A 60,206-nucleotide genomic window follows, 5' to 3' on the forward strand; every position below is an offset into this window, starting at 1 on the left:
TAGACTGTACCTCAATATTTAGTATAAAAGAATAAAATATCCCTCTTATTTAATACTATTCGAAGATATTTCCTAAATTTGTGTTTAATAACATATAAATTATTATATATTTATTAATAATATTCATGAGTAAAATATTTAAAATTTATGAATATAGTATTACATTCCTAAATAAAATAATTGTCAAACCATATTATATATTAAATATATTAAGAAATTTTGTACATAGTGTATTAGAAAAACTATTATCTCAATTACTTATTTTAAATTTTGATAAATTCATATAAGGAAACATGATATTTAAATATATATTTAATTTTTATTTTTATTTTAAAATATTTTTTGAATTTTTATTTTAAAAGTTGTGTTCGTTTATAGCAAATTTTATCTCAAAAATTGGCAACATTTTGCTCCTGAAAATCAACCAACATTTTATTTTTAAAAGTGTTTCCTAAAATTTATCAAATATATATTTTTTTAAAAGGAAAAGGCAATTCTTAGATTAAAAACGCTTCATAAAATCATTGTCAAACGGACCCTTAGTTTTCATATTGATTAATTTTTTATTTATATTTTTATCTAAATAAATAATTCAAATATACTAATATATAAAATTAATTTTCAATTTCTACTTTCTAATGTCCGTTCAATGGAGTATAATTTTGTTAATTAAGGAACTATTTCAAGTGGACTTGTGGGTTTGTGAAAGGGATAAAAAATAATATAAAAAACATTAGATCCGAATATTTATATAATGTATCTCCATATTTGGTATAAAAAAGAATAAAATACCCCCCTATTTAATATTATTTGAAGATATTCCTACAATTTATATTTAATAACATATAAATTATTATTTATTTATTAATCATATTTATGATTAAAATATTTAAAAATTTATAAATACTGCATTATATTGATTAATAATATACATATCAAGTCATATTATATATTAAATATATCAAGAAATTTTGTATATAGGATATTAGAAAAACTATTCTTTGGATTGCTTATTTTAAATTTCAACTAATTTCATAAGATATGTTTGATTGGTTGGATATGATAGGATAAAATAAGATATGTATATTATAAGATATCATATCCCATTTGATAGGATATAAATATCTTAATTGGTTGGATAGGATATAATAGGATAAGATATGTATATTATAAGTTATTATATCTTAAAATATGATATTCGTCGATATATATATCTTATGAATATAATATTTTAAGATAGTATATTCAATTAGATGTATTATATTATATCATACTTATATTTAATTTATTAAATAAATAAAAATAATATAAAACATATATTATTTTCAAATATATAAAATAAAAATAATATCACATTCAAATATTTTCTATTTTAAAAAATAAAATTTATTTATGATTCTTATCTCTCTCGTAAAAAATTTCACAACATAATTAATATAAATAAAATAAAGGAGGATGAATAAGAAAAATAAATTTATGGTGCATATTTCTTCTGCAATATTTTTCATAAAACAATTAATAAAATAAACAAAAGAATTGATGAGAGAGAATAATCTATAACTTTTAAGATTTTTATGTCATATCTCTCATATAATTTAATAGTCCTATTTGAAGGGATATTTATAAGATGTCAAATAAATTATCACGTATATTTATCTTTTTTATCTTATGCTATTTATAATGTAGGATATCCAATAAATAAAAAATTAGCTAGTCTTAATCCAAATTGGTTGGATTGAAATAGGATACATATCTTTGTGTTTATTTGATAGGTGAGATTAAAAATACAAATACAACGAGAACGAAAAATGATCACTATTTTAAAAAGATGATTATTCCAAATAGAAGTGAAACTTAGTTTCCATACTAATTAATTTTTATTTATATTCTCCTTTTTAAACAAATAATTCAAATGTATTAAATAAATGAAAAAAAATGATTTTTCAATTTTAACTTTCTAGAATATAATTTTTTGATTAATGTACATATTCTAAAAGTATTTAATATTATTGAAAGATATTTCCACAATCTATATTTAATAACATATAAAATATTATATATTTATTAATAATATTCATGAATAAAATATTTAAAATTTATAAATATTGTATTATATTCCTAAATAATATACTTTTCAAACCATATTATATATTAAATATGCTAAGGAATTTTGTATATAGTGTACGTATTAAAAAAATTATTATCTATACTATTTATTTTAAATTTCAATAATTCCATATAAGAAAAAAATGATACATCAAAGTGCTATTTAAATACATATTTAATTTTAAAAATAAATTTTGAATTTTTATTTTAAAAATTATGTTCCTATATAGCCACTTTTACTATATATAGAAATTTTGTTACCAAAAATTTAAAACAAAAGGTAACATTTTGCTCCTGAAAATCAACCAATATAAATAAATAAATAAAAATGTATGACTAAAAAATTAATTGATATATTAAAGATCAATTTGTGCAAAATTATTAACCAAATGCCATCTTGCTTATCTGCACTTGAAATTTAATTCTAAAATTGAACTCAACAGTCATCAAAAAGGAAATTTAATTCTAAAACAATCATCAAAAAGTAAGTTCTAAAGTTGTGTATGTGCATTTATCTTATTGTTTTATAAAAGGAAATATTCGAATAAAAAAAGTAATTTAATAAACTTGTTTTCTAAGTTAGAATATATTATAAAAAAATATTTTTAAATACCTTAAATTATTTTGAAAAGCAACCTATTTTAAAAATAAATTCCAAAAAGATTATTTTTAAGTTAGAATATAGTATAAAAATTGTTTAAAAACACCTTATATTATTTTGAAAGACAACATTTTTTAAAAATAAATTCTTACATAATTATTTTTAAGAAAAAATGAACTTGTTTTTTAAGATAAAAAAGTGTTTTATATTCGACAAAAAAAAAATTGTTTCGAAGAATAAAAAACCCCTTTAAAAAATAGTTTCTAAAATAGACCTAAATTTTCTATAAAGTCTCTTAATAAGACCTAATCAATTTCTCTTAATAAATTTGTGTTTAACAAAATGTAAATTATTATATATTTCCGAAATTTGTGTTTAATAACATATAAATTATTATATATTTATTAATAATATTCATGAATAAAATATTTGAATTTTATGAATATTGTATTACATTCCTAAATAAAATACTTGTCAAAACATATTATATATTAAATAGACTAAGAAATTTTGTACATGGTGTATTAGAAAAACTATTATCTCAATTACTTATTTTAAATTTTGATAAATTCATATAAGAAAAAATGATATTTAAATATATATTTTATTTTTATTTTTATTTTAAAATGTTGTTTGAATTTTTATTTTAAAAGTTATGTTCGTTTATAGCAAATTTTGTCTCAAAAATTGGCAACATTTTGCTCCTGAAAATCAACCAAAATAAATAAGTAAATGCAAATATGTAACTACAAAATCAATTAATATTTTAATGATGTAAAATGCTTTGAAAAAAAAAAACATACAAGGAATATAATGTCAATACACATGGTCAAATTTTGCCAGTTTTAATTAATTGTTATCTAGAATCAATGGATATATTCAGATTAGATAACAAAAACTTGCAAAATTTGACAATAAGTTTGTACCCTTGAAAACACATGCAACGTTACAAGAAAAATTAAACACAGAGAATAAATATCATCTCTATCCTACACTCCGACTCATATTGCTTGTGGTAGATTGGCTGTGGCCTGTACCCCACTGTTATCAATAGCCACCACTTTAACCTCCGCATTCTCTTCATGATCCTTGCTCTAATTACTCCCTCCCTTCATGTACACCTTGCACAATACCCAATCATCCAACTGCAAAAAATCGAGACTTGAGATTTGATATGGCATGTTGGATGAAAAAAATCAAGTTCTTGATATAGTAAAAGTATGATTTCTTTTAATTTGATCCATAATTTAAAGACTTGAAATTTTATTCGACCATAATATCTACGTGACAAGGAATGAGTGGCTATAAATGGTATTAAAGTCATCCAACTCGTGGGGAAAATATTTATATGAAATAAAACATGACTTCTTTTGTAAGGAATTGAAATAGAACCTCTACTCCATACCTTCGTGGGATCAGATCCATTGCTGTTATTGGGAGGAAGACTCTTCTGATTAAGCCTGTATTCATGCATCTTCCATTTGGTTTTTATTCCACTAGATTGGTTCCCATCATAGAAATCTAGCGCCTTTCGGAAGCCGATAACTTGACCATCTGAAATGATGGCCTTGTCAACGCTAGTTGCTTTCCAGTAGCCATCCAAGCCATGGGCGACTGATCGGCTTGGCCTCGTCCCATTCGGGTACTTTCGCTCTCGCAAAGTAAAGAAATACCATTGCTTCTCTCTATGCGCATTGTGGTTGTGATTATTTTCTGATAGAAATTCACGAACGTAAAGAAGATCCATATATTAGAAAAAATATAAATGTCAAAGATGCAAAGCATGTATAAAATTAAAACATCCATAGGTTTTTTTTCACTAAATTATCTAGCCTTTCTTTACCCTGCAAATATTAGTGGTATCCAAGGCTAAGAACGCTAAAAACCCTAACCCAAGAATCGAGAAGAAAAAGAAACGGTGTTTGCAACCAAAGAAACAGCAGAAAAAGTCATTTGTCAGATTCTTTGTTTTTTATAAAGAAAAAACCATGAGGAAAAGAAACGATCAAGTCAGCTTCCAAAACTATTTTTGTTTTGAAACTGGGTGCCCGAAAAGAAAAAGAAAAAAACATACAACAAGAAAATAATGAACCAAGAAAACAAATCGCTTACCGACGAGGACGTCAGGACGGTAGTCATAGAGAACAACGGTGCGAATTCGGTTGATGGGCAATGGCTCGTTGTTCACTTTCCTCAACAAGTAATCCTTGATCAGCTGTTCATCGGTGGGAAGAAATCTGTACCCTGGTGGACAGCTTCTGAAATACTCATCCGCCCAGGCCACTTGTTCTTCTTCGATCTCTTTAACACCTTGCTGGACGGGTTGGCGTCGTTGCTCAACCTGGAATTGATCGTTCTCCATCCATGCATCCTCCAAGAGATCCGGGAGAAAGGAGCTATACAACAAAATCTCCTCGCAGTTGAGCCCATCTTCATTAGCCGGAAAAGGTTGCAGCCGGTCAGGGAGACGACCTTGGCTATTGTTGTCTCCGTTCCCCTCCATTGCCGTGGAATCGAGATAGAGAAAAGTTGGTGGTAGTAGGATTGAGAGATACACGTTGTATTTTATAGGGAGAAAAACACTCTTAACTGTGACTCGTTGTTTGAAACTAAGAAGTAATTCTTTTTTATTGGTCAATCAATTAATTACTCGTCAGTTGAATTATGATTCTTTAAAATTCTGTCAAATTACCAATTAAACGAACCACAATCCTTTAATCAAAGGATGTTTACAAGATGTCAAATAACTCGTCTTATTACTTATCTTATCCTATCATTAATTAAATATATATAAATATATTATATTGTAGGATATCCATTGAACTAAAATTAGTCTAGTCCTAATTAGTTGGATACAAAGTGGATATATATCTATGGTTGTTTGATGGGTGAAAATAAAAAAAGAAATAAAATGATAAGGAGAGTTAATATTATTTAATAGTGATAATCAAAATCCTGCTAAAAGTGAAATTCACAGTGTTTTTAATGAAAGTATTTCTCTAAAAGTGTTTGGAAGATAATCACATATAACGTGTTTCTTCATAAATATTATAAATTTTTTTTTATATACTTTTAAAAGTGTTTCCTAAAATTTATCAAATACCTATTTTAAAAAAAAGAAAAAACAATTTTTAAATTAAAAACACTTCATAAAATCATTGTTAAACGGACTTTTAGTTTTCATATTGATTAATTTTTTATTTATATTTTTATCTAAATAAATAATTCAAATATACTAATGAATATTAAGAAAATTAATTTTCAATTTCTACTTTCTAACCCACGTTCAATGGAATATAATTTTGTTAATTAATGAACTATTTCAAGTGGACTTATGGGTTTGTGAAAGGTATAAAAAATAATATAAAAAACATTAGAACCGAATATTTATATAAGGTGTCTCCATATTTGGTATAAAAAAGAATCAAATATCCCCCTATTTAATATTATTTGAAGATATTCCCACAATTTATATTTAATAGCATATAAATTATTTTAAAAATTTATAAATACTGCATTATATTGATTAATAATATACATATCAAGTCATATTATATATTAAATATACCAATAAATTTTATATATAGGATATTACAAAAACCATTTCCTCCATTGCTTATTTTAAATTTCAACTAAGTTCATAAGCTATATTTGATTGGTTGGATATAATAGAATAAGATAAGATATGTATGTTATAATATATCACATCCCATTTGATAGGATATGAATATGTTAATTGGTTGGATAGGATATGATAAGATATGTATATTATAGGTTATCATATATTATTTGATAGGATATGGATATCTTAAAATATGATATTTGTGGATATATATATATATATCCTATGAACATAATATTTTAAGATAGCATATTTAATTAGATGTATTATATTATATCATATTTATATTTTATTTATGAAATAAATAAAATTAATAGGAAATGTATATTATTTTCAAATGTTTAAAATAAAAATAACATCACATTCAAACATTTTTTATTTTAAAAAAATGAAATTTTGTTATGTTTGACAATATCTATGATTAAAATATTTGAACTTTACAAATAATTTTTTTATTATGTTATTTAATATATAAAAATAATTTTTATATATCATATATTAATGTTATTTTATAAATTTTTTATTATAAATTAAAAATAATATTTAAAATTTTTCTTTTTTAATCATAAATTTAATTTATAATCAAATAAATTATTTTATAAAATGAGTATATTAAAAAATAATAAATTGATAAAAATAAATAAATATTTGATATTTGATTCTTATTTCTCTTGTAAAAAAATTTTATAACATAATTAATATAAATAAAATAAAGGAGGATGAATAAGAAAAATAAAATTATGGTGCATATTTCTTCTACAATATTTTTCATAAAACAATTAAAAAAAGAATTAATGAGATAAAATAATTTATAACTTTTAAGATTTTTATCTCGTATTTCTCGTATAATTTAATAGTCTTATAAGATGTCAAATAAATTATCACAATTATCTATCTTATCCTATTATCAATCCGATATTTATCGATATGTTATAATGTAGGATTTCCAATAAACCAAAAATTAGTCTTAATCCAAATTGGTTGGATAGAAATATGATACATATCTTTGTGTTTGTTTGATAGGTGAGATTAAAAATAAAAATAGGATGAGAATGAAAAATTAACACTATTTTGAAGAGATAATTAATCATGATAGAAGTGAAACTTAGTTTCTATACTAATTAATTTTATTTATATTCTCCTTTTTAAATAAATAATTCAAATATATTTAAAAAATGCAAATAAAATTGATTTTTCAATTTCAACTTTCTAGAATATAATTTTTTGATTAATGTACATATTCTAAAAGATTGTTTTCAATGGTTTATGGGTTTGTGAAGGATAAAAATTAAGGAATATTTAATACAATGAATCTCAATGTTTGATATAAAAGAATAAAATATTCCTCTTATTTAATATCATTAAAGATATTTCCAGAGTCTATATTTAATAACATATAAATTATTATATATTTATTAATAATATTCATGAATAAAATATTTAAAATTTATTAATATTGTATTATATTCCAAAATAATATACTTTTCAAACCATATTATATATTAAATATGCTAAGGAATTTTGTATATAGTGTACGTATTAAAAAAAAAATTATCATCTCAATTATTTATTTTAAATTTCAATAATTCCATATAAGAAAAAATGATACATCAAAGTGGTATTTAAATACATATTTAATTTTAAAAATAATTTTTGAATTTTTATTTTAAAAATTATGTTCCTATATAGCCACTTTTACTATATATTGAAATATTGTTACCAAAAATTAAAATAAAAGGAAACATTTTGCTCCTGAAAATCAACCAATATAAATAAATAAACAAAAATGTATGACTAAAAAATCAATTGATATATTAAAGATCAATTTGTGCAAAATTATTAACCAAATGCAATCTTGCTTCTCTGCACTTGAAATTTAATTCTAAAATTGAACTCTACAGTCATTGTATACCTTTTAAATAAACCCATAACGTAAGTTCTAAAGTTGTGTATGTGCATTTATCTTATTGTTTTATAAAAGGAAATATCCGAATAAAAAAATATAATTTAATAAACTTGTTTTCTAAGTTAGAATATATTATAAAAAAATATTTTAAAATACCTTAAATTATTTTGAAACGCAACCTATTTTAAAAATAAATTCCAAAAAGATTATTTTTAAGTTAAAAATTGTTTAAAAATGCCTTAAATTATTTTGAAAGACAACATATTTTAAAAATAAATTCTTAAATAATTATTTTTAAGAAAAAATAAACGTGTTTTTTAAGTTAGAAAAGTGTTTTATATTCTATAAAAAAAACAAAATCCTTTTAAAAAATAGTTTTTAAAATGGACCTAAAATTTCTATAAAGTCTCTTAATAAGACCTAATCAATTTCTCTTAATAAATTTCAAATTAATTAAATATCATATTTTTAAAATTATACACATGTGCATAGCATGTGACCTGCCTGCTTCGGTAAGCGGTAACAAGCTTGGATCGTGATTACGGACTGTCCTTCGGAACATGATAAAACGAAGCTTCATTGGAATCAAGATTTCAAAAAAAGAGCTAATCACGCCTACCAATGACGGGTCCAAGGTGGGGTGTGGGCCTTATTTTGAAGGAAAAAGGAGACTACCACACACATCTCACGCCTAATTTTATGGCCCTTCAACGTGGTTTTGTGAGCCACCTCTCTCTTTTCCTTTCATTTTCTTCCACTGAGTCTAGTATAAATTCATGCTCTTAGCTACTCTGTTTTTGTTATCTGAACTGAACCCACCTGCAAAAACCATGGCTCTGTTTCTCTCACTCTGCCTTGTGTTCTTCTCTATCGTCTGCAGCTCTGCTTCTGCAACTCTTCCTCCATATCTTGATGGTAAATGACCTAGTCTGGGTGTTTCGTTTTCTGGGTTTGGGTTTGGGTCTCTGGTTCTGATGTTTGATGGTGTCTGTCTATGCAGGGCTTCTTCCAAATGGGGACTTTGAGAAAGGGCCCAAGGCGTCAAATCTGAAGAAGACAGTGATAAAAGGGAAGCACTCACTCCCGGACTGGGAGATCAAGGGCTTGGTGGAGTATGTTTCAGGTGGGCCGCAGCCAGGTGGGTTCTTCCTGGCTGTTCCTCGTGGGGTACATGCAGTGAAGCTTGGGAATGAGGCTTCGATCTCTCAGAATGTTCGAGTGAGGCCTGGCTTCATCTACTCGCTCACCTTTGGGGCCACTAGGACTTGTGCCCAAGACGAGGTGTTGAGGGTGTCCATCCCTGGTCAATCGGCAGATCTCCCTATCCAGACTCTGTATAGTACTGATGGTGGAGACACCTATGCTTGGGCTTTCAATGCCACCACAGAAGTTGTCAATGTCACATTCCACAACCCTGGGATTCAAGAGGATCGCACCTGTGGACCCCTGTTGGATGCTATTGCAATTAAGCAGATGCCACCTCTCAAGCTTACCAGAGGTTTGTTTTAGGGTGTTGTGTTTCTAATATTTGAAAATTTTTAGGTCAGAATATAGTAAAAATGTTTTTTTAAAAGCATTTTCAGACATGAAACACCATAGAAAAAATATTGTAAATAATTTTTTAATATTTTACAAGTGTTTTAAAATTTTATTACATATCTAATATTTTTTAAAAATATATTTTTTTATGCAAAATAATAAAATAATTTCAATTTATAAATCTAGTCTTCTAATTTCTTTTCTTTTTTTAAATCCCAAAAAAATCCATTTTGATAAAGGTAAAAATAACATCATATCCTTTAAAACTTATATGTAAATAATCAAAATATTAAAAAAACTTACATTAAAGATGAATTATTTTTCAATTTTATACATGTTGAGATTAGATGAGAGATGTTGATTTATAAATTTGACATTATTTCATCCTATTAATTAATTAATTCTGATTAAAAGCACTTTTAAACAGGCTTTTCACTTGCTAATCAATAATTTTAGAGTATTGATTCTCTTGTTGCTATGCAGGTAGTCTAGCTAAAAATGGAGGATATGAAACTGGCCCACACGTGTTCAAGAACTTCTCGACTGGGGTCCTCCTCCTTCCCAAGCAACAAGACCTGATCTCACCACTCCCTGGATGGATCATTGAGTCCCTCAAACCAGTGAAATACATAGATTCAAAGCACTTCTCAGTCCCCTCAGGACTTGCTGCAATTGAGCTGATTGGAGGGAGAGAAAGTGCCATTGCCCAGATCATAAGGACAGTGCCCAACAAATCCTACAACCTCACATTTAACATTGGAGATGCCAAGAATGGCTGCCATGGATCCATGACGGTCGAGGCTTTTGCAGCTAAGGAAACTGTCAAAGTCCCCCATGCGTCTCAAGGCAAGGGTGAGTTCAAGGCTGCAAGTCTCAAATTCAAAGCACTTTCAGCTAGAACAAGGATAACATTCTACAGTGCCTATTACCATACCAAGCTTCACGACTTTGGTCATATGTGTGGCCCTGTTTTGGATGATGTTAGGGTCTATCCCGTCTCTTAAATTAATGTAATTTGTCCTTTTGAATCGACTAGATTTTGCAGTGGTTCAAAGTTCAAACTTAAGTGTTTTGTAACGATAATATGATATGGGTGTTTTTTACCTTTTCCAAAAGTAAAGGTTATCATGTGATTAATGCTTTTGATTAAATAAAATAATATTCTGTTATCTTTTTATTTATTAATTTTGTAATAATATGCATTAGGCCACTGAAAGGTAATTTTGGGCACTATTAATACGATAGTGTCACATATGTAAACATAGTTTTATTCTTTTATTTTTTATTTTATTTTTTAAAAACTTTAATTTGACTTATTTGCATCCTCGTGATAATCTTATTCAATAATCAAATTTTATCATATAGTTTAAATAATTTAGTTCAAAACTTACATACCAAATAGACTTTACTATATATATATATAAAGTATCATTAATTTATGTCCCATGTTTGATATTTTGTACCATGGTGTTTTTCTTTTTCATCGTACTCTCATATCCTTATAAATTTATATAAGAACTTTGGGACTCCGTACCTAAAATTTTCTTTTATTCAAATTTGATTTAATTTAGTCACACAAATTAAAACTGTGAAGTCGATACCTAAAATTTTCCTTTCTTTTAATTTATTGCTCACAAGTGAAAGGGCACCAGACCAACCATTATCTTTTTCATCGTAATCCGGAAAAAAGATTTGTTGTTAAGAATTTAAGATCTCTACTTTTTCATACCTCCAAGAGGAAAAAAGGAAAGTCTCCATATGAAGTGGGTTCATGACAAGATCTCCATATGATTCGTCATGATTGATGGATGGCCCCCACAACGGTTATTTTTCCAACAAAAATCCAAGGCTACTTTCTCAGTTGCTATATCCCATTTCCCACCCACAATAAATAAATGAATGAATTGAACCATACATTAAAAAGCAATATTTTGAATAATAATCTGGGGTCCCAACTCCCAAGTATCTGTAATCCCGTGACTCTCAAAGTCAAGGAGCCCACCGTTCATGGGTCATTATCATCTCTAATCTTTTGATCATTCAGATAAAAACTAGTCTTATTTCCTTATTTTTTTCCCTGTCCAGAAGGCATCTCACTGTAATCGTTTCATTCTCCTAATTGTTTTGTCGGAAATCAGTTGATTTTCATTGCATCCGCTTCGTTTCCACAGATCTTGACGTGGGTTTGTTTGTGCTTGCCAGATGTCGAGATCTGGAGCATTGGATCTGGCTTCTGGGGTTGGTGGGAAGATTGAGAAAAATGAAGTACTCTCAGCTGTTCAGAAGTATCTCTCCTTCATTCCACCTCTCTTTCTTTACTAAATTTATTCTTCAATCAATATATGGATCGCTACACTTGTTCTTGCTACGAAAACTGAAAATGGTTGTTGTTTTTGCTCTCAATAACAAAAGTACTTTTCCCAATATGTTGATATGGAATCAATTCATTGTGTTTTCTAAAGCATTGATGTTGGGTCCATTGTGCTTTTAGTCATCGACATGACTGTAGGGTAGTTTGATTTCAGACTTACCGGTCAAAATGCCCTTTTGAGCAAACCCAAGAGTAAGAAAGGAGACGGTATTTATAAATTGTAGCTACAGTATAAATTTAAAAATCACATTTTGAAACTGGGTCTAAATAACAGTACTTTTCAGTGAGGCTTCTTAGGATTGGAATGAATGAATTCATTCCATCTCTTTTTGGTCCCTACAATGATTTTTCACACTTACACTGCCAAGTTTTGTATCCAGAGATGCCATGTCGAATAGAATGGATTGGTTTAATCCCAGTAGATGTCAACACAAATCCTGAATTGTTCATCCAAAATCCTATGTAGAATGGAATGGATTGATTTAATTTTACTGAATTTGCAGCAACAGAATGGTGATTTTTTATATTGTTAATAAAAATAATGTCGCTGAGGTTTTTTTGTTTGGGAGATTTCTGTAGTGACAGTTTGTTTTGACTCTGTAGGTATGAGGAGTATCATGTTTGTCATGGAGGGGACGAGGAAGAGAGAAGAGCTAATTACACTGACATGGTAAAAGCATTTCGATAAATTTTGATCTGCTGAAAAAAGATTTATTGGATCAGTGGTAAAGGTCTCATGGATTTCAGGTTAACAAATACTATGATCTTGCTACAAGCTTTTACGAATATGGTTGGGGTGAGTCTTTCCATTTTGCGTCTAGGTAAGTAGTAATAATTTCCACAAGCATATTGCCATAAATATTTGAAGATATATAATTTAACAGATAGCATCATGGTTCCTGTACTGGTAGATGGAAAGGGGAGTCCCTTCGAGAGAGCATCAAACGACATGAACATTTTCTTGCAGTGCAACTAGGATTGAAATGTGGACAGAAGGTTTGTTTGATTCAGTTATTGCTGCAGCAGGAGATAGAAATTCGTCGTATGCATGGCAATTTTCATCCTTCACTAATTTTAACTGTGGTCTTCTAATTAACAGGTGTTGGATGTAGGTTGTGGAATTGGAGGTCCCCTAAGGGAAATCGCTAGATTCAGGTAACTAGTGATTCATGTGTTCAGCTACATTTCCATACTTGGAAAAATGGTTTCTCTCGTCTAGTGTTTTTTTGGGGGGTCTTTTTCCACTGCAAGAGATAGCCTGATATTAATAACCCTGTACAGTGATACTTCTATTACTGGGTTGAATAACAATGAATATCAAATAACAAGGGGAAAGGTACATGATTTTTCTTCTCTTTTGTGATAAGTGCCACACACACCTTGGAAAATTCATTGATTCAACGTTCATTATATATTCTCTGTTTTTTTTTTTTTTTTGTGTGACCATGAAGATGGTGCAAATGATTTTTGTTCAAAATTTAAGCTTGGTAGCCTTGGTTGCTTTACAGGAACTAAACCGCCTTGCTGGAGTGGACAAGACCTGCAACTTTGTGTTGGTTAGATTTATTTTGACTCAAATTTGCTTTCATATGTGGACAACTTTGTGATGAAGTGCTTTCTCCTAGCTTTCTTTTCCTTTTTTCACATTGAATTTGACATCCTTATCATTTAGCACACATAATCTATAGCTTAATGATGTCCGACCCCTTGACAGTTTTTGTTAAATGATAATCAGGCCGACTTCATGAAAATGCCATTTTCAAATGACACTTTTGATGCAGTATTTGCAATAGAAGCCACCTGCCATGCACCAGATGTGGTATGTTACTTAAGGCTCAAAGCATCCCATGGTTTAAGTAAAGCCACTCTTTTTCTTCCCTCCAAGTAGAGCATATGCCCTTTTTCATTTAATCTTTTTTCGGTGGTTGGAGTAGCTTGATTGCTACAAGGAGATTTATAGAGTGTTGAAGCCTGGCCAGTGTTTTGCTGCTTATGAATGGTGCATTACTGACTGCTTTGATCCCATGAACCGAGAACACCAGAGGATAAAGGTTATAAGCAGCTGCATTCTGCTGTCATTTCCTTGTTTCTTTTCATATCCTTTATCTAACCACCTTACATTAAAACAGGGAGAAGTTGAGCTTGGCAACGGACTTCCTGACATCAGGTCAGTGGGACAATGTCTTCAAGCTCTGAAACTGGCAGGTTTTGAAGTGAGTAGTAGCAAGACAACAGGGTTGTTACATTTTCTGTCGACATTGAATTTACAAAAGCAAAAATTGCATTTTCCTTTTTCATTTGTGTGAAAGGTTCTGCGGGAGAATGATGTCGCTGCAGACTCACCTCTCCCTTGGTATCTCCCTCTGGATACAACTCAGTTCTCACTAAGTAGCTTTCGGACAACTGCTTTTGGACGCTTCATCACTAGAAACATGGTAATATACTTATGCGATATCCCTCATGGAAAAAAAGTTCTTGACACTATATATCTATGCGCTCCTCTTAATCAAGTAGACGTATTTTAAAGTCATTAAGGCTCTCATTGGGTAAAAAACGAACAATATCTATATAGATTGAATACGGATTGCTACAACTTATCCTTTACCTCTACAGGTCAAAGCCTTAGAGTTTGTGAGGCTTGCACCAGAGGGGAGCCAAAGAGTTCAAGCTTTCCTGGAGAAAGCAGCAGAAGCTCTGGTTGAAGGAGGAAGGTTAGTTCTTTGTCTATGTCTTTCCTGGTTCCTCTTAATTAAACACCATACAAGAACTTAAACTCCACTATGATCATTTTTATCCATTTTCATTCCAAGTAATTCAAGGTTCATGCAGCACTACATGCACAAAGTGTTTTAACTTTTAACCTTCTTATCCTATACTTTCTCAGCTTCTCCAGCTACTGGTTTCTCACCATTTTGGTACTATTTATTTTAGTATAGAAGTAGATCCTCAAAATGGGGTTTGATGAACTATGAATATTGTTATCATTGCTTGCGGGTTCTATTTATCGAAGTTTTGAAACACTGCTAATATTACTAAGAGTGTATTTGACAATAATTGTGGAAAGTATTTTTATCATCTATAACACTTGAAAATTTTCATCCTTCAAATATTAAAAATACTAAAAACACTTCCTATAATCACTACTAAATGCATTTTAAAGATATATACGTCCATGTTTTCCAAAATAATTCTTAAAACCAGTTTATTTTGAGGAACAAAAATTGTGTTTGGGGACCTTGAATATTAAAAATTATTTTAAAAATCAATTCTCCTCATATTCGTGTATTTGGCTCTTACAGGGAGGGGATTTTCACACCCATGTATTTTTTCGTGGCCCGGAAGCCCCGTTCGTAAGTCAACAAAATGGCAGCACACCTTTGAAGTTTACGCCAGACAGTTTTTCCATTGATATATTGCCTGGAAACCAAGCAGTGTTTATTCATCTCCTCTCGTTCCGCCATAATTTGTAGACTAATATATAAACCATTTATTCACTGTGCCAAAATAATTATTTGGAGCTTTCACCTCTGTTAGGGAACATTGGAAAAAGCTTTGGTACCGATTGGGTACTGAACCTAATTTTTAATTTGACCATTCAAATATATAGTAAAATTTATTAACATAATTACATACATAAATAAAAATAAAGAAAAAAAATTAACGTGATTTGATAATTAATATAATTTTCATGTCCGTGAAGTATATCGATACTTATATCAATAAGAAAGATTAAAAGTTTATAATGATGAAGGTATCATACAATTTTTGTACTTTCTAATGAAACCTTAAATCAAAAGATCTCGTTGTACATTCAAATTTCATAATTTAATAAAATTTAGATTATTAAATGGTGATATAAACAAATAAACTCAAAATATAATCAAATTATGTCGAGAAAAAAAAAAAAGAATGTGAAACAAAATAATGAGAACACAAAAAATCAATAAAACCATACTATATGTGATTTATGGGTTGTAACTTTTAATATGGCATCAAAAGGGTGTCATTTGATGTCATAACCAAACACAAGCATCTCTTAGAAACACATGTGAAAGTTCCAAAGAACATATTTTTATTTAAACCATTGTCCATTTGAATTCTTTAAATGAATGAACCATTTCACAAGCATCTCTAAGAAACACCCGTGAAAGTTCCGAAAAACGTTTTTTTTTTTTTTTTTTTTGCAGTTAAACAATAGATCAATTGAAGTCTGTTTTTTTTTTGTTTTTTTTTTCTCATTCAAACCATTGTCCAATTGAAGTCATTAAAAGAATGAATCATTCCATTCAAATCAATAATCTTTTTCTTCCAAATCCTGGTCCATCCAGGCGGCCAGAAAAAGTTTACATGAGGACAAACGTATTTTTCCACGAAAGAACCACTGCCTGTCACTTTACTAGTCTATTTCCTCCCACACTTTTTTTCTTGACCCCAATTGAAGTCCATTTTTTAATTTTTTTTCATTTAAACCATTGTCCATTTGAATTCATTAAAAGAATGAACTATTCCACGAGGACAAATGTATTTTTCCACAAAGGAACCATCGCCCGTCACTTTACTAGTCTATTTCCTCACACACTTTTTTCTTGGTAACTCCCAGCTTTATTGGCCCCAAACTGCCATCACCAAATACCAAATGAAGTCTTTGTTTTTTTTTTTTCCCATTTAAATCATTGTCCATTTGAATTCATTATAAAAGAATGAACCATTCCACAAGCATATCTTAGAAATACCTTTCAAAGTTATAAAAAAAAAAACATTTTTTTTTAGTTAAACAATAGATAAATTGAAGGTTTTTTTTTTCTTTTTTTCATTCAAACCATTCTCCAATTGAAATCATTAAAAGAATGAATCATTCATTCCATTCAAATCAATATTTTTTTTCTTCAAAATCTTGATCTACATCTAACGGTTAGAAAGAGTTTACACATGGTTTTAAAAATCAGATCGAACTGATTGGTCATCGTTCCAATTCGGTTCGATCATTTGAATCACCCAGGGATTGAATCATCCTCGAATCGGTCGAATCGACAGTCGGATTGGTGAACTATTTGAATTAATCGGTTTCCACCAAACAAACGATATCGTTTTGATGCATCTGGCATCAAAATGACGTTGGTTTAATTTGTATATAAACTCATTTTTAACTTTCCCCTCTCTTCTAGCAACCCTATCCATTGCCTCTCTCCCTGCTCCCTCTCCACCTAGCACCAACACACCTCCAACAACTGCACCACATCGAAGCAGCTACCGTCTAAGCTGCGACGAGGACCTACTACATTCCAAATATGAAATCTCTCACTTCAAGTTAATATTTGAAATCTTGCATTTTTTTTAAATATTTAATATTATATAATTTTATTGCATATTGATTTATTGAATTAGAATATCAATATTCATTGCAATTTCATTTGAATAATTGAATTATTTGTTTAGATTTTATATATTTGTTTATTTTATTAGTTTTTTTATTTTATTTATTTTTATTTTATTTTGATTTCTAAAAAATCTTATTTGAGTTTAAATAAATTATTAAAATAATTTAAAACATTAGAAATTTAAAAAAATTGAAAAAAAATCAATGAATCAAACATTATGTCCCCGTTTTTAAATAATTTAAAATAAATTAAAATTTTACTATTTTGAAATAAAATTATGATTTTTTAAAATTTTAAATAATTTTCTTATTTGAAAGAAAATTTCTATAATAAATTTCAAATTCTTTAATTTTTTTTTAAAAAAAATTGTTGATCACTTTATTCTTTAAATTAATATGGTGGTTGATGGCATATTTTTTTATTGATGAATGGTGATTAAAATTGTTATTTTTGTTTATAATTTGATAGAAAATTTAGGTAGAATTTTTTTATATATAATTTTAATAATATATAAAATATATATTTATGACATCACCAGTTTGATCGTTAGTCCGACTAAACTGTGAACTAATAATTTTTTTACCTTAATGACCGGTCTGATTTTGAAAACATTAATTTACATTAATTGACCAAATACCAATTGAAGTCTGTTTTTAATGAACCATTCATTCCACAAGCATATCTTAGAAATACCTTTCAAAGTTATAAAAAAACATTTTTTTTAGTTAAACAACATATCAATTGAACATTTTTTTTTTTATCTTTTTCGGAATTTATCAATATTTTATAGATTTATTGTCGATATTTCGCGATATTTTGGGCCAATGGGCAAGCAATCAAAGTTCTAAATGTGTTGATTTTTTTTTTTTTTTTTTGTCGTTGGGGTTCATTTATCAACATGTGGACCCCGTATTTCGGTTCATGCGCTCCCACTTGATTGCGAACTCATTTTTTTATTTAAAAATGATTTATTGTTTAGAAAATGAATTGGAGTCGCCACTTATTTTTGTTTTATTTTTTAAAGGTAAACAAAATAAGAAAGAAAACTCTAAGTATGACTCCTTATTTGGAAAAGACAATCTGTGAGAAACCAAATCAGGGCTCGGGAGTCAAGTTATTTATCAAGAAGGTACGGTAAGGACCGTAGCACCCCTCTAAGTCTCTAAAGACGGGTCTCTATTAATAAAATGAAACACGTGTGACAATTGATTGATTAAAGGTGGATACCAAAAAGTGATCATACACTGGGAGCCAAAACATGCACCGAGAATGGTCAAAGTGAGAGCGAGTGCGTACCTTGGCAGCAAACGACAATACGCTATCAAGAAATGGGGTTAGTGCGCAATAATGAACATAAAATATGTCACATGCATCACTAAACAAGATAAGAAATCACTAAGAGCAAAAAATGCACTTCACTCAAATTTATTTTTATTTTAAATAAAGCATCACCAATGTTGGGCCCCCACCAAAGCCCAATCTATTTTTGCACAAATTAATTTTGTGAATTCCATTACTTGAAATTATGAAATTTATTCGCGTTTATTTTAAAACATTTAAAACTCATGGAAGATGTTAAAAAGGCTTGTTGAAGAGAAAATGGCGACCAATTTTATTGAAAATGGAATTCTTATAACCCAAACACTAAAGATGGATGGGAAATTGTGAATTAACTTATTTGAAAACAAAATTTTTGAAAATCGGTTTTTGAAGGCATGCATGCAGATATGGGCTGTGAAGATGGACCTAGAAGAGTGGCCATGCAAAAATAAGGTCCTGTAGGAGTGGGGCCCGGAATGTCATTGGGGTTGCCCTACTGGCGCGCCATTCTCTCTCATAACAGCATGTGGTCTCGGTGTAAATGAAGTTTGGGGTGAATCTGGTGACTTGGAACATGAATCATAACCCACAAAGCCTTCATCATGACAAAAACCATCATTTCCACGGTTATTTTGTTTATCACGGTTCACTACCAATTTCCAACCATCCAATTTGCTTTAGACCAATCTCCCATTTCCCAAAGAGAGAAGCAACAACAGTCAAACTCATAGAGATGACATCTTCCACTCCTGAACAACATGTTCACCATGTAATAATTCACTTGTCCCAGTAAAACTTAAAATAGACACAGTGACAGTAAACTCATTTATGTAGTCCATGCAGGTTGCTGCATGATTAGAACCATACTCCAAATGTATAGTATATATAGCATTCTTTTTGGCATTTGCAAACAAGATAAGGCCAGATTTAGACAATGCTAACACTTGATTAAAGAACACCTTCTCAACACAAGGTTCGATTGGACTCTTCATGTCCAACGTTTGAGTACAATGCCATGATTCTGCATCACTAGGCAACAGCTAGCCTTCTTCACTTTCTGAGGCCCATAGCTTCACTTCCTTATTCGGTGGGCCCGCAGTTATGAGAATAATGTGATCCAGGCGGCCAAGAGTAGTTAGGAATGTAGCTGAATTGATAGGATGGTCGTCATGTGGCCTCAGTACTAGAAGAGGAAGTGTCTTGCAGTCTTCCCAGATCTTTATCATGCCATCCGTTGAAGCAGAAACTAAACAAGTGGTCATCCATTGGCACATCGACAAATCAATCACTTTTCCATCATGTTTCCCAATAAATTGGACCCCATCAATAAGCTTGTCTACTAGACAGTTGAGAGGTTCATCTGCAGAATAAGATTCATTATTTCCAACTTTCGTAGTGTCAATCTTCATAATACATTTTCCAATCCCAACAACCAAAACTTCTGGTTTGTGACAATGCCAGCAAACTCTCGCGTTTACAGATTCTCCCTCTCTTACTATTTGAATAACAATCACAATCTTTCTTGTAGTTTGTAGCTTATCTTCTTCATTTGAACCTTCAGAAATCTTCCATACATAAACACGTCCATTGATACATCAATGTTATTTGGGTCAATTTCCCAAGCTCTTCGTAGCTCTTCTAGGTAGACACTACCACTAGAAATAAGAAGCTTGCTGGATGAACAGATTGACTTTGTATTTAGCAATTACTGGGGATCATATTGCAACAAAGATGACAGCCCATATGGGAAGGCCAAAACGAATTTCCAAGCTCAACACTCCCTGACGTTTATCTTCATCTAATTCCAAGACTCTTGAGATGGATGTTGAGACGACGAAGGCATCGATGAATGTGTCGCAGGCTGCCATGAAGAACTACATTTGATCTACTGAGCATTGTCCATATTTGAAAATGGCGAAACCCTAACCTTTCTCAATCAAAACGATGGAAAAACTCGAATAAATGGAGAAACTGCTCAATGATCCCATGAAAACAACATCATTTGGGTTTACTCCATAGTAGGGCATTTCATAAAAGCATCCCAAAAGCTTCACCTGTACGTCCATAGATTGCCAACCCACATATGATCATACTCCATGAGATCTCATCTCTCTCTTGAATCATACTGAATACCCTTCTAGCTTCCATTATACAACCAGACTTTATTTACGCATCCTGCCAGTGCATTCCCCAATGATGAACCCAAGGCCATCCCTCTCTGACTGACAAAACTATCAATTTACTACCCTAGATCGAGTGCACCAAGATACGCGCAAGCCAGCAACACACAAAGGTAACATCATTTGACACCACATCACCGATTCGTGGCATCCTCCGAAACACCCCAATAGCATCACTGTACTTCTCATTTTGCACATACCCTACAATCACGTTCTTAAGAAGCAATCAGTAGGAGATTCTGGGTAGTCAAGTGGGAAATGAGAGCAGTCATTGCCCATAATCAATCACTTTCTAAACAACGCACACCGGGCATGATGACTTCCAGTCTTTAGTTGAAGACTACCACCATTGAAGAAAGTTCTCATGCATTTGTAGGCTTGGGAAATGAGGTGTCCAAAGAGGCCATGCACGCGTCAACATGGTCATGCATGCAAGTCATATGCACAGGGGAGAGAATGAGAAAGAAGTTTATGGTGAGCGAATAGTAGAATAAGTGGAGAAAGTAGTGAGAGAAAAATGGGTTTGGTGGTGTTAAAAAAATGGTGATATGCATGGGGGCATGAAGGATGGGTATGGAGATGGGTGTGAGGAGGTGGGCAGTGGGTATGAGGATGTAGAAAGAGAGGAGGGTGGTGACGGGTATGTGAGGTATGAAGGATGATTAAATGGGCATGATGGGTACATGGTGTGGATGTCATCAGTGAAATGGATAGTGGGAGATAATGAGAACTAGGTTTGATAGTGATGAAAAATGGATATGAATGGTGTAGGGGGAAGAGTATGGGACTTGGTTTAAGTGGATAATGCATTTTATGAGAAGGCTTGTGAAGAATGCTAAGGGGTGCATGCACGTGAGAGGATGATGAATGAATGAGTGAGGAATGAATGGTGGAGGATGAGGTAGGTAGTGAGAATATGGGTATGGTAAGGGGTATGATGGATAAGGAAATGGTGAGCATGAACGGTGATGAGTATGGTGGGCATAAAGACTGGTATGGTGGTGAGATTAGTGGGTGTTGGAAGATGGTATGAGGTAATGAGATGAATGGATATGAATATTGAAATATGGAGACGTGGATGTGGTGGGTTGGAGTTGTGAGTGAAGAAGGGCCATGCAAGTTGATGATGAGTGCTTCAACGAACCCATCACAATGATTCCTCCACTTGCAGCCACACTCGGTATACTGACATTTCCACTTCAGTTACCAAGTTTACAAGGCCAATCAACACCTCCATATGCAACACTACCCTCAATGTAACTGTTATTTTAATATCCATCCTCACTGTACCCACCATTGATGCACTTATCATTCCAAAACAGTAGATAACCACAGTTCTAACCCAGTGGAAATGAATAATCGACCCTTCTATGAGGCCTTCAACAATAATATCCTCAACTTGGCAAATCTGAAGAGTGAAGGGCAGTGAATAGCTCACATTGCAATCTTCAGGTGGATGCAGTAGTTCCATGGGCCAATTCTAGCATTCACAGTAGAGTCGTGGTGTCATATCAGTATCATTGGTATTCCCCAACATGCTCTCATACAACAGCATGCAACCCATTCACTGCATACTTAAAATCTTCTTACCATGACGAATAGGTCACTTTTGTATCTAGATAATCACCAAATACTCACCTACTAAGAATATATCCTCTGTAACTCCTTGCTCCCACGGGCAAAGATGAGAAAAATAATGCACTCCATGAACAGTTACCAGAAATAGGGGAAGACGGAAAAAAAATAGCACAAAGTGTAGGAGTAAAAATGAATCCACACAAGCCACATTTTATGTTTTAATCAATGTGCTTAGATGTAGGGGTAAGCCAAAAATGAATCTTAAACGGGTTTCAAGGAAAAATCAAGACATGAATGCCAAAAATAGAGCCTAGAAAATAGGTTAGAAATCAAGCATAAAGTGAGGGCAAACAAGCTCAGATTCCACAAAAACATAATAAAGTCTTCAATGCTCACATCCAGTCATTAAGATAAAAATTCTATTAATCCCGAAAAACATAACAAAATGGTATGAAAACAAAGGGATCCAGTTGATAGAAACCGTACATGTGTTATTTCTCCCTCACTTCATTTTCTCTTCCTGCCTCTCTCTATATCTTTCTTTCCTCTCCGGATGTCTTGCCTCCCAAGCTACCCTACTGTCACAAGATGATTCAAATGAGCCTCCCCATGGGCTTATATAGAGCCAAGAAGCTGGAAACTCCTAGAATGGGAAGAGTGTGGAAGGTTCTAGAAATGTTTGAAGAAATCCACACAGCTCTACACTATGGTGGAAGACTTGAGAGGAGTCCACAGCCTTCTAGAGAATTCCAGAGGTCTCTTGTATATTCTTGTACATAGGCTTGTACATAGAATGGTGTAGGACATTCTAGAATATACTTGAATTGTAAGGAACCCTCCAAGGTTCCAAAGAGTTTCATTGGTGCCTATAAATAGGTGAAGGTCTCATTTGGCCAAGGCACCAAGCAAGTGAGCTTTCAAGCACTTGTAAAGGCTTCATTGAGTTAATAAGAGCTTCCATTATTTAAAGAGTTGTCTTCTAAGTTTCTTAAGCTACCAAGTCATGGACGTCTTAACCTAGCAAACTAAGTATTGGGAGCAAAGCTAACTTAGTAAGATCAAACGTCTTGACTTGCCTAAGTGCCGCACGAGCTTAGTGAACGACTAAGTCTGTGACACTACGCTTTTTTCCTCCAAGCTTGCTCCTCAAGCTATCTCTATCTCTTTGTGCCTAGCCAAAAAAATATCTTCCTCTCCCAAACAAAAAAAACAGCCTGCCTTGCCCCTCAAGCAAGCCAAAAAATATATTATCTTCCAGGCAACAAAATACACTCCTATGTTGAATATTCTCTCCACACATGTCTATTCCCCATTGCATCCTTCAAATTACTAACGTGATTATCTAAAGACCAATCAGGAATCAACACGTGGCTACCCAAAATCGTGACACCTGGCCAAAATTACCCTGCCAAAAAGACTGGTCAACACGAAGTGATCAAAGTTCTAAATTGTGTTGATTTTTTGCCGTTGAAGGGACTTAACCCTAGCTAACCATTGGGACAAATTTAACATTTATTATATATATAAAGCACCAAATATATAGTCTAAAATTCATAATATAAACATAATATTAAAATAATATTTTAATGAAAAATTAATAATTATTATTTTATAATTAAATGAAAAAAATTCATTTAATTAATTACAAAAAATATAAAAACTATCATGATAATTTTCTTTATAGCATTTTTAATATTTTTAATATATTAAATAAATATTAAAAATTATATATATCATCATTTATTTTATACCATTAAATACAATTGAATTAAATAAATTATAATTTTAATATTAAATATATTTTTAAATTAGACATATTATAATCAAATATCACAATATTATTATCCAATAACATTTGATATAATTTAATAATAAAAAAATTATATATTTTTTATAATATACAAATATTATGAAATATGATAAATTATATTATATATATATATTAATTTTTTGAAAAAAACAATTTTCAAATATATATTATATTTCTAATTTCAATTTTAATTTTTTTTTTATATTCAATAAATTCTAATTAATTTTAAATTTATCGATGGATATATATATATATATATCCCGATATATCCCTTAAAATAATCGAAGTACCGATATATATAGATGTTTTCATCCTTGCCACTGACACGGCTTCTCTCTCTTACAAGTCTCTACAGAGTACAGAGACCCAACCCTCTCCTCTCTGGGAAAAATTGGATACAGATAGAGAGGAGAAGAGAATAATCTTTCAGATTCTTTCCAAGAATGGGAGAAGCGGCGGTGGAGATAGTGAAGCCTCGTACGGACACACGAGAGTACAGAAGAATCGTTCTCCGGAACTCTCTCGAAGTCCTCCTCATCAGCGATCCTGATACCGATAAGGTCACTCTTTCAATTCTTGATGGTTTTTCTTGTTTTTCTTGGACGCGATGGTCGGATAATCGACTCTGTTGATCCTTTTTTTCTATTCTTTTTCTTTCTTGGTCTCAGGCGGCGGCTTCCATGAGTGTGAGTGTCGGTTCCTTCAGCGATCCCGAGGGCTTCCCAGGCCTTGCACATTTCCTAGGTAATTTTTGGTTTCTTGTCAATGAAATTTACAAGTGTTTTGTAGTTGTAGTGATAGATACCATGTCTGAGAATGGAATTTTGAATTGTTCGTTCAAGAATGGAAACTTTGAAAAGTTTTCGTTAAATAATGGAAGATTTTGACATTTTTAGTTTCTTATGAATGAAATTATAAGTTTCTTGGTATTCTAGGATTCTAGTGATAGAAATATCCGGATTGTTGGACTGCCTTGTCTTGCTATGCGTTTGAGTGAATTTGAATTTTCAGTTCGATATCTTACTTCTTTTCTTTTTCTTTTTAGGTCTTAGTTAAAATAGAATTATATCTTTGTATTTTAAAAATTTTTGGTTTCTTATAAATGAAATTATAAGTTTATTTTTAGTTCGAGTGATAATTGCGATGTCTGGGAATGAATTCGATTTCTTTGCTCTTTTTTTTTTTTTCCAATTTTTGGTCCATGCACACAAAAGTATAGGTTTCTTTGCAGTTTTGGTAAGGACGTGGGCTGATTGTTGTCCCATGAATTTAAATTCTTTCATTTAATCATATATAGTGGTTTTAGTGATTAATGCATGCTAACCGAGCATTTTATGCTTCAATTGAGTTTGAATTCTTCTTGGGTAATGGAAACGTCTTGCAATTTTTGGTCTGTATAACTGAAATCATGAGTTTCTTTATAGTTTTAGCAATAGATGTGCTAATTGTTGCATGGGGATGCCTCACTAGGAATTTGAAATCTGGTTTAGTGAAGGCATCTCTTGTATATTGATGTGCACATAGAATACTTAAAAAAAGCAGACATAGTTCATTCAGTGTTGCGGTTACAATTGAAAAATCGGAAATCGGAAATAATCGTCGAAATTTCGGCGAAATATCACTTATCTATGGTGGCTGAGCGAAAGACGAAAAATCGCCCAACGGTGAAATGGAAGATTTTTGGAAAAACTATATATATATATATATATATATATTTTAATTTATCCGTGCTTTTTTAATTATTTTTTTTCCAATTTATCTTTTATCTAAAATTTATATCATCCTTTTATTTTATATTATCTTTTTATTTTTAACTATTTTTTATATTTATCTCATTAATCCCATTTTTAAAAATTACTACCACTTCACTTTAATTTTTTTATATTTATCCTTCTAATTTTATTTAATTTTAAATGTTTTTATTTTAAAATATTAAAAAATAAATTTATTCAAAAATTGATAAAATATAAAAAAATTAATAAAGTTTGAATATTTTATAAATTAAAATTAATTTGATAAAATGAATTATTAATATCATTTTTAATAATTTTAATTATTTAAATAAATTAATGTTAATAGCAAAAAAATTGTCACCACAAATTTGTAACAAAATTTTAGAAATTAAATCTCAAATAAAATATTTTATGTAAATTGATTTAATTTTTTATTTAAAATGTATAAAACATGTTTTAATAAAAAATAGTTTTTAATTCCTAAAATAAATGAATATAAATACATTAAAGGAATTTAAGTTAATTTTTTCTTAAAAAAATTGATAAACATTATCTTTGATCATATTTATGTCATTATACTTACAAAATAACTTTAATATGTGTTTTCCTGCTTATTTTATCATTTTTTTTTGAAGTTTTTCTAAGAATTTTTAATAATTTCCATCGATATTTTTGTCAATATTCATCAATATTATCGATATATCTGTAAAATTCAAGTACCGATATATTTGTGTTTGCTGATATTTCAAACCTTGGTTACAACCAAGAGATACTTCATATTCCCATGATCATAAATATGCAGCCATACCTTGATTGGGGGGTGATACAAGCAAATTATTTAATTGCTTTCATATTCTACAGGACAACTATAAGGCCTGCTGTGTTATAGTACATGATGATGAACAGTTAGAAACCATGCTAACAAATGAGAAAAGCCAAAATGAGGGGTGTTAAGATGGATGAGTGGTAATATGAGAAGATATAGATTAAGAAATGATTGTTTTTGTAAGAAGTTAGAGATGGTATCAGTGAAGCAGAGGCCTGCCTAGAATTGTAAAATAATAAAAAAATAAAAAATCTTTTTAATTTAACTGTTGGATTATACTGGAAAATAAATTAATTGTCTTTGCATGGCTGAGAAGATTTATATATCAAGAGTTGTGAATTTAATATACCCCAAAAAATAAAAAGTAAAAAATAAAAGGAGTGGTATGGTTTATGATTAATTGTGAATTGAAAATTGGTTGTGGAGGCTTGAGGCAGATTTAGTTATGGTGCAGATTAGGGTGAAAAATCATGATCATTTAAAGCATTCTCTATAGGCCGTCCACCTAAATGTAGGGAAGAAGGAACACATTTACATTTTCATAAGGAGAGCATGAGCAATGGTCAAAGGTAGGGTTCCTTCATGGGAAAATGGGTTACTTAAACCAGGAAGCTACTTTAACCAAATGCATTTTAACAAATTTTAGAACATGTTAGTTACTTCACATTTTTGAATGTCTTTATGAAATCTTAATGACAAGTTGAAACCTTCTGAAATTCCGACCTGGTACTGTGATCAGATCTTACACGTGCAGTTCCAAGCAGGTATAGTGGTGGGATCTTATGCTTGTGATTGGATCTTAATTTGTCAAGTCTTTGATGTTGAGTTTTTTGGAATGAAGATAGCCTGAAATTTGCATTTTTATGGTCATTTCCTTTTTAACCAGCCAGTTTGTAATTTCAGACTATATTTGGCTTTTGCTTAAATTTTAAAATCAATCTCTTGACTTGATGCGTAGAATTGCTCATACTGGCAGCTTTGTATTTTGATAATTTGGGTACATGAACACTGTGTAACATGCTTATGAAGTTGCCCTATGAGGAAATGAAATTAAATTCCAACAACTTCTCCTTGCTTCTCCAGATGAATTAAAGAAAAATCCTATATGGATTTAATAGGAATTTTTTTCTGAAATTTTTTTTATGCCAAGTTATAAATTTTGCCTTGCATTTTATACATATCTTGTTTAATTCCAAATTTTAATACATTGAACACTTATTAACATTCTCTTAAGCCTAGAATAGTTTAGGCATCTTTCTTTGGTTAAGGAGCTTTTGTGGCTTTGCCTTTGTGGAGTACTCTTGTTTGAAATTTTCTTTGTGTGATTTGCCTTCTGATTCTTCTGTTTTGCAGAGCACATGCTGTTTTATGCCAGTGAAAAATATCCATTGGAAGACAGTTACTCAAAGTATATTACAGAGGTACTATCATAACTTTAATGGAGATCTATCAAAAACAATTCATACCTTTAGTGGAGATGCCTGGTTAATCTTGATTATATTATTAATAATGGGTAGTGTTATTCTGGAAATTTCACTCTTTTTTACTCTGTTTTTCTTTCTGATTATCCATTTTGTTCTTTGTAATGGTAGATCTTTACTGCAAGAAATGGAGTTGGAGGATGAAAACATCTTTTCTTGCATTTGGATTCACCCAAAGGATGCCTCTTCTAGTGAGGTGGTCAGTCTAATTATAAGGCATTGGGATGTAAGAGAGTAAAAGTTTTCCTCCTTGAAGCCAAATTCTTAATTGTTCAATGGGCCTTTTTTTTTTTCTGTTCATAAAGGCCCTAACCTCAAGAGCTATTTTATGTCTTTCAATCGGGTTAAAAGAATCTTATTTCAGGTTTAAATACAAAGGAACTATTTTAAGGAATTTCAGAGAAACTTGGTCAGATATTCCCCTTTATGATGTGATTTTCTGTGGTCCAATTACCAAGATAGTCTGACTTGCAACTTAGTGTTTCTGAATAGAAATAACATTATTTGAAAGTTTTTCTTTTCATCTGGTACGTGAGACAAAGGACCAGAAGACTTTAGTAGTAATGTGGCCTAGCTGTACTTCTATTCATGCATCTTGGAGAGAGACCTTTTTTCTTGAGTGTGTGTGTGGAGAATTTGTCTATTAGGGTCTTGATGTAGGACAAACCTAGGATGGTTGCCTACACTCAAGGGTAGGTGAGCTAGGGTTTTACTTTTAGGGTGTAAGGAGAGGAACAAAGAATAAATTTGATGGTAGAGAAAATTATAAGATAAGAAATAGAGAGAAAGAAGAAACAATGAAGAAAAGATGGAAAGCCTTAGAGTCTCACTAAGGCCTTTTAAGAGTCTCACCTAGAAGAAAATCAATGGAGTCTCACCATTGAGGGTTGCAACCTTGCAATGAAAGAAAGTATAATATTATTCATCAAATTCATTCCTTTGATTTACATTGATTAGCCTATTTATAGGCTTTTCTAGGAAATTCAAAGTCTACTAGGACTCTAATAACCTATTATGATTCTAATTCTAATTATAACATCAAGAGTCTACTAGGACTCTAATAACCTATCATGACTCAAATTCTAATTATATTATAACTCAACTAGCTAATCCTAATTAGACTCCAACAAATACTAAACATAATTTAATTCTAAGTAATATTAATCCTACTTTAATTACAACTAATACTAATTCCTTTTCTTGATATATATCTTGAAGATTCATCCTCATCAGGTCTTTTTTGGGGTCATTTGTAAGTGGAAGAGCTTTTTCTATGATTATCTTTAGCAAGTATTAAGTGGGAAAGTATTATGCTTGTTATCATTTCTCAAGATGATTTTCTTTTTCTTCCTTTTCCCCTTTTATGGGGGATTTATTGTGTTTCCATATGCCCTTTATCCATTAGTTAGGTTTTGCCTCCTTAACTTGTGTGTGCAATTCTGTTTTCCTTTCCTCAATGCCATTGTATATCTTTTAGGAGCCATAGCTTGGTGCGATGGTAGATTCTTGGGCTTTAAAGCATGAAAATGCAAGTTTGAGTCTGTGCAGCCACTTCCTGTAAATTGCTGAAGGTTAGGCCCTTTATTGGTCCACCCTTTCCCATTTCTTGGAAAAGCTAAAATATGGGACTTGCACTGGGTAATGGTGTTTTTATGAAATGAAGAGATATTTTATTATTTATTTCATATATATTTTTGTATAAAATATTTCTTGTATGACTGCTGCTTTGTGTTATTGACCTATGTTTTCCTCTTGTTTTTTTTTCATGCATAGCATGGCGGTAGTACAAATGCTTTTACAGCTTCTGAGCACACCAACTATTTCTTTGATGTGAACTATGATTGTTTTGAAGAGGCTTTGGACAGGTAGATGCTTTCTCTTTCTCTCTTCTTTTGGCTGTGGTTTTTGTATATCTTCTTTTATAGTTAGCAATCTCTGACGTTTTCATATGGTTTACCAATCAGATTCGCACAGTTCTTTGTCAAACCATTGATGTCAGCTGATGCTACCACTAGAGAAATAAAAGCTGTTGATTCTGGTTAGATTTTCCTTGGTGATTTAAACGCAAGCTTCTGTATTTAATGAATTATTGTTGATCATCATCTCTTTTTCCTTATCCAGAGAATAAAAAAAACTTGCTGTCTGATGCTTGGAGAATGGACCAGGTATCCTTTATTTTAGCATGTAATGTAATACCTATGCTAACTTTTCTTAGGCCATTTAGTAAGTGCAATATTCTGGACATTTAAACTTTGTGGGCCCTATTTCAAATTTAAATTCATTAGCAAACCCTGGAAATAGTTCAAAAATTATATTGCAACTCTCATGTTTGTGTTGCTGTTACCATAATTGCCTATTCCACAGTTCAGTTTCCTTCTTTTCCCACTTTCTGGAAGAATTGGTGGCCACATGCCCCCTTGCACTCATCTTAGTATATTTTTAGTTGTAGCAAGCAACAGGAGTTTGTGGAACCATTTTCTCAAAACTTCTTTAGAAATTCATCATTCCACCTAGGTCTATGTCATATAGTAGTATTGTTTCTATGAGAAATAGAAACAGTGAGAAATATACTTCTAATTGCTTTTTCTTTTTTCTGCATGAAATTGTCTTCTCTACAGCTTCAAAAACATGTTAGTGCAGAAGGTCATCCATATCATAAATTCAGTACAGGTCAGTGACTTCATATTTTTTGAATAATAATCAGTTAAGCAAAAAAATTACTTATTTTCCTGTACTAGAGTCAGGTGCAGCCTGTTAAGCTATTGTTCTTATTAGTATCAATGAAGATAAGGGTTCTGAAAACAGAAAAAGGCTTCCAAATTTTTTGTTTTGTCTTGTTCACTTAAATTGAGAGAGAGAGAGAGAGAGAAGCTATCATTTCTTACAACTAAATGTGGCAAAAAATTTTCATGCATAGGAAACAGGGATACTTTGGAGGTAAAGCCAAAAGAGAAGGGTCTGGATACAAGGCATGAGCTTATTAAATTCTATGAAGAACATTATTCAGCCAACCTCATGCATTTGGTTGTTTATACAAAAGGTAAGTAGTTTTCCATGCAATTGTTAGGACATGAGTACACTTGGAATTGTGTGAGATGTCTACAATTATGACTTGTTGATATTGCAGAGAGTCTTGATAAAATTCAGAGCCTGGTGGAGCACAAATTCCAGGAAATCCAAAATAAAGATCGTAGCAATTTCCATATTTGTGGTCAGCCTTGCACATCTGAACATTTAGAGGTATTCATAGTACTAGTGCAGTGGCCCGGTAAAATGGCCATAGTTTTCGCTACTGACATTTTTCCCACAAAAATAGCACTAGTTGTCACACTTCCAGAACTTATTTTAATGCAAAGAAATATTAGTAGTGTAATGTCTTAAACTTCTAAAAAGATATTCCCATGTTTCCTTCTTTATGTCGTCCATATATTCCAGGTTCTTGTCAAGACTGTACCAATAAAACAAGGTCACAAGTTGATAGTTGTATGGCCAATAACTCCAAGCATTCACAATTACAAGGAAGGGCCATGCAGATATCTTGGTCACCTTATTGGCCATGAAGGAAAAGGATCATTATTTTACATCTTGAAGACATTGGGTAAGTTCTAGACATCCTTGACATGCTTCATATTTTGACACTTTGGATTGTTTTTGTTCATTCATGCTTGGAAGTTGAAATCTTGCTTGGAATTTTTGTAGGCATTGATATGGTTGTAATTTTCACTATGATACTTTGAACTTCCTTTTAGATTAATAACATTAGTATAACTTCTCACTATAGAATGATTTATATATATGTATATTTGAATTTATACCACCAATTTCATATAACGAACAAAAAATTAATAAATAATACTAATTCCTTCTTCAATATAAAATAAATTTTATATAAGTTTTAAATTAATAACATTAGTATAGCTCTTGGCTATAATGAAATATAAAATTATTTCTAAATAACTTCTAGCTATAAGAATGATTTTTACATAACTTCTATTCATATGATAATTTGCACATAGTATTTGGAAATAATAATATTAAATGAGATTTGTGCTTAGTTCTCCAACTATGACAAATCAAAATAATTTGTTCAAACTAGTAATCAATTTTTTTGGTGGTTCACCAAGGCATGGTGACAGTGTGTGGCTGATTTCAGCTGGATTAGGATAGGAGGGGGACACTGATTTCCTTGAGATATGAATTGACACCATCAGACCTCACACTGTAATGGTAGCTGTATCATGTGATTTTTACTTTCTAAAAGTCAAGAATCTTGGTTCAATTTATCACTGCACAATAAGAGTGTTCACTCTAGGTCAACTCCCTACTTTCCTAAAGATTATTGAAATCTTCCGCAAATATACATAATTTTATATTAACAAACTTCCTTCAGGGCACCACTCCTCTCTTCTACGCCCCCTCCTGTCAGCATTTTCCTCAAACTCAAACACCTCAGCAGCCCACAGGATTGATCTGTTCCATCAAAGAATCCACCACCAACACCTTATAATAGGTGTGGTAAGGCACAACCACACCTTATAATAGGTGTGGTAAGGCACAACCACACCTTATAATCTCTTACACAAGTACACTGACAAAGGTTGTATATGCATGGTAATACTGGTTGAATACAAATGTTGAACATCCTATGGTTTCTATTTTTCTTTTGCACGATTTTTTTTTTAACTTCTTTTTTATAGGAATTTTTGCATGATTATTTACTGGTTATAACATGTGTATGCTTTTTTTATGTCTACTTTTCTGAAGGTACAAATACTGTTCATTGAATATATTGCCTTTAGGTCTCCTGATTTAGTTACTTCTGAAAAAAATAAAATAACTTGCAGGATGGGCTACTAGTTTATCAGCATGGGAAGAGGATTGGACTCGTGAATTTTCTTTCTTTGAGGTGGTTATTGATCTAACTGATGCTGGTCATGGTTAGTAATTTTTATTCTCAGTATCCATTTTTCCTTCTTTTGATTCATGCAATAAATATATATTTTTTTCTACTTTATTTTTTTTTGTGGAGATTTCATTGATCTTCTTTTCCTACAGAGGGAGCTTTGTTTATATTTTTTGCCTTTGTGAGAAATTCGCAGTGTCCTTTTTACTTGTGCTGATTGATTTGCTGGACTGACGTTGGTGCCCTTATCTGTATTACAGAACACATGCAAGATATTGTTGGGTTGCTCTTCAAATATATTAGCCTCCTACGGCAGACTGGTGTTTGCAAATGGATATTTGATGAGGTATATGTTGTTGGTGCCTCCATGATTGAGGCTTCAAATGATAAACTTTTATGGGAAAGATCATTTCATTGCTTCAGATGACATATTAAACATTTACAATTGTTAAAGAGCATGATATACATTGTAGACCCAAATCTTATAAACTTAAGCTTTTAGGAAAATTGATAGTTCAACATAGTATCAGAGCCTTATTAGGTGAGAGGTTATATGTTCAAGCCTCACTGCATGATTATTTCCCTAATTTATTACACCCACAAGTAAGCCCAAAAGCAGCTGATTTTGATTGTTTCCCTAAGGGCTTGTGTGTCTCTCCATGTGCACATATGGGGCTACACATGAGGGACATGATATCAGAGCCTCATTTTGTGTGGGTATGTGGCCGCACATGAGGGATATGATATTGGAGCCTTATTTCAGGAGGTCATGTGTTCAAGCCTCACCCCATGTTTATTTCCCATATTTATTGAGCCCACAGTAAGCCCAAAAAAGGCTGATTGTGATTATTTGCCTATGAACCTGCGTGTCTCTCCACTTGCTGGCTGCATGTGAGGGAGGGTGTTAAAAAGTATAATATATATTATGGACCCAAATCCTACAAGCTTAAGCTTTTAGAAAAATTGGTTATCCAACAACTATGAATAATAACAAAGGAAGTTTCATGTGTAGCACATCTTTGAAGAAGGCATGTGATATGATTGATGTCTTCATAGACTTTGTATCTTATAGGTAGATGGTCAGTCAGTTGCTTCAGCTATATAGCTTGCTTAATTCCTTATTTGTCAAAATATGAGGAACAACTTAGAAACCTAAATACAGCTTGCTTAGTTTTAATGGTCTAATTAAATTTTAATGCCTAAAATGGCAATTTAAATTCCTTATTTCTCAATTGATACATATGTTTGTTTTTGATAAAAAAAAATAGAAAAAATCATGGGATATTAAACATATACTATTTTGTGTTGTGTAAACAAATACTTTGAAACAGATTTTTCTGCAATGCCAAAAGGTAGGTTTCTCTCAGTACTCATGATTTTACTTGGTTTGTCACAGCTACTAGGTTGATCAGAAAAACACATTTGAGTGAAATAGATAGATTTGTTGGATTGCAAAAAATGAATGCTTGACATTCTAGCTACTTGTTATTAAATTGTTTGTTAATGCTTGGAATTTTTTGTGGAAATGGCAATAGCTTGAAGGGATAATGAGCTTAGTTTCATGAGTAGAAGAGAAAATGAATCCCGAGAGTGACCTTTACTGAATTCACACTTCAGCTGATATCCTGAAATTTGTTGACTAATCCAAAATGTAGGGTTTTGATCTTTTTGAATTTTTGATTCATTTGTTAATTCTTTGTATTGCATCATATCATTTGAATCTATCAATTTTGGTTAAAAAAGAAAAAAAAAAAAGGTATAAACAGGTTGACCATTATCATTTCTTGACTTTAGTGAAAACTATTAGAAGTATGCTTTATTTCCCTTTTGCACCACAAATCCTGAATTGTTAACATCTTTCTTTTGCACTTTTTTCCTGTAATGGTTTGATAAGAAAAGTATTTGGTAAGAGTATATATAAAATTATTTATTGTCAATGCTTTAACTTGTATCGCTTTTTAGATGCATATTTGGTATCAAAAGGTTGTCTTTATGATCATTCTTCAGAGTAACTAAGGCATTTCGATTTATTGATGAAGCTTTCAGCCATTTGCGAGACCATGTTCCATTATCAGGACAAAATCCCATCTATTGATTATGTGGTTAATGTTTCATCAAATATGGAGGTAATTCGAATAATTGCTTTTTTTCATCTTGTTTCACTGATTAACTTCAACTTCTGGTGATTCTCTCTATTAATACTGGAGCCAAGATGGCCATCCAAATTATTTTATATAAGGAGTGTGATTGGCTCTCTAGCACCAATGAGGTCAGCAAATAATTTTATTCTTAAGCCAGTCATCAGTAAACATCTCAAAATATGTCAACTTGGTAAATAGGTAAGAAAGCGTCAAAGTACCACTAAACAGCCCCACTTCAACGAATTCTCATAAAGTGTCATTGGTAAATTGGACGTGATGATTGGTGGAACTCTTGGTCTGACTTATAAAGAGCTCATCCATCAAATCTTTGTCTCACTCCCATCATAAGTCAACTTAATGCTTTTCCCAAAATATAGTTCAAATTATGGAGACAAAAGATCATCAGCTTTGCCCAATTCCTCTGAATCTGGAGGAAAATCCTTTTGCTATTCCTAGAATAGAAAAGCAACAGAGCATATACACCATCTATTTTAATGTTGTCAAACTTCAAAATGTGCCTCGTGATAGTTGAAAACTTCCAATTGATGCTATCCTAGTCTTTCCCCATGTCCCTTTCTGCGTAAATCATGCAAAATACCACTCATTGGTCTATCTGGTAAAAGAAATACCATGCTAAGAAGGCTTTTGGTAAAACTTAAATACTTATGACTTAAAATGACTTAGTTAAATTATGTTTAAGTTATTAAGTTATTTTTAATTTTAAGTTACCTTATCAAACATACTTAATATGCTTAGTAAGTTAAATTAAGTGGTTAAGTCATATTAAGTCAATAAGTTGATTTATTAATTTGTTTAGATAGGCCACAATAAGTTGATTTATTAAACACTCTCTAAGCCCTATACTAAAGAATCTATGTGGATGAAGGCACAATCAAGAATCCCTTCTTGGAGAAAGGTGCTCTTAGATTCTAAGATTGAAAAAGGGTGGAATCCCTTCATGTCTCTCTGTTCTTATGCTTATAAGGAAATCTCTTCCTTCTTGTACTTTTTGATTGATGATGCAACAGATTTTTTGTTTTTCATTACAAAAACTTCCTACCTTCTACCATCATGGCATCACACTCGTATCAAGCACAGAGAAGGGGATGCTTTAATGGCGGATCTATATTCACCAACCTGCCTCTCAATTGTGTTTAACCGATCCTGAACAGTGCCTATTCAACATGTCTCCAATTCTTTTCAGCAAGTGCTGGGAAAAGTGGAATTCTTGCTTAAATAGAGATTGTCGCCTATTAACAGTCTTTCATGCTAAGAAACGGAGGATCTTTAATACGATAATAAGCTTCCTTTTAATGTCATGGATTGGAGTTATGCAGTTTGAAATTTTTAATTTAAGTGGTGTCATCTCTCTTGAAAGTTATTTTGAAGGACGAGCAGATTTCATAATAATTATGGAATGCTCTAATATGGCCTCCAAATTTAAAGAATAGGATTTGGGGAATTAGTTTCACGGGCTTTGCTTGTGGGGGTTTTAGTGGTTTGAGGAGTCTACCCCTTTAAGTATTTTGGATTTTGTCTGATACCACTTTCAGTGGTCTTTATGTTTATTTGGCCAATTAACCAGGAATGACAAATTTGGAATTGTTTTAAATTTCTCAGAGACATTCTCTGTATGATCTTTCTGAAACTGTTTTCTTTTTTTAGATTTCTCAAAATTTTTAACCTCAAGTTTTCCCTTTTAATGATATTTGAATTTCTCTGCTAGTAAATGAGGAAATTGGAGCTAATTGTCATTACTTCTTTGATACTGTGAACTTGTTGAGAATAAAATGTTAATAATTGTTTGCCACTCAAATATTTTCAGTTATATCCCCCAAAAGATTGGCTGGTGGGGTCATCATTGCCTTCTAAATTCAGTCCAGATGTTATTCAGAAGGTACTAGATGAGCTTGCTCCAAATAACGTCAGGTAAATCTTTTAGTGAGCCTATTGTTTTTCTTTTCTCTTTTCCTTTTGTTGTGCCTTGTATAGCCCCAGTACATAGGTTGCACCCTCCCTTTTAACTGGCATCTTTTTAATGTATATCTAATTTGCCTATAAATAAAAGAGAAACTATGAATTATTGCATCTGAAGATTAAAGACATCTGCATGTGGCATTAGGGATTTTTGTATGGTGCTCAAAGCAGCCATTTTGAATGTAAAGACATCCACATGCATTCTTAAATCATAAAGGGATCCACATCCACATGCATTCTTAAATCAATACAATGTGCTGAAACACTTGTCTCAAATTTGTAGTATATAATCACTGATTTATTGTTTTTTTTTTCATGTAAGTAATAAAGTTTTGTTGATACAACACGAAAGGCTTCCTGAAGGAGGGCAGGATATCCTTCAGTGTAGGGTGTTGTGGGAGGTGGTGTGCTCAGGGTTTGTTTATGGGGTTGTGGTGTTGGAGTTTGGACATAGTGGTCACCATCCAAGCTTGAAGCACATCCAACTAGACCAAAAAAAAAGAGATCCTCTTTATAATCACAAAATAATCAAGAAACTTTAAAATGATGGCTTTTTAATTTGTCCTCCCCCTATGTAGGTGGGAGGCTGGATGCTCAGGGCTTGTTTTTTGGGGTGGTGGTGTTGGGGTTTGGACATAACAGTCACCCTTAAGGACTTCAAGGTTGAATCTGGTCCATTTAGACAAAAATAGTCCACTTCATAATCACAAAATTATAAAAGATTTTGAACATGTTCGTTGATTTGCCAACCTCCCCTCTATATGGTTTATTGTTGTATTCCTTGAATTAGGTAGTATCTTTGATTTGTTTGTCAATCGTAATCCATTGTCACAGTGGTTTTAATTGATTATTGTGGAATCGTAGTTCGTGACAAAGTTCCTTGATTTTTTGGATCTCTAGTCACTGATTTAATATTGCATGAGCTTATAAAAAAATGTACTGAAATATTAATTATGTGTCAGAAACTCACTTTCCTATGATGCACTAAATCCCCCTCCCCCTCTCTTTTATTATAGATTCTGTAATGCATTAAGTTTTTCCTCACTATAAATTTTTTTTACACGTCTTTTTAAAATTTGGATTCTTTTTAATAGCATTGGCTGAAAATATTGAATACCCTGATTATGATGGTTTACCTTTCATTTTTACTGCTAAGCTTCTCTGAGGTGTTAATTATATCTATATCTGTTCTATCTTAACATTTTAGCACAGTATATATTAAGATTTAATCTTCTCTGAGGATTCTGTTTGAAGGCTTCAGAAAATCAGGTTGCTGCGTTCATGGTCCATTCTTTTTGTCTTTTCTATGGTTGCATTAAGAGAAGCTCATTTTATCATATGGTAAATGAAAAGACAGAATTCATTCATCTATAACTATTTAGAGCAGTGTCAAGCAGTGAAGGTTGGCAGAGAAATCCGATTGCATTCACTCTAAAAGAATAGCTAATGTAATATGGAAACTTGTGCACTGCAATAAAAATGTTGCACAGCCATGTAATTCATATTTTACTTTGAACTGAGCATGTATTTTATCTCATTGATGGACTTGTATTCTTGCTCCCAATTATAGGAATAGTCACTACATCAATGTAAATTTTTATCAGTTTGTTTTAGCACTTTAAGGTTCCAGAACTGATTGGCCACTTTCCTACAAGCTATCATTAATTAAAAGCAAATATTGTTTAACTAAGGGGTCAGATCAGTAAGCATAACCATTAAGTGCTGTGTTCAAGATTCATTCCGGTATTTATGGTTATTGATTTGGTTGTTGTTTCTGGTTATTGCCCTGTAGTCTTCTTCATGCATATTCAGCTGCCTACTGAATCTATGAAATGAGATAATGACATGCTTGAGTCATGGTAGTTTTCATGATAAACCCTCTGGTCAACAGAATCTTTTGGGAGTCAAAGAATTTTGAAGGCCACACTGACATGGTTGAGCCATGGTATGGAACTGCATTTTCTATTGAGAAGATCACTGTTTCCATGATTCAGGTTTGCTGTTATGTTCTTTGTAATATACTTCATAATATGTAGTGATTTACTACTTGGAACCTGATGTCATACAGTTTTATGACATTTTGTTCCCTGCTGTATTCCTCTTTCTGCTAAATGAATTAACTGGGAAAAAAATGTTGATAAGCTAAACTTTCTGTATTTGTTTGCAGCAATGGATGCTAGCAGCCCCTAATGAACATCTGCATCTACCAGACCCCAATGATTTTATCCCTACTGATTTGTCACTTAAGGATGTGCAAGAGAAGGTATGGTAGATATGATAATCTAACCTAATGTGATTATCTTTTTCCAAAAGGTTTACACTTTGGTGTGGCTGTTCTGGAACAGGCTAAATTTCCAGTTCTCTTAAGAAAGTCATCATATTCAACCTTATGGTATAAGCCCGATACAATGTTCTCCACTCCAAAGGCATATGTGAAGATAGATTTCAACTGCCCCTTTGCTAGTAGCTCCCCTGAAGCAGACGTCCTAACTGATATCTTTACACGGTTGTTAATGGATTACCTGAATGAAGATGGTAGGCTGTACAGAATGAGTGGAAAGTTGTCCTTCTCTTTTATGAAAATTGTACATTAGTTTTTATTTGTCTGAGGAACGGTACAACATTGAAATGTTTGTGTTATATAATTTATGGTTTATCGATGTTTATATTGATCTTTTCTCCCTATAATTCCTGCTGTATTTACTTGAATTTATTTACATCATATTGGTGAAGTTATTTTCTTGAAAAAGAGCTTATTATATTCCATTTTATTTTTTATCTACCTTTCAGCTTACTATGCTGAAGTTGCCGGTCTTTATTATTGCTTAAGCAACACAGATAGTGGTTTTCAGGTAAGTTATCTTTTTTACTATTTTAATTTTTACAAATTATGTTTTATTTTGTTTTACATTCATCCGACTTTCAAAATTAATAGTCAATTCACATGTTCAAGATGATTTGTTTTTGGTAATGGTGATTGGTGAGTTTGGGATGGTGAAACTAGCCCAAACCTATCCTGAACGACTCCAACCCATTTCCTTACCCACACTCCAAATCTAATTCTATGCATCCTTCAGAGTGGGTTCGCCAATTAAAATTCTATGCGATATTCATTATGGTCACATGTAAATTCTTGATTTAAAACTTAGTAGAGGAAAACCTTTAAACCAAGGGAAGATTTTCAGTTCTGATTTCTACAAATTTTGTTGGGGCTTCCATTGCAAATCTGATTATGGTAAATCTCAAAATCCCCCCAGTGAAGGTGGGGTGGGCCAGGTTACACAGTGAATCATCCGGATTCCAACCTTGTGTGCACTGACCTTCAACCTTTGTGGATAAATCTTGCATCCTGTTGATATTTCTCCTTGAACTAACCTTGCTGGAATTAGTCTCTAGAGGCATTTTTAATTCAAGGAAGTTTGGAAACCATAAAACCAAGAATTTTGAAATTTTAAGTCCAATCTCAGATTAAACCTCACTTCAAAGTTCACTTAGAAGTGGCATTCCTTTTAAGTGCTTAAGCAATTTTTGACTTGGATAAGTTTTTTGTTTGCACAGCTTCACTAAAAGTTTACTTCCAGAGTCTTGGTATCTTTCCTAGAAGACATTCTAAAAGGCTTTTCTGAATTTTATTGAACTCAATTGCCAAAAAATGCAGATGCTGTTGTTAGGAAAGGGTATCTTAATTCAAAAGGACTTTTGGATGATTGATATGGTGACAAAATATAATATCATTGTGATTGTGCTGTATCCTGTCATTGTAGACTGGATTGCATCTGTACTGATCCTTGCTTACTTGTCAAAATAAAAGTTCAGAAGATTTTAAACATGTCCTATCCTGATTTGTGGAATAAAATACTGCACTGCAGCCCCATGATAGTTTAGTGTAACTGCAAATTTTTTCTAATTGTTTAAATATTTCAATTACTTCAAGTTTCCATTGCCTTTATTCATGAAATTCATATTTATCAAAGATGGTCATAGTGAAGAGAAGATACCTCCTTTTAGGAAAATAAGAAGCATAACAGGGAACTTGAAAAAGAAAATTGAGAAATTACCAAAGAAACTTCGTCTCGTTTCAAATATTTGTATTGCTTCAAATATTGCCTTATATAGAGTTATATCTTGGTAGGTCTTTTCTTTTCCCTTGAGTGCCTTGTGAATCATCCTAAAGGACCTTCTATATTTCTAATTTGCAATGCCTTTAAAAAATGATATATGGTAGAATTGTCACTCAATTGTTTTCTATATTCAATTATCAGATATGCTACTTTCTCTCTTTCTCTCATTCATCCACAGACACTCTTATACACACACGCTAAGATCCATCAATTCTTATATGCATTTATATTTTAAATACTGTTTTTCTTTTTTAGGTGGCTATGGCTGGGTATAATCACAAATTGGGGATCTTACTTGAAACAGTTGTTGAAAAAATCGCAAACTTTAAAGTGAAGCCTGATAGGTTTCTTGTGATCAAGGTAATGACCAACACCTCTATGCCACTGGAAAGGTCACAACTTATGTATTTTCATTTTTCTGATGGTTCTTCTCAGATACCATTTTTTTCCCCAAGTGAATCACACCAACAGCATTAGTACTGTAATTGATATTTCATTTATACATTTTTGCGGTGATTTGCTGTGTTTTATTGTTCCAGAGGCTTTGTTACATTTTTACAGTGATTTCCTCCTCTCCTCTGTATATCCCTTCTAACCCACACATACATATACACCTCCAATGCATTGACCTCCCTATTTAGTAAATGATTATAATTAATCCTATCAAAAGCATTTGTGTGTAATTCTTTGTCCATCTAGATGGCAATGGTTTTTCCTCCTTTCTTTCTTTTTCTTATAATTATAGTCTGATACACAACCCAGACTGAACAATTGGCACCTTTACTGCTAGACAAGATGGATGCTTGTTATATGAATGTACCTTATACCCAAACACATCCGAAAACTCTTATTGAGCATAAGAAAAAACTTTTGGCTTTTCAAAAGCCACAATAGAAATGAGGCCTTGATAAATTTACTAAATTTTTTCTTGATATTGATCATTCCCTAATTTTTTTTTAAATTTGAAGTCTAAAAAATTTTATACTTTTACTGCATTAAAATAACTCTTTGAGTTTTTATCTCTTTTTCATCAGTCATAGGGGCAAGAGAAACAAAATGATCACTAATATTATGTATTACAATTTCCAATGGTGTAATTCTGCCAACCATGAACTTCAAGGCTTACCTTCCAGATAGGTGTATTTTGCAATTCAAGCTATTGATGACCAAAATTTGGGTCGGTGAGACAGACCTATCTTCTTGGCTTCCCATCTTAGAATGAGAGGCAACGAGATATTCTAGCTTTAAACCAATTGAACTGACGCTTAATGAAACTTATCTGCACTTAGATATTGCCTCATGAATATCAAGTGAGACTGACATTGGCTTTATATTGAAATACTATGATATCCAGGGATTCTCTTCTCATCCCCACAAAGTTGGCGTAAATTCTTCCTCTGTCTTATCTTTCTTAGGCATTTGACAAGTCAACAGGCATGTGGAGGTGACATGCTGAATGAATGAGACACCATTTTTTATTTTCCTCTGATTTTCTTTCTTCTGTTTTGTACAAACCACCATCATAGAAATCCTGGCTTAGAATGGTTGCATACCTGAAGAGCCGGAGGTAGCTGGTTGTCATCTTCAATCAACAAATTCCTGCATTAATTATTATTATTAAAAAGACAAAGGTGACAGATTGACATGTCCCCTTATGGATGATATTTCTTTTCAGAATTCTAGGAAAAATTTTACCTGTAAATCCATATCTCATGAAGGTTAGCTTCCAAGGCTAGGTCTGAATTATGCACTCGTATATGCTTGTACCTTTTTGGGGGACTGTACTTGATTTCATTATTAACGCTTGTGGTTTTCTTTTCATAAGAAAATAATATTTTGAAATACCATAAAATATCTCAGGAACTGTCTTTTTGAAAACATGGTAATTATTGTTCTATGCATTTTTTTTTATATCAGGAACTGGTAACAAAGGGGTATCAAAACTTGAAGTTTCAACAGCCATATCAGCAAGCTATGTGCTATCGCTCACTAATTCTACATGATAACACATGGCCTTGGATGGATGGACTTGAAGTTATTCCTCATCTTGAAGCTGATGATCTTGCTAAATTTGTTCCCATGTTGCTCTCAAGGGCATTCTTGGAGTGTTACATAGCAGGTTCTTCTATTTCAGCGATTTTTTTTATTATCATTTTTAGAAGTCTGACATTTTACCTTGATTTTATTATCAACTAGCAATTTCATTTTTCAGGAAACATTGAACCAAAAGAAGCAGAGTCAATGATCCATCACATTGAAGATATTTTCTACAGTGGTCCACGCCCTATATGCCAACCTCTATTCCCATCTCAGTATTTGACAAATCGAGTTATTAAACTTGATAGGGGCATGAGTTACTTCTATCCTGCTGAAGGCCTAAATCCAAGTGATGAGAATTCTGCCTTAGTTCACTATATCCAGGTAATTGCATTAGTAAAGGAGGAATGGTTCATTACTTTTGGGCTACTTAGTTATCTATGTTGGACTCTATTTTACGTTTTGGAACTCAAGAAAAGATGATAATAACACTGTCTCACATTAATTAACTGAACTATAACTTTATTCTCTTGTGATTTATTCTAATATATATATATATATATATATATATATATATATAAAATCCAAAAGCATCTCATAAAAGAGAAAAGGAAAGTGAAAGGTCTTATGCTGCCATTTCATCCTAATAAAATTTCAGATCCTTGCTAATTATTTCTGGGAAAATTAGTAGTAGCTAGAAGTTTGTGTGTTTCTTTGTCTTTATCTGGTCCTTGCTCTTGCTAAGCTTGAGTTTTGAGGCATTGAATTGACAGATTCTTGTTGTGGGTAAGAAATTACTTCCAAAGAGTTTTTTGATAGATAAAGAAAATGTGTTATACATAAAAGTGGGTAAGACCCAAAAAAGGACATGTGAAGACACAAAAACCAGCAAATGTACCCTACAAAGAGCTTAACCAATCCACAAATTCCAACACCAACAAAGAGCCATCCCCAATATACAATTTAACCCAATCCCAAAAAAGGTTCAAGAAATAATTTTTAATTGTTTAGTCTAAACTTTCGCAATTTTCAAAGGCTCTCTAATTCTCTCTTTCCACATGGTCCTAAAAAACTCATGACGAAGCAACCTTCTAAGCATTTTTTTCTTTTTTTCCTTACAAAAGAATCGCACCAGCTTAAGAGAAATACCCTAATTGAAGAGTGCATCACTCATTGTACACCGAACAAAGTAAAAACCAACTGCCACAAATTATGGGATTTTGTGCAATGAAGGAGAACATGATTACCCGTTTCTTCATATTCTTTGCACATGTGACACCTATTAGGGATCCTCCAACCCCTCCTACTGAGCTGATCTAGAGTCAAAATCCTAGCCCATGTGGCTTCCCAAGTAAAGAGGCTAATTCTAAATAGGACCCAAGAATTCCAAACTATATCATGAGGGAAAGACTCAACTCTCTTACTAGCCAAAGAAGAATAGAAAGATTTAATTGAGAAATTATCATTCTTTGGCCCCAACCACACCATAGTATCCTTAGAGGCCAACCTAATGGAGTGGTCATACAATCTCCCAAAAAAATACATCAACCTCCTCTAGTCCCTATCATGGAATTGTCTAACAAACCTAGGGTCCTAGTTACCACCATCCCAGACATCAACCACCGAAGCATATTTTGCGGAGGTTATATAATAAAGAGTCGGAAATGATTCCCCCAAAGGTGTGTCCCCACACCACTTGTCTATCACGAACTTCACTCTATTACTGGATTTAACCTTGAGGACCTTAATTGCATTTTAGGTTTTAACTTTAGTTGCACTTTAGGTTTAGCTCACTTAGTTGCACTCTATCCTAGCTCGCTTAGTTGCATTTTAGGTTTAGTTTATTAAACCTAGCTCACTTTGTTGCATTTTGGGAAATTTCTTAGTTACATCTTAGTTCATTACATTTGAGTACGCTTTAAGATGGTTCATCTAGAGGCATTTTTGTTCATTACATTTAAAAATATTTTTAGTTAGTTCATCTAGGTGCATTTTAAAATAGTTTATTTAGATGTATTTTAGGAATTTTTTTAGGTGTACTTTAGAATATTATTTCATATCACTTTACATGGCATGTACATTAGGGCTTGTTTGAGAAAACAAAGAAGACATTAAGACATGGGGATTTTGGATATTGGGCAGGACTTTTGTTTTTTTGGTAAGAAAGAGGAGATTTTTTTAGAGAAGAGGACTCTCTTTGGAAGACATTCACGACATATTGATTTTTGAAGGAGGAAAGACTGTTAAGGTCACACACGGCTGCCACATTTTCAAGGGATACATGGATTGAGATTTTTTGGGAGATTTAGAGAGATTGAGAAAGAGTAAGAGAGCTTTCTCGTCATATGCTGACCAAGCTTCAATATTTTGAGCATAACTTTCGCTACAAATATCAAAATAAGTTGATTCTTGAAGCTATGGAAAACTAATAGAAAGAGCTACACACCAACTATTGACAATTTTTCCTAAATCAATCTTGTTCAGGTACACGATTCGCCTAAAGGAAAGAATTGTGTCATTGGGGGAGGAGAGCACGGTTGCCACAAAATTGAGAAAAAAGGTGGAGTCTTGGGAAAAAAGCTGAAGTCCTTAGAGGAAAAGTTGAAGTCTTGAAGATCAAGAAGGCAAGACACGGCGTAGAGAAACAAGAAAGGAGTAAACTTGCATTTTTTAAGGGGAGATGTATGTTCTTTAATTTTCTTGTATATCTTGATCATGATTATCTTTCCATCTATTTCTTTTTCTTCCATCTTGCTTAGGTATAGAAATTCTCTTTATTTGGGGTGGATAATGAAGTCACTTTAATTGTTGATGATATATTGATGAAAAGTTGATGAATGGTTGATTGATCTCATGTTGACTGATGTCTATTAGAATTGGAGTTATGATTGTTTTCTTTGGAGTTATTCTAACTTGATTGAGACCCTTTGATTATACATAATAGGTGGTTAAGAGATTCCTTATTTGTTTTTTTATTGTCTTTGGTCTCATTTTTTGTTATTGGTTTTTATTTGTGATGTTTAGATTGTTTACCTGCATGTCACCTAATCATCTTCATACCATACACTTTTCTAGGTTGTTTGTATTTGATATTTTATGTATTTTAGTGTCTTTAATATTTTATTTTTTCTTTTTCAAACCTTTTCCCAAATAGATCAATCCTTTAACTTTTCTTTAAAATTCATCTTAGGTCATTAGGGTTTAAAAAAAAACAATCATTTTTTTAAAGACATGCAATCAATTTCAATTAGTGTGTGTTTTTTCATTGATTTTCAAATGAATTTCGATTTTGTGACACATGAATCCAAGTTCATAGTAGGCTCATCAAGGCAAAGAATCATTTTATTTTTGTTTGGAACTATGAACTTGGATTCATGTGTCACAAAATCGAAATTCATTTGAAAGTCAATGAACAAATCCATACTAATTGAAATTGATTGTACGTCTTTTAAAAAATATGATTCTTTTTTTTTTTAAACCCTAATGACCTAAGATGATTTTTTAAGAAAAGTTGGAAGATTAATCTATTTGGAAAAAGGTTTGAAAAAGTCATTCTAAAGGTACTAAAACATATAAAATATCAAACACAAACAACCCCAGGGAACTGTAGGGTATGAAGATGATTAAGTGGCACGTAGGTAAACAATATAAACATCACAAACAAAAAACCAACAACCAAAAAATAAGACCAAAGACAATAATAATTAAATAGAGAATCCCTTGGCCTCCTATCAAGCATAATCAAAGGGTCTCAATCAAGTGAGAATAATTTCAAAGAAAACAATCCTAACTCTAATTCTAATAGGCATTAATCAATAAGAGATCACTCAAACATTCATCAATATGTCATCAACAATCAAAGTGGTCTTCATTACCCCAAACAAAGAAAATTCCTATACCTAAGCAAGATGGAAGAAAAAGAAACAGGTGGAGAGATAATCATGATCAAGATATGCAATAAAATTGAAGAACATACCTCTCTTCTTGGAAAAATGTAAGTTTACTCCTTTCTTGTTTCTCTACACCGTGTCTCGCCTTCTTAATCTTCAAGATTGCAACTTTTCTTCCCAAGATGCTTCCTTTTTTCCTTCAAGATCAATTGATGACAGCCCTATCCCTTTCTCAGTGGCTAAACTGTGGATGTCTATTTCTTCCTCCAAAAAAGCTCTCAAAACTTCACCTTTTCTCATCCAAAAAATAGTGGCAGCTATATACCCTCTCTAATCACGTGAATATCTCTCGATTTCTCTTAGAAAAAACAATCCAAAGTCGTCCTCATCTGCTATGGCAAGTGCTAGCCATGTCTCTCTTCAACATGTCGTGATCCTCTCTTTAGACTAATCCTGTACCTAAACCTTGTCACAAAATTTTCTCTGTGATAACAATTGATTTTGGAAAAGTTGTCAACAAATGAAATGTAGCCCTTTCTATTAGTTCTCCATTAGCTTTAAGAATCATCTTATTTCAATATTTGTAGCGAAAGTTATGCCCAAAATACTAAAACTTGTTCAGCATATGACGGTAAATCTTTGCTATTCTCGAAAGCTCTCCTACTCTCTCAATCTCTCCAAATCTCCCAAAAAATCTCAATCCATGTATCCTATAAAGAGAGTCTTTCCTCCAATGTCGTGAATGCCTTCCAAAGCGAGTCTTTTTCTCTAAAAAAATCTCATTTTTCTTACCCAAAAAAAGGTTCTGCTCAATATAAAAAATCTTCATGTCTTAATGTCTTCCTTGTTTCACAAACAAGCCCTCATGCAAAGTGATATGAAATATTATCCTAAAGTGCACCTAAAAAATTTCCTAAAATGCATTTAGATAAACTATACTAAAATGTACTTAAATGAACTAACTTAAAGTATACTTATATGTAATGAACTAAAATGTCTCTAGATGAACTATTTTAAAGTGTGCTTAAATGTAATGGACTAAGATGTAACTAATAAATTTCCTAAAATGCAACTAAGTGAGCTAGGCTAAGTTAACTAAACCTAAAATGCAACTAAGAGAGCTAGGGTAGAGTGCAACTAAGTGAGCTAAACCTAAAATGCAACTAAATAAACTAAGCTAAAGTGTAATTAAGTGAGCTGAATCTAAGGTGTCATTAAGTGAGCTAAGTTAAAGTGCAATTAAAGGAACTAAACCTAAAAAATGCATCTAAGTGAATTAAGTTAAGGTGTCACTAAGTGAGCTAAGCTAAAGTACAACTAAATGAGTTGAACCTAAAGTGCAACTAAATGAGCTAAGCTAAGGTGTTACTAAGTGAGCTGAGTTAAGGTACAACTAAGTGAATTAAACCCAAAAATGCGTGAGCTAAATTAGAGTGTCACTATGTGAGCTAAGGTAAAGTGCAATTAAATGAGCTTAACCTAAAATGCAACTAAATGAACTAAGCTAAAAATGCAACTACTGCAACTAAAGGAACTAAAACTAAAAAATGCATCTAAGTGAATTAAGTTAAGGTGTCACTAAGTGAGCTAAGCTAAAGTACAACTAAATGAGTTGAACCTAAAGTGCAACTAAATGAGCTAAGCTAAAATGTTACTAAGTGAGCTGAGTTAAGGTACAACTAAGTGAATTAAACCCAAAAATGTGTGAGCTAAATTAGAGTGTCACTATGTGAGCTAAGGCAAAGTGCAATTAAATGAGTTAAACCTAAAATGCAACTAAATGAGCTAAGTTAAAAATGCAACTAAGTGAATTAAACCTAAAATGTAGTTAAATGAGCTAAACCTAAAAATGCATCTGAATGAGTTAGACTAATGCAACTAAGGTCACAATTGGGATCCATAAAAATCTCTTGACAACGAATCTCTAAAGGCAACTTAAAAATAACACCAAATGAGGGACAATGGACCACCATGGGATGACCATGAGGTAGCGAGAAGTAAAGAAAAACACTTAGAATAACATGTGCCACTAAGACAAAATGGAGGATCTACAAGTGCACCACTCCCCTTCTTCTTACCTGTAGATTCCTACAATTACTTGTTTCCAAAGGGGGTTCCTTTTACTCACAAATCTTCAGGACCATTTTCTCAACAAAGCCTTATTAAGAATGGATAAGTTTCTAATGCCTAAACCCTTTTTTTATTTTTCCATGCAACAAATAGACCAGTTCACCAAATGAGGCTTGTGAGTCATAGCCCCCCTTCCCCACAGAAAATCCCTTTGAATATTTTCTAACTCATAACTATCCTCTTCGGGATGGCAAAAAGGGACATGAAATAAATCGTTGAGTTGGACAAAGTACTCCTTATCAGAGTTTGTCTTATCCCCTTTGAAATATATTGTCTTTTCCACAAAGCAAGCCTTTTCTAAAAACGTTCTTCTACTCTGTCCCAAACCTTATAAAACTTGTGAGGGGCTCCTAATGGTAGGCCTAAATAGGTGGTAGGAAGAGCACCCGCCTCACAACCTAAAATCCCAACAAGCTCCTCCAAGTTAGAGACATCTCTAATAGGGATCAACTCACTTTTCTCTAGGTTGATCTTTAGCCCTAATATCGCTTCAAACCATATAAAGATCCAGCTCAAGTACTCTAAATTCTCTTTGCTAGCATCACAAAGAATGAGTGTGTCGTTTGCAAAAAAAAACAAGTGGAAGACCTCCACCTTCAACCCTTTTCTACCCTTTACTAAGAAGCCATCAATAAAACCCCCTTCTTTTGCCTCAAGAAGAATGTGAGAGAGAGTCTCCATTGCCAGAATGAAAAGATAAGGGGACAAAGGGTTTCTTTGTCTTAACCTCCTAGAGCTTTGGAAGAAACCTGAAAGGGATCCATTTACCAAGACCGAGAAACATGCTATAGAGATACACCATTTAATCCAACTAATCCACTTGGATCTGAAACTCATTTTCTCTAACAAAGTAAGGATAAAACTTCAATCAACATGATTATAAGCTTTTTCAATGTCAAGGATACAGAAGATTCCTCTCAAGTTGCCTTTAATTCTAGAATCAATGGCCTCATTTGCTATCAAAACAACATCCAAAATTTGTCTACTCACCATAAAAGCATGCTGAAAATCTGAGACTAAGTTGCGTACCACCTTTTTAAGTCTATTTGCAAGGACCTTAGCTAGAAGCTTGTCTACCCCCAAAGAAAAAAATGATCACATACTCAAATTGGACCATTAAATAATCAACTTCCTATGCCTTTCTTTTCCTCTTATTTCTCTCTTCTCCATGGCATCAAACTTAATTCCAGAGAGAACACAAAAGCCCATAACGATGTTGATATCAGACATTGAATAAATTGGGTTCAACGAAATCTGTTTCTATTTTTCATGTTATCGCTATTTTGGATTAGCTAATATTGGCTTATTAAGTCATCCATCATCATAAGTACTTGTCTAAAACATCCTTCCAATTAAGAATCACTATCCTTGTAGGGATTATTCCCATATAAAAAATAAAATGAAGGGGCAATTGATTGTTATGCCTAAACTTAATTCTTGGAAGAAGATTTTACCAAAAAAAAGAGAAAGAAAAGCCTCTTTATTTATTTATTTATTTTTTATTATGGAAAGAAACTACAAGGTAGAGTATCTGCACATTCAATTGAAAGAATAACCATAGTAATCTTCAAAGCCAACTTTGTAACATCTCTAGGAAAATCTGACCTCCAAGTGAAAGACTATATAAGTGCAGATAACCTTTTTAGCTAAACAATCTGTTGTTCTATTTGCTTTTCTATAAATATGACAAGAAATACAAACATTAAGGTCTTGAGTTATCTTTCAAATATCTTCTATTAACAACATAATAGAACTAGGAATGTTACTCTTTTTGTTATAACTATTTATCACTGCTTTGAGTTACCTTCAATCTCTAGATTTAAGAACCTATTATTCTTAGCAGCTAACACATCATCTCTAAAAGTCATACATTCTGCAATAATTATTGACGTCTTGCCTATATGCCTACTTATAGCCATTTTTATTATACTATTAGAATCTCTAATAACCCATCTTAATGCACTTCTATTCTCTACCCTGAAACCATTAAAGTTTAATTTGAAATTTTCACTAATCGGAGGAATCTAATGAATCCATTTTTGAACCACTCAAGGGACAAAACGTCCTTCGTTTTGAAGCTGAGGATCGGTCACATATTCCTGAAGATTTTGAAAGTTAGGTAGCTTTCTCAATAACAAGAAAGGGGTTTGGTTGGATCTTCTTAAACACTATTTGATTTCTATGGATCCATCAATTCCACAAGATAATAGCAAATTTTTTCATAGGACTGTTGAAAATCTTGCAATTAATTTTATAGTTTTTATACATCGTTTCAATCCATGATAAAAAATCACCTTCAAACAAAAGAGATGTAGGACAATTAAACTTGATGCGATCCCAAATTCCTTGCACAAAAGGGCAACTTTAAAAAATATGGTCAATATTTTCCCTATTATGATTGCAAAGACAACACATGTTCGAAATTTCCATTCTTTAGCTATTAGGAACTTGCAAGTAAGAAGAGCATTTCTAATAACTAGCCATAAGAAAAAAATTTAATTTTGCCATAAGATTTAAATTCCAAATCCAATGTGGTATTTTGGATCTAGGGTGCATTAAAGGCTTTCTTATAGCCCAAGTGGCTAACTTAAGAGTGAACTTACCATCTTGTGAGAATTCCCAAAAAATCCTATCACATAAGGGAGAGGAAGGAATTGGGATTGCTTTAATATCTGCTAGAACATTTAGAGGGAGGATTGAGGAAATGGACTACAGATTCTACTCTTTGAAATCCTGATTATAAAGTCATACACTTTGGCATACCAATTGATGTTATGTAAGTGATTTTCATCCACAAAAGAAATAAGTGGCGACATGTAAACCCAAAAATCTGTCTAAAAGTAGACTTTCCTCCCATCTCCTATGCATCATTTTAGCCCAACTCCAATATATTTTCTATGGTTATTGACTTCCTTCCAAACAATAGAATCTCCTTTCTTTTTTGGGATCCTGAAGAAATTGTTGTTTTTAATATACTTTTCTCTCTTTATCCTAGCCCAAATGCTATATTTATTCGTGAGGATTCTCCAGCCTAGTTTAGTAATTGTAGCTTTATTAACATCTTCATACCTCCTAATTCCTAGCCCTTCTTTAGATTTAGGTCTACAGACCTCATCCCAAGCTATCAGAGGAAAACCTTTAGACTCATTAGACCCTACATTTGATAACCATAGGAAGTTTCTGTTGATTCTATCTAGATCCTCATTATTTCTCTTTGTAAGTTTGAAACAATTCATAACATGAAGCGGGGAGCTAGCCAAATTAGCCTTTATTAAGACTATTTTACCAGCTCTTGAAAGGAACTGAGCTTTCCAAGATGCAAGCTTTTTTTGAGATTTGAGAATTACTTTAGAAAAAGTGCTTCTTTTAACTCTACCTTGAATTATTGGACAACAAAGATATTTGCTAGTGCTATTGGAAATAGGAAATAGGAATGCTTAGAGCTTCCCCAAGCCTCCTCCTCATAGCTCCTTGAATATAACTAGAAATCTGGACTGAGGATTTATGAAAATTCACGAGCTGTCCTGCCATGGCACAAAAATTATTCAAAATCCTATTGATATTTGCACAAGCATTTTGAGATGCTTTAGCAAAGATGATACAGTCATCGGCAAACATAAGGAAAGGAAGTTTAGGTCCATTTCGATGAGTTGAGATTCCTAGATGATTTCTAGGGTTCTCTGTTTCTTTTACTAACTCTCTACCCATATATTCTGTTACCAATCCAAGGAATGTACGTGTAGATAGGAGGAAAGTTTTAGAGAGTAAGAGGATGATTGCCTGAGAAAGAACAGGAAATGATGAGTAAACTCTCTGTTCAAAATAGTTCCTGCCTATTCTAGAAGCATACTTTATTTTAACCGTACTCAATGAGTGCCCTTCACTTCCTTGGCCCTCACCAATCAACCCATGTTAAGTATATTTCCTCCTTGTCACATAGTACGATGAAGTCCCCTAGTTCCAGAACCAATATTTTTTGATAAATGATCACTTAAATTAAAATAAAAAGAGCCCAGAAAAGTGGCCCAAGATATACAAGAAAACCCAATATCCCCCACTATGCTCAGCAAACCCACAACATATCCCCACCTGCACCTCATTTTTTATTCAAATTCGCCTTCAATCTGGATGCTGCTTCAAAATAAAATAAGACGGTCTTGGCTTCCTCTCCAGTTCACAAATTTTCCATTTCTACTTCTCAATGTAAAGGAAATACTTCCTGTTTTACAAATAGACTTTAGCTCATTGAAATTTATAATTTTTGCATGATTATATGATAGTACTCAAACTTGAATGTAAGATGCTCCTTTCTGTTTGATTTATGAGTTCTGGAACTTCATTTTCCTATGAGCTTCAAGCAATATGTATTATCTCCAATTCAGGTTCTGATATGCAATCCCATTATTGTAATTTGTGTCTAGGTGCATAGGGATGATTTCTTGCCAAATGTGAAACTTCAGCTTTTTGCTCTCATTGCAAAGCAACAAGCTTTTCACCAACTTAGATCAGTTGAGCAACTTGGGTACATCACTGAGCTCATGCTGAGGTATAGAGAAAATAAAAATGAAAAAATGAAAAAGAAATTGTACCTAAACTTGTTTCATTCAGAATCTCTTCTATTATATTTAAATTTTCTAAAATCTCTCTCAATGTAGGAATGATTCTGGTATTCATGGAGTGCAGTTTATGATTCAATCTACAGTAAAGGTACATAAAATAGTTCTCTGCTTTGCATGTCCCCAGTTGCTGCATCTAAAACACTCTCTGGATCTTGACAGGGTCCTGGACATATTGATTCAAGAATCGAGGAGTTTCTAAAGATGTTTGAGTTTAAACTTTATGCAATGTCTGAAGATGAATTTAAGGTGAGATAAATAATGCCATTTTGTCTTCAGTAATTTTTCCTTTCTATACTGATCTGTTTTTTGTAATGACCTCTATCATACTTGTTGAAGCAATTCATCTATTCGATCACTTCCCAACCATAAAGAAAGTAGATATACCTCTTCCCCCTCTAATAATTTTGAAGATGTTTTCGAAGTTTTCTATGAACTTTAATATTCTATTTCAATCTCCTTAAAATGGGAATGTGAAATAAGATGGAGAAAATTGTAAATCAAAATCAGACACTAGACTTTCCTGTTTGTGGAGGAAAAGCTGAACCTTCTATATATATAACTACAAAAATAGTTTGTAAAATCGAACCCTTCAACCTACTTGCAAGGAAGGATGGGATGTCTGTGAGGATCTTACCTACAGCACTACCTGGCCAAAGAGGCAGGAGTGTCTGCGCCAATTTTTTATTTTTTTAATTTTAGCTACTGACCTTCACCTCTGTTTTTTGTCCGTAGACAAAAAATTTCTGACTCTTTTCCCTTACATAAGATTGTAAGCCAAAGGCATCTAACTTAATTCTGCTGCTCTTGGAGGGATCCAATCATGATGCAATACTTATTGTGAGGGCTAGGAAGTTTATCAACTCCTATCAGATGTTGCCCCCACATGATCATGAACTCAAGCAATTGGACTCATAGAATATCCTGCACATTGAACAGATTTTAGGTGTTTGGTAACATGAATGGGGTATCAATGGATTTTATTCTTGTCTTTTTTGAACGGCGAGTTCAGCTGAACCTTTTTGGTGAATTATTTTTACCATACATCTGCCTTAAAAACTCAGAGGTCTGGCCCTTTTAATGTGAAATAACAACTGGAGTGATGATTTATAAGGTAATGTAGATGAAGTGATTGATTTGAAGCATGTATATTCCGTCTTGGTGATTATGGATTTCATGCATATCTTTCTTTTTCTTTTTAATGGCTCCATGATTACAGCTGGCCCCTTTTGGGGAGCTTACGGCCCTTTTAACAGTGAAATAACAGCTGAGTTGGTCATTGACAGAGTAATGTGAATACACTCGTCGATATGAAGCTCGAGAAGTACAAGAATTTATGGGAAGAATCTGGATTTTACTGGCAAGAAATCTATGATGGGACCCTCAAGTTTGATAGGACAGAAGCTGAGGTATGAGCATTATTATTTTTTTCCCCATCCTTTAGGAGTGAATCCCATGATTTTTCAAGGTGGCATGAACCATTCAAAACAGACCCTTTTACCTAACACTTCCAAATGGCGATGAACAGGTTGCAGCATTGAAGAAGCTAACCCAAAAAGAACTTATAGATTTCTTCAACGAACATATAAAAGTCGGTGCACCTCAGAAGAAGACATTAAGTGTACGAGTTTATGGGTGCCTTCATACTTCAGAGTATGCAGACGAGCAAAAGGAAGCAAATCAACCCATCCAAGTTAAGATAGATGATATTTTCCAGTTCAGAAAATCACAACCCCTGTATGGCTCATTCAAAGGAGGCCTCGGCCACGTGAAGCTGTGAAGATATGTCAAATCTTGTACCCAATTCTTCATGAAGAAAATTGAACTGCAAACCGAGTTATAGAATGTAGTGGCCAGAAAACTCATCTGAGGAAGCAGGTACGTCATCCATTTGTTTTTCAAAGATGGAGATGATATTTGATACTTGGTACCAAACTCATGGCATCGTTTCTGGTTTCTCTTTGGAATTAGTTTCACAGATTGTGTCCTTTTACGTGTACTTTTACATGTACCATTTGTGTATTTTAATAAAATTTATCTAAATATTCCAATAAATCTCATGGACTGTATGTCGATTGACCAAATACCTAATCTATTTCAAAAGCATGTCATCGATTAAGATGATTTGATTTCAATATGTATATCTGGTTGGCAAAATTGGATGTCATCTTACGTGTATGAGGACTTTATTTTAAATATGACATGATATCAATGGGCTATGATGCTCATGTTTGGTTTGTATAAAGATTAAAAAATGGAATGAAAAATATATTGTGTTTCTTTTAATATTTGTTTAAAATAAAAAAAAAAATTGTGTATCTTAATATTTGCTATTAAAACAAGCTTGTCATTTTTCTCAAATTTAGTTTTATTTACAAATTATTTTACAATTTATTATAAATTTTTTTGTTAATAATATTCATGATTAAAAGTTTTAAAATTTATAAATGAAAAATATTATATTATGTTGTTTAATATATATAAACTTTTTTATATATTAAATCTTATATTAATAATTATACATAAGCATTAGTTAATGATGTATTTGAAGACATGTCTTTCCAATTTTTTCTTGTTTTGAAGTACAAATTTAATTATTTTTAATAAAAAAAAAACTAGTTACATATATCAAAAAGTTATGGGAGAATAATGGTTTGTTTCATCAACTGTATTTTAGAACAGTTTTTTGTTCTTTAGAAATAAAAAACAAAAAAATCTTGTTGGGCAATTATAACTTGTTTTCTATTTTTTGTTAAGAGTTTTTTTATAAAACATCTTTTAGTTTTTTATTTTGTTTTCATATCTTTTTTAAGGGTGTTTAAAAAAATAATTATACAAGTAGAATGATTAAAAATAAAATACTGGATATAAAAAATATTTTTAGAATATATTTAAAAATATTTTAGATTTTTAAATAGGATTTTATTCTTTAATTTTCAAAAACTATTCTCGAAAACCGTTTTTAAGAACCGTTTTAAAAAATAGTTATCAAATATGGCCTAAGGTTCTATTGGGCAACTATATTCAAAAATAATTTTTGTTTTTTAGAACAAAAAAATAGGAAAATAAATTTGGTGAAAAAAATTGTTTTATATTTTCTGTTTTTAAAAATAAAAAACATATTATTTTAAAAAATTCTTTAAGTTGTTTTCAAATATTGTTTTGAAAAATAATTATAAAAATGATTAAAAATTAAGCAATATAAATATTATTTTTAAACATGTTTGAAAAAAGTTCAAAACTTAAAATGTTTTTAATGTTTTCAAACATAGTTACTAAATAGGGTATTAATGATTGAAAAAAGGTTAAAAAAAGAAAAGAAAGATTAAATAATAAACAAATTTGAATCTAATAAAAATTACCAAATTTTCTTCATTTTTTAAATTAGAAGTTATCAAATATAATAAATTATTTAATAATAAAAACGAAAAAAGAGTTTTAAAATGTCAAAAAGACTGTTATTTTTTAAAAATACAACTTCAAATATATATTTTATATTGTATCATTTTTTTTTGGTCAGATTTCTTTTCATTTGTGTTCATATTACTGGAAAGCATAATAGAAATTGAAAGATAGAAGGGAAGAGATAACTGATGAGAGAGAAGAGGATGATAATGATTGATATGATGGAAAGCTATTTGTACCCATAAATAATAATTAAAAAAGGAATAATGATTTAAAACAAACCCTAATATATTAAAATTGTAATTTTAAAAAAAGATTGATGAATTTTCTTTGTGATGAAAATTATATATATATATATATATATATATATATATATATATATATAATGAAATACGATTTTAGTAATTATCCATTAAGTAATATTTATTTATTAATAAATAAAAAATAAAAAAAAGTTTTCTCCTATATATTTATTTTCATTTCTTAGGTTACGTTGATAGGAAGAGAGGAGAGTTTCATGCATAGGAAACAAAAAGAACAGACAGAAGCTCAATACAACCCCGCACAGCCGCCAGGTAAACCCTTAACTCTCACGTCGTTTCTTCATTTTCATCGAAGGATGCAGCAGAAAATCAAAATCAATTTTCTGAAATAAACTTCAAACCCTTTGATCTGATTTTTTTTTCTTTGTTCAGGGAGTGTTGGATTTTATTTTGCATTTTTGATAGTTGCGAAAATTGAGTACAGTTCAATATTAAAATCCTCCTGAAAAAAGTTGTGATTTTCTATCTGTTATTTTTTTTACTATAGTTCTGTTTGGATCCCAAGAAAATAACTAGATGAATGAAAGAAAATGCTGGAATAATGGAATTAGAAATTTAGAACTGACGTAAAAGAAGACAATCAGTTAGACTAAAAACATGTTCGGTAACACAGGATTTTTTGGGGGGATTATTTGTTGAAGAGGGCATTTTTAGGAAACACTGTAATATTCTTTTCGTTTTTTCAACATATCAAGCACTTCATACCCGGGTAGGACAAGTAGAAGGAGATCAAAAGGGAGTAATATATTATTTTTTACATATTTTTTCAAACTCATTTCCATTACTATTTTTTCTTTCAATTAGATCTTATTTTCTTTCCTACTTTCCAGTTCTTCCCCCTTTTCTTTTTGTGTCATTTCCTGACATCTAAATATGATCTTAAAATGATCGTATCTTCCTCTTATTCTTGCTTTGCCCTGATCAGCAATGGCTCAAGAATCAAGCATGTGAGTACGTCAAACCATTGGAAGAGTTCCGTGTTGCAAATGCAGTATTCCAGTTGTACCTAATGCTGTCAATATGTGTGTCAAGTGCTTGCTCAGAAGTCGATATTACAGAAGGTTTGCAGAAGCATGCCACCCTCCTGCACTGCCCTGAATGTGATAGGAATCTGAAGCCATCCAAAGCTTGGATCCAAGCCCAATTGGAGTCGAAGCAGCTCTCGACCTTGTGCTTGAAGATGCTGAAGAACTTGAATAAAGTAAGATTGATTCATGCTGAATTTGTTTGGACCGAACCTGAGTACTGAAAATAGCTCTCGGTAAACCGTAAAAGTATTGTATACTCGTGTAAAATACAAAAACTCCGATGTGATTTATAAGTGTGACAACTTAAAACTTTTTAGTTTTAAGCCTCTTGGAAACACCTGTGAAAGTTCTCATCCAAGTGAGTGATCCAGAAAGAGTGACAAAATGTAATTTTCCACGTAGAAACCACTGCTCTCTTGACTTGTCTGTTTCCTCCCACGCTTTTTTGTTAGCAACAACACCAGCTTTATTGGCCCCAAGCTGCCCATCAATTGACCAAAATACCACACTCTGATGTTACCATAGTCTCTCATTGCTATGATTTTTTATTTTTTTAAATAATTTTTTTTAAATTTATGTCATGGTATGGTTCCAGATGATACGTGTTCATTTTTCAACTACTAAGTTATTAAATTGAATAAAAATCAAATCATGATAGTTTACTTAATGATTAATTTCAATAAAACTTCTAATAAATTTGTTATTATTTTTTCCCATGTTAAGGAATTTTAAGTGATTTTAAAAGATTTGTTTAACATATAGGGTTTTTTGGTAAAACTTTATACTTATTACTTAATAATTTAAGTTGATTTTGAGTTAAATTATATTTAAATTATTGACTTAAAATTTATTACTTAGTTTTTATTTTAAATATTAAAATTGTTTGATATATTTAACTTAAATTTTATTTTAAATAATCGATATATTAAATTATAAATAAGATAAAAAATGTCAAGTAACAATGGGATCGTGGAATAGCAAAAGAGGTTGTGGTGATAATGATGACAATTTGTAATAAAAAATAAAATAAAAACGTAAATTTAAAAATAAATTAATTATTTTTATTTATTACTTAAAATTGTTTTTAATTTTAACTCATGTCATTAAATCATTTTACCAAATATATTTAATTTTCATAATAACTTAAATTAAATTATTAAATTGGTTTGTGGGACATCCACTTA

At 31.9% G+C, this 60,206-nt stretch overlaps 4 protein-coding genes across 8 annotated transcripts; 3 read left to right on the forward strand and 1 right to left on the reverse strand.

Moving 5' to 3' along the window:
• Positions 1–3,638: 3,638 nt before the first annotated feature.
• LOC117920699 (NAC domain-containing protein 2-like) lies at positions 3,639–5,210 on the reverse strand. The gene is made up of 3 exons (XM_034838291.1): positions 4,820–5,210; positions 4,113–4,420; positions 3,639–3,852 (listed from the first exon to the last, which is right to left on the reverse strand). The coding sequence occupies exons 1-3, from the start codon at positions 5,208–5,210 to the stop codon at positions 3,802–3,804; spliced, it is 750 nt and encodes a 249-aa protein (XP_034694182.1). The 3' UTR covers positions 3,639–3,801.
• Positions 5,211–8,950: 3,740 nt separating this feature from the next.
• On the forward strand, positions 8,951–10,943 carry LOC117919923. The gene is made up of 3 exons (XM_034837228.1): positions 8,951–9,150; positions 9,236–9,733; positions 10,258–10,943. Exons 1-3 carry the CDS (start codon positions 9,012–9,014, stop codon positions 10,776–10,778), a joined length of 1,158 nt encoding a protein of 385 aa, XP_034693119.1. The 5' UTR covers positions 8,951–9,011; the 3' UTR covers positions 10,779–10,943.
• Positions 10,944–11,728: 785 nt separating this feature from the next.
• LOC117919779 (cycloartenol-C-24-methyltransferase-like) lies at positions 11,729–15,747 on the forward strand. Of its 3 annotated transcripts, none has more exons than XM_034837028.1 (14): positions 11,729–11,785; positions 11,976–12,059; positions 12,749–12,815; positions 12,893–12,966; positions 13,057–13,141; positions 13,245–13,300; positions 13,427–13,481; positions 13,654–13,701; positions 13,881–13,964; positions 14,080–14,196; positions 14,275–14,358; positions 14,455–14,580; positions 14,759–14,856; positions 15,445–15,747. In XM_034837028.1, the coding sequence occupies exons 2-14, from the start codon at positions 11,977–11,979 to the stop codon at positions 15,497–15,499; spliced, it is 1,032 nt and encodes a 343-aa protein (XP_034692919.1). In that variant the 5' UTR covers positions 11,729–11,785; position 11,976; the 3' UTR covers positions 15,500–15,747. The 3 variants fall into 3 exon arrangements, with proteins under 3 accessions (XP_034692919.1, XP_034692918.1, XP_034692920.1); XM_034837027.1 differs by lacking the exon at positions 11,729–11,785 and adding an exon at positions 11,790–11,872 and having other exon boundaries at positions 11,977–12,059; XM_034837029.1 differs by lacking the exons at positions 11,729–11,785; positions 11,976–12,059 and adding an exon at positions 12,442–12,658.
• An 8,980-nt stretch (positions 15,748–24,727) lies between these two features.
• LOC117920111 (insulin-degrading enzyme-like 1, peroxisomal) lies at positions 24,728–56,403 on the forward strand. 3 transcript variants are annotated; one of them, XM_034837468.1, is made up of 26 exons: positions 24,730–24,971; positions 25,080–25,155; positions 28,324–28,391; positions 30,225–30,316; positions 30,416–30,489; positions 30,573–30,616; positions 31,070–31,121; positions 31,369–31,491; positions 31,579–31,691; positions 31,887–32,049; positions 33,296–33,388; positions 33,615–33,700; positions 35,394–35,480; positions 37,321–37,424; positions 39,364–39,466; positions 39,640–39,735; positions 39,818–40,007; positions 40,263–40,324; positions 41,849–41,953; positions 43,511–43,712; positions 43,806–44,014; positions 54,072–54,196; positions 54,306–54,357; positions 54,429–54,515; positions 55,553–55,675; positions 55,795–56,403. In XM_034837468.1, exons 1-26 carry the CDS (start codon positions 24,855–24,857, stop codon positions 56,044–56,046), a joined length of 2,898 nt encoding a protein of 965 aa, XP_034693359.1. In that variant the 5' UTR covers positions 24,730–24,854; the 3' UTR covers positions 56,047–56,403. The 3 variants fall into 3 exon arrangements, 2 of the variants coding, with proteins under 2 accessions (XP_034693359.1, XP_034693361.1); XM_034837470.1 differs by lacking the exons at positions 24,730–24,971; positions 25,080–25,155 and adding an exon at positions 29,929–30,022 and having other exon boundaries at positions 28,329–28,391; XR_004652190.1 differs by lacking the exons at positions 54,306–54,357; positions 54,429–54,515; positions 55,553–55,675; positions 55,795–56,403 and adding an exon at positions 46,115–46,312 and having other exon boundaries at positions 24,728–24,971; positions 54,072–54,156.
• Positions 56,404–60,206: the final 3,803 nt, after the last annotated feature.

The sequence above is a fragment of the Vitis riparia genome, chromosome 8, assembly GCF_004353265.1.
Source record: "Vitis riparia cultivar Riparia Gloire de Montpellier isolate 1030 chromosome 8, EGFV_Vit.rip_1.0, whole genome shotgun sequence".
NCBI lineage: Eukaryota > Viridiplantae > Streptophyta > Magnoliopsida > Vitales > Vitaceae > Vitis > Vitis riparia.

What these genes read in the sequence shown, in the direction of transcription:
- LOC117919779 (XM_034837028.1), top strand. Translation starts at nt 11,977, where the DNA reads ATGTCGAGATCTGGAGCATTGGATCTGGCTTCTGGGGTTGGTGGGAAG. An exon ending in GATTGAAATGTGGACAGAAG is followed by an intron (nt 13,142 to 13,244) that starts GTTTGTTTGATT and finishes TCTAATTAACAG; the next exon opens with GTGTTGGATGTAGGTTGTGG. An exon ending in CCTGCCATGCACCAGATGTG is followed by an intron (nt 13,965 to 14,079) that starts GTATGTTACTTA and finishes TGGTTGGAGTAG; the next exon opens with CTTGATTGCTACAAGGAGAT.
- LOC117920111 (XM_034837468.1), top strand. Translation starts at nt 24,855, where the DNA reads ATGGGAGAAGCGGCGGTGGAGATAGTGAAGCCTCGTACGGACACACGA. An exon ending in TTTGAAGAGGCTTTGGACAG is followed by an intron (nt 30,317 to 30,415) that starts GTAGATGCTTTC and finishes TTTACCAATCAG; the next exon opens with ATTCGCACAGTTCTTTGTCA. An exon ending in TCACTGTTTCCATGATTCAG is followed by an intron (nt 39,467 to 39,639) that starts GTTTGCTGTTAT and finishes ATTTGTTTGCAG; the next exon opens with CAATGGATGCTAGCAGCCCC.
- LOC117920699 (XM_034838291.1), bottom strand. Translation starts at nt 5,210, where the DNA reads ATGGAGGGGAACGGAGACAACAATAGCCAAGGTCGTCTCCCTGACCGG. An exon ending in CCGTCCTGACGTCCTCGTCG is followed by an intron (nt 4,421 to 4,819) that starts GTAAGCGATTTG and finishes AATTTCTATCAG; the next exon opens with AAAATAATCACAACCACAAT. An exon ending in ATGGATCTGATCCCACGAAG is followed by an intron (nt 3,853 to 4,112) that starts GTATGGAGTAGA and finishes GATTTTTTGCAG; the next exon opens with TTGGATGATTGGGTATTGTG.
- LOC117919923 (XM_034837228.1), top strand. Translation starts at nt 9,012, where the DNA reads ATGCTCTTAGCTACTCTGTTTTTGTTATCTGAACTGAACCCACCTGCA. An exon ending in TCTTCCTCCATATCTTGATG is followed by an intron (nt 9,151 to 9,235) that starts GTAAATGACCTA and finishes CTGTCTATGCAG; the next exon opens with GGCTTCTTCCAAATGGGGAC. An exon ending in ACCTCTCAAGCTTACCAGAG is followed by an intron (nt 9,734 to 10,257) that starts GTTTGTTTTAGG and finishes GTTGCTATGCAG; the next exon opens with GTAGTCTAGCTAAAAATGGA.